The 70,492-nt window shown below is 28.4% G+C and overlaps 2 protein-coding genes across 4 annotated transcripts in view; both read right to left on the bottom strand.

The window, feature by feature from the left end:
• LOC107442783 (embryonic polarity protein dorsal) overlaps positions 1–6,939 on the bottom strand; it is a 22,280-nt gene extending 15,341 nt beyond the window's left edge. Inside the window, exon 1 of one of the 2 annotated variants that reach the window (XM_043046284.3) lies at positions 6,526–6,939. The gene's annotated coding sequence lies outside the window, so the exon portion shown is untranslated. The remainder of the gene's footprint in view (positions 1–6,525) is intronic. The other variant, XM_043046283.3, reaches the window with a different exon arrangement.
• A 9,009-nt stretch (positions 6,940–15,948) lies between these two features.
• Positions 15,949–51,212, bottom strand: LOC107436546 (transcription factor p65). Of its 2 annotated transcripts, none has more exons than XM_043046287.3 (11): positions 51,131–51,212; positions 44,765–44,881; positions 41,692–41,870; positions 39,051–39,235; positions 35,758–35,849; positions 33,720–33,851; positions 33,545–33,643; positions 28,117–28,341; positions 24,559–24,660; positions 18,260–18,334; positions 15,949–16,954 (listed from the first exon to the last, which is right to left on the bottom strand). In XM_043046287.3, the coding sequence occupies exons 2-11, from the start codon at positions 44,799–44,801 to the stop codon at positions 16,197–16,199; spliced, it is 1,884 nt and encodes a 627-aa protein (XP_042902221.2). In that variant the 5' UTR covers positions 44,802–44,881; positions 51,131–51,212; the 3' UTR covers positions 15,949–16,196. The 2 variants fall into 2 exon arrangements, with proteins under 2 accessions (XP_042902221.2, XP_071040613.2); XM_071184512.2 differs by lacking the exon at positions 51,131–51,212 and adding an exon at positions 48,383–48,402.
• Positions 51,213–70,492: the final 19,280 nt, after the last annotated feature.

Raw genomic sequence — 70,492 nt, 5'->3', positions numbered from 1 at the left:
TTAAATGCAGGTAGATTGTGGGTATAGTTTTTGAATAAACAAACAATAAACCTTATCCTGCTTTCGGGTTTTAGCAAAATTTCCTAGCACAAATAATGCGTATTCTAATTTTGGAAAGACATTCAAGATTAAAATTGTTAGAACGTCGCGTCTTCGTACTTTTTTAATAGCTCAGATAGATTTTTTTTCTTAATCAGAAGAAAGGTTCTAATTTTGATTCGAAATATTTATTCTTATATCCGTTGCAGGAAAAGCATATTCATAAGGGCAACGTTGAGCAGAAAAATAAATCTTATTGAAGGTTAGTTTAGATAAGATTTGGTAAGAATTATAAATTCAAAAAAAAAAAAAATAAGGCACCTTCTTTTTTAATTAAAAAAAAATCCAAAACAAAATTACAAAACAATAGCTTTAAAACAAATATAATAACATATTTTATTTATTTAAATCTTTGAAATGAAATTTTTGTATTATTGCTTTAATGATAGGCTTTTGTACCACAACAGCTGGAAATATAGTCATATTGCACCAAACTCAAGGTCACCAACAATAAGTGACCCTATAAACTATGTCTGAAAACAAAAGGAAGAAAAACAAGACAATAAAAAGATTAAGTAGCAAAGTTGCCATATACATGATGGGATTTAAACCTAATTTAAGAAGATTCTCTTTGTAGAATAATCATTGACATGAATTGCCAGGGCAAAAGAATTCTATATTGAAATATTTTACTTTTTGCAAAAATATTGAGATTTACTAAATATTGGGATTATTACTAATATTTTAAAATATTAACTTTGGCCATTAACTTTATTCTGCTTAACTTTGGCTTTTGTTTAGTATATATATTTTATAAAAGGCCATGCAGCATCTTGATAGTAAAAAAAATCGAGAACAATACAGCATTCAGAAAATTGGCGAATCAAGCTTGAGCTTTGTGAATGATTATTCAAGAAAATCCTACTTTAACCCTTTATAATATTGATTTCAAATGTAAGAAGTTAATAACTAACTGGAGTAAATTTAATTTAGTACTGATTACTTTGAATAATTATAGCTATTAAATAGTTAGATTTTACATTTGATGCAGATACATATGACTTCACTTTGAAATTAATAAATTAGTAATTAAAGATAATAATTTTCAAAAATAATTATTAATGTTAAAAACATAATAAACTCACTAATTAAGTAATTTATATTATAAGCTGATGCGTAAATATTTTTAGACATCAGTTTATTAAAATATCATGTTAAAGAAATAGTAAACAGTTTAGTTTTGCAAAATTCCTCGTCATCGATGTAACACAATGTGTCATGTTCAAAACAGACTTTTACTTTATTGCATTATTTTTTTTATTTTGTAAAAATTAAAACCAATTTGAATAAGGGCAAAACGACACCAAAAATATTTAAACCTGCCACCTCTATGTAAAAAATTTATAACTTTCTAATACAACATAACATTTTGTTTAAATTTAAATTATTTTTTAATTACTTATCTAAATAAATTTAGAGGTCATATTTTTCTACCCATTTTTTCAGTGTTCAGAAAAAAAAAGAAGCTTTTTTTTCTCCCCAAAAAATAATCTTGGTTTCTGAAGTAGATTTTTGTGCAATTAAAAAAAATTAAACTAATAATTAATAGAAATATCACAGAGTTCTCCTTAGGAATAAAATAGGTAGGGTGCTTCCGCTCAGAAAAGGACACTTAAGAGTTTTAGGAGGGGTCTTGCTTAGTACCATAAAAATTTATCAAAATGTGTTATGTTATGAAATAACTGAATTCCTCAACAATTTTCAAATTACCCTCTCAAAAATTTCTTTCTTCTCATTATCAAAGTAAGAGAAAAATTTGTAGTTTACAAAAGTAATTAAAGGCACACTGAAGTAATTAAAGGCACAATTTTAACTGAAAATTATATGAAAATAAACATTTAAAAAGTGATTAAAAAAAAAAGGCATTTGTTTGAAAAATAATTTTAAAATTTTAAGACGCTAAAAAAATCTAGTAATATCCCCCCCCCCCAAAAAAAAGAGATACTTATAAAAATTCATCTAGTTAAGAATAATCTGAACAAAGTAAATATTTGTAATAGTAATCAGAAATAAACCTGTAAACACAGATAATTCTACCAGTGTGTAATTATCATTTAAACAATGATTTTTTTTTCCAAAATTAAATATGAATAAATGTTTTTAAGGGATAACAGCTAATTTTCACAAAAAAGGAGCATAGAGGGTGCATTTATAGGGATCAAAGGGCAGACAGGGCGGGCCACCCTTTTAAGAATGCTTAGGAAGAACACTGATATCACAATGCCTTCAGTGGACATGATGAGTAAATTCTTCACCTATCATCGCTGAGACCAATATTTAATTTTTCACAATAATGGTTCAGTAGTCTGATTAGTATGCACTTTCCTGGATTATGTTTCATTGGTTTGGAACCAACTTTAATATAACGTCTCCTGCAGTTTCAGAATGGGGGAAAAAAATCTGTGCATGGTTGAGGAACAAGGTGAGAAAACCATGTTAACCAGAAAAAGGGAGCTAAGGACTAAACCATGGTTGGGTGGTGTGCTGAGAAGACCAAATGATTGCTGCAACCATTTTTTTTCTTCTTATCTAAATGGTAGAAGTGTAGTGTAGACATGTGCTAGTATTGTTTTCGGATAATCACGAAAACTTAATGACAGATAGCCACCAATAGCCTATTAGTATTACATAAACAGTCAAACTAACTCTTCCTTCAATTTTTCTTTTGCTTGGAATTTATAGAAGCAGTTAATATTTAAATTGTACTTTTCTGATAAATTTAAACTTATCCTCAAGGAACCTGGAGTGGAAAATTTTCTGATGTGCTCTAGCCCCGGATAGGCTCTGGTGATTTTATTATATATTGTAAGCGCACTTTAGAGTTTCAGACTTTAATTTTAAATTTTTATTATGAAAAGGGATATTAAAAAAAAAAAATAATAATATCACAATCATCAATTCACAGAAAATACAAAAATTTAATTAAATTTACAATTCAGTTATGGTCAATTCCATGGAAAAGAGACATATGTCAAATTTGTTACCAATTTTAAAATTTTAGTAAAATAAATTTTTTGTACTAAAACTGAAGAGAAAAGTTTCGATTTCATGAAAAAATAAATAAAGAAAGAACATTATAGTACTAAAAGAATTAGATTTTTTATGAATATTTATGTCAAGTTAAGTTTCTACAATACCTATCATGTCTGCCATAATTGCATGTCATGTCTGTCACACTAATAAATATTTTTTTAAAAGGGCACTTCCTTGAAATTTTATGTCTTTGAATTTAGTCTTTATTGTAAAGCAATATCCAAACCTTTTCAGAATAATTAGACATATAGCTAAAAGACATTCTGTATTCATGTCTGTTCTCTGTTATGCCTGTCACAGCATATTTTTATTTTATTAATTAAATTGCTTTCCACATAAAGCAAATGTTTTTCATTATTTTTAATAAAAAGGAGTATGAGTTGCTACAAAAATTTTTTTGTGAAGATATCTTAATATTTAGTAGCTAAAAATAGGAAAAAAAAAGTTGCCTGAAATGTTTTGTTAAATTAAAATAACCATATATGTTCAATCTTCCTTACATGCTTAAATCCTTATAAATGTACTTAAATGCTGAGAATAATCTTTAGACAGCAACTTGGCTATAGGGCAATAGTATTACAGTGCGGAAAGCCTCTTGAATGTCGGCAAGATACAATAAAATTGCTGGAGCATTTGAAACTTTAGAGTTACAGCTCCTTCTCATATATTATACCCACAATTGTCTTATTACCAATGGCTAGAAAATACTCTACAGTAGACCTACGATCATTTGACACCCTCTGATTCATAGGTATGCAGGTAATTCGGGAATTTTTTCAATTTGATTTTTTATGTGTATAAACAAACTGTCAAAAAATAACTCAAAATAAGTGACTATAATGAAGCTAAAAGAAAAATTTGTGTAATTTTGTCATTAATAATGCTCATGTAAATATATCACCGATAATTCTTTTTCTATTTGCCATTTTCTAGCAGCCAGAATTTATATCCCTCATTAAAATAATGAATAGAAATCATCAGCAGTTATAATGATGAAACATGAGTAAGAAACTTTCGAATATCTGATAATTGAGATTATGTACTATTTGCTTAATTTTATCTTTGTGTTTCTTCTCATCAAAATTGATCAATTTAAAATTCTTCATATTGTTTTTTTTTTAATTTTTGAACAATTAAATGTTATTTAATAAACTTTTAATAGTAATATACCAGAAATTTAATGAAACTTGAGGCCTGTGATATATACTACATACCTGTGCTACACATATTTGGTAAGAATAAAAAGAAATTAATGAAAAAAGTGGTAAAAATAAACAAGTTAACAACTGTCAATTGTCCTAATTTTCTTAAAAATGTATTTTTAAAAAAAGATATCTAAGGATTCCATTAATATTATTCACCAGTATCAACATTATATGTAGGTATATCTAAAAAGAATTGTTATTATAAATACAATAATCTAATATTTTTTTTATAACACGTTTGGATTAAAATGCCTGACATTATTTTACCCAAATATGTAAAATATTTTGCATTTTCAAATTAACTTGTGAATTATAACTGCAGCTATGATAAAAATTGAAAAATAGCAGTCTTCTTGAAATTATAACTAAAATTTATTTTAATAGCATTATTTTAGGCCATAAACGTAACTGTAGTTTTTGTTAATGAGGATTGTATTACATTATATCAGATAATAACAAACAAACAGCTACCCATTTGATAAAACCTAAATAGGCTTTCACAAATTTGTTATAATCTAGCATTAATAACCAAAACTTAAATTTATAATATAAAATGATAATGAATGAATAAAAAGGTTACATTTTCTTATGCTCTTTTTTTTTGTAACTTTTAATTTTCTTATTTAGATCCTGAGCTTCCTAGTATATTTTTAATTTATATAATTAAAAATAATATTTAAACTATCCATTCTACTTTGTTATGTTGATTTACAATAGTTTAACAAATTAATGCTTATATTTACACTGTTTAACTACCATGACAATTAATATATAACTATTATTGGCTCATCATTTTAAATAAATATTGCTATGTAATTATCGTAATGTATGTGCTGTTTTTAGAAATGTCACAACAAAACCTCAAAAAATGCTAAAATTTTTAAAATTTAAAAAAATAAATAAATAAAAACCTTAACTCAATATTAAGTACAATAGGGTAGAATTTTAAAATATACATCATCAAATCTTTAAAAATGTTAGTATTATTTAACGATTACGTTAAACAAATTGAAATGTAGACAATAAGTCAAGTTTATGCAGCACACAAAACAGTTTTAAGTTTATTAACATTGAAGTAAAAGTTATATGAGTAAGAAATTTATTAACATAAAGAATTTACATAACAACATAATAGGAAACACAATAAAACTTACACACATTAATGTTCAACTTAAAAGTTGTCTAAAATTTTTTTAAGTTTTCTTTTTTTCCTGAGAATTTGATTTGAAAAACACTTTTTGATAAAACAGTTGTCTAATCAAATGGAAAGAAATTTTAAATATCTAGTAACAAATTCATAATCTATTTCATCCAAAAAGACCTGAATACAATACGAAGATAACTCTGAATATTTTATACAATATTACTAAATTAGAGCCAAGTACATACCTGCCAACTTTTACGCATTTGGCGTAAAATTTCATTTTCATATTTAAAGTGGTAGTACATATATGCTATTTTTTCTTTTATAAACTTAATTTTTAAATGATTTTGATCACCATTATTCTTAAAAAAACTAAGCACATATATTAATGTGTGTTTCAAGCATGGCTGACAGCATAAGTTTATTCAAATACAACGTATTTTTTTACTTAAAATTGAAATTTTAATTCCATTTTAATACCACTGGGAAAAATGATAATGGAAAGGATTAAAAGTTGGCAGGTATGCAAGTATATATTATGTTATTATAAATAAATAACATTACACATCAACAACTTTATCACCACTAAAATTCCGTTAAATGTAAACATTTAGAGCACTTGACAAGAACATAAAGAAAAACAAAGATCGTAAGAAAGAAAAGAAAAGTTCTCTGTGGATAACATCCTATTACAGGTACAAAGAATAAAGTATTCTTCGTTTTTTTATGCGTCTGAAAGATTTTTTTTAACCCTTATTATTGGAACAGAAGTTTTGAGATTTATGATCAGAAATTATGAAGTCATAAACAAAACTGATAGAAGAGAATCGTATTACCAAAGACAGTACACAACAAACACAGTGATTCATTATAACTTTAGAATTTTAATTTAACATAAAAAGAATGTTAATTATGTGAGGCTTTAACAAGTCCACAATTATTTAAAGAATCTAAATTGTTATAAAAAAAGAAGCGAGACAAAATTATAAACATCATAGTGAAACAAAGTTTTAACAATTGAAACAAACAAAATTTACTACTCACAGATAAATAATCGTCGATCGGCTTTGAATTTGAAGCACTACATTTCTAGGGCACGAAAGTTTTCAATGAATTTAGTTGTTACTATCAAAAACGGAGAATCTAGATGACTCATAATTACAAATTTAGCATTGCTTCCATGAATTTTCGTGCAACTTTCTTTTCTAACTGTCAGCGATGTTTACCATTGGTCATTCAAAAGTGTTACGTCATGAAATGTGTTTTCCCCCAAACAAGAGCGTTTAAGATTTAAATTTTTATTTAATTATTGATTTGAATTGGATCTGGTTGAATATTAAGTTTTACAGATTTTGTAATTTAATAAGAGTATAAAACTTGAGTGATAATGTGGTCAAAAAGTGATTACGTAAAACTCAATCAATACGAGCGGGAAAATTGAAGAAAATGCCTGTGGGTAGGGAAATTGTAATTTAGGTCGAAAGGGAAATCCTTATAAAAATGGTATTTCTTCTGTAAAGATACGAGTCAAGAGAATAAATTTTTGCTTGCGTAGGCAGAAGATGGATGTATAAATAATTATAATAATAAATTATAGCAATCTGAAGTTTCAACAATAATTAAAAGAAATTGAAATTTTGATCTCGAAATGAAAATTGGATTTTAAAATTAATTAAAATAAATAGAGAAGATAATTATTATGGTTTTTTGTTTTCAGTTTATGGTTTTTGTTTAATATAAATTTATTTTTCAGTTTCAAGGCGAGAGAAAAAAAAAGTTTGAAATGAATTCATAGACAATCTTTTACAATATTTTAAGTATTTGCAAGGTCAACGGAAATTATTATCATGATTTTTGAAGAGAACTTCGAATTTGAGTTAGTATTTTATTATAACTCTTTAAAATCTATTATTGATATATTAATGTGAAAAATTAAAAACGAGTTGGAATTTTTTTATTTTTTTTTTATTTTAGCCTGCAAACATAAATTTTTAACTTAAAAAAAAAGAAAAAATAATCAAATTAAAGGATAAATTTTGGAAAATTTTAAATTTACCGATATTTTTCATACATTTTTGACACAATAACCGTGGTAAAATAAAATTTTAAAAAAATTAAACACCTTAATAACTTTTGATTTAATGTAATTTGAATTGTTGGTAGAATAGTTTGAAGCATTGATATGCAAGATCTTATATATGCAAATTAATTTAAGCAGAAGATTTTTAAAATAGCAAAATCAGACGCAATAACGTACATTTTCTGATTTATGACCCTAAATATATCGTGGGTTAATGGGTAGCAGCAATCTGGAAAATATGGTTTCAATAGGGCTAGGCAGGAAAATGGTTTAAAATTTTGGGCCCCAAAATGTAAGTTTCTCTGTATGCGCATTTCTCCTAACCTCACGGAACTAATGAAATAAATCAAAACGTTTAAAAAAAAAAAGTTTTTATTTAGTGTATAAAATAAAAGACATGCTGTATCACCACGTGGAAAATTATTTTAGTACAGGGTAGTGTAATCACGATTATCCGAGTTAATGTGAACCACGACTAACTTAGATAACTGAAAAAACTAGGTTATAGCGAAGAGTATAAAAAAGGAAAGAAAAAGAGTAGGTATAAATGTAATATGTTTAACAAATATAAAATTTGTTCGAGTACACCGCATACAATTCATATTATAATTAAAAAACTTACTTAAAAACTCTTAAAGAGAATACTTTATGAGAATTAAAGAGTTTACTTAAATAAGTCCTTAATCGTTTTTTTGTTTTACATTACTTTTGTTTTACATTACTACAGCAATGTTTTGCCATTTTTTTTTTTTTTTTAGTTAACAGGAAGGCTCATGTAGCCTTTTCTTGTTGTTTTATATATTCAATAGCACTCTCGTTAGCTTTTAGTCCATCTGTATGAGAGATTTTTATATGCTGATTTTTCATTGTCACTGTTTTCATCATCTTCGCCAGATTAATTTTCATTATTGACGATATTAAGGATCATTTCATCGGTAATCTCGTATTGTTCGTCAGCTTGCTTCCCGGAGTGTTTGGAAGATAAAATTCAGAATTTTTTTCGGCGGTAATTTTGAAAATAAAAAATAAACTTAAAAAAAAAAAATCTTGAAATATTTAATAGCTCGGTTTAAGCGAAAACTCGGATAATCGGGACTCCACGATAATTATCTAATACTTTTTATTATTTAATTTTCTATTGGTCGAAAAATGTTGAATTGTAAGGTACTCAAATTTTTATATCAATTTAATTTCATATGAAAATATCTAAAATTTGAAAGAAATTTGTTGAATAGCTTTTGAGAAATAAAAACTTAAAAATACTACAAATTTTCCGACTGCAATCTGGAAAATATAAGAAAAATACTTTGAAAAGGAGAGCGGTCGAAAATTTTATGTTCTCAATATTAATCTTGTTTTTTGTGTAGCGTATTTCTCTGTATCTCTATTATTTAAGATACTTAAATAATTTTTAAGCATAATTATGAAACTTGTTTATCTAAAGATAATTCTATTTAAAAGATAAATTTTTTAAAGTATTGTTTTCATTATTTCGTTATTCATTTCAATAATGGTCAAAAAGTTCCTGCATCATTTTTATAAGTCAATTTTAAACAACAAAATACAAACTATGAACAGAATCGGATAAATAGTTCTAGAGGAATGAACATTTTTAAAATACTCCTTTTTTTTAATACTATTTAGTGTGAAAAAAGTGAAATCAGCTTTAAGGAGTTCAAAACTTCCAACTTATTTTTTGCCTACACTATTGGGATGACATTTTCCACAACCTTGTATTTTGCAGGATGAGGCTAACCCTATATTTTGAAGGTCAGGAATATAAAAATCAGGAATGAAAAAAGATACGTTTGTTTAGTTAGAGAAAACACGTTTTTGTGTCTAATTTCGTAATAGTTGTCAGAACACATTGATTATCACATTTAAATTTATCCTGTACGGAACCATTAATATTGCATCGAAGCATGCGAAAATCTGATTACTAGATCAAAAGTTACTAGATTAGAAACTACGTTCGCTTCAAAAATATACAAATTGGAAATAACAATCAACATGTTTCAGGCGCTCAAGAAAAGGAGCCTATTTTCAAGATTTGTCAGACGTTATGGGAAGAAATAAAAGTGATTTGAGATATAAAACGTAAAGTTGTCAATGAGAAACCGGAAAGTCAAGGTTAGAAACAGAACTAGAAAAACCGCAGTAGCCGAGAGAGAAAAAAAAAAAATTTAAAACAGATCAAGAAAGAAGTGGGGCAAATCAGAGTAAAATGCATTTCTATGCCTTATGGGGAGCTGATAAGGAACTAAGGTCGTTAACAAGGGAATCACAATTTATATGAATGAAATAAGATTCCAGGGCTTCAAGATGAGCTGATGTGACTGGGGTGGAAATAGTTTTGGGATTGCTGAAATTAAATGTGTGCCCACGATTGCAACAATGTGCAGCAATTAATGATTTCTTGTCTTCATGACAATGGACATTTTCTTGCGAGTCTTAAAAATGGTCGCCCATCTTTGAGCGCTTGAAACACGTCTATTGTTATTTCCAACTTGTATATTTTTGAAGTGAATGAGGTTTTTAATCAAGTAATATCTTACATCTTCAGTCTCTTGGAATTATTTATTTAATGGATCAAAAGTTATTCATGCGTTACGTAATTTATAAATTTATTTTGTTTTGTTTTCTGCGCATTGTACATGAGACCAGTATCGAAGTGGAAAAGAGAATATTTCAGTGGAGGAGCATTAAAATTCCCGCATTTTATTTACATCCTGTTCCTTTAAAAGAACATGCAGGAAAAAATTGTTTTTCGAGCTAAACTTGATGATACATAACCACCTTTAAGAAAAAGTTTTTTATTATTTTTGTTATTTTTATTTTTTATTTATTTTAAATATATAATATTATTTAACGCAAAATAAATAAATAAATAAAAAAAAAATAAAACGGTTGAAAAATAACAGCAGCAAGAAATGTTTCTTTACTACCTTCACAGGAAACATTTTTTCAGTTCATAAACAGAGTTCGCACGCACCCCGGAAATTTAAAAAAAAAAAGAAAAAAAATTCTTGTGAAGGAGCCAGTAATTTCTTAGCATTAACTTTCTCTTTAGATTAAAAAATTCAACTCTACAGTTGAAGAATCAAGATATTCTAACTAACAGTTATTTAAATGTTCTGGTAGTTACAATTCGAATAAAATACAATTTTTCATCGCAATACTCACACAGTATGCTAAAAAAAACTTAAAAAAAAAAAAATCAAACAGGAAGTTACGGAGTCCTATTATGACGTCACAGAAGCTCAGATTAGTGTAAATTAAGGCTCCTATACTATATAATTCAGGGATTCTAATGTAAATCAATGCATTTGCATCAACGAGGGTGTGCTGTATTGGTCCTCGTTAAACTGTTCGACCGTAAAGTGCTCGACTTCGAGTGCAGGTCGTCGGGCTACCGAAGCGGGGGTGCGATCCCCTCTGCAGAGGATCAAAATTGTGATGGTATGTCTTCGGATTATCCTCAGGGATGTTTCCCAGACCGTCGCCAATAGCCCATTGTGCAGCTCTAGAGCGACGTAAATGAACAACAACAGTATCATCCAGAGGAAGTCATAAGTGCCTCGTATTGTATTGCTCATCTGCTGATAATAGAAAGAACCACTGTCAGGAATAAGGGGAATTAGTATCACTTTTTTTAATTCTTCAGGCTCATACGAACCCTGATGTGGTTCGTAATATTATTTTGTGACTCCTCATATGTATGAAATTATGTATCAATCAATATAAACAATATACATAATAATTAACTGTTCAGAATTTTACTTACCTTGGTTCAATTGTTACTGCCGACAATAACATAGATAATGAGATTCGGAGTCGTCTAATTTGTTCAAATAAAGCTTTTTATGGTTTAAAACGTTTTTTCAAATCATCTCTTTTATCAAAAAATACAAAACTTTTACTCTATAAAACATTAATTAGGCCAATACTTACCTATGGCTCTGAGACCTGGAACCTAACTCTAGCTGGTGAAAATAAAATTGCCATTTTTGAGAGAAAAGTTTTGAGGGCCATCCTTGGTGGGATAAAAATAAATAATTCCTGGAGAAGACGATATAATACTGAACTGTATAAAATCTACAGAGAGCCAGATATTGTGAAATTCATTAAAATACATCGAATGAACTGGGCAGCTCACATTTTCAGAAGGAATGATGACTCAAATTTAAGGAAAATCCTATTACACAAACCCCTAACGAACAGGAAAAGAGGTAGACCCAGGCTGAGATGGCTAGATTTAGTTGAGACTGATTTCCTTACTCTAAAGGAGAAAAACTGGCGAACAAGTGTCAAAAGTAGAGAGAAGTGGATTCGAATTCAAAGGAAGGCACTGGCCCACCCTGGGCTGTCTAGCCAAATATGATGATGACATAATAATTAATGTGTATAAATGAAGTATATTCATTAGGCATGACCGATGAAGAGGAGTGAAGTGCAAAGTTCTCTTGGCTTAATTGATTTTACTTTCAAATGGGCATAAAAAATTTAAAAAAATATTTTTGAACATTTTGTAATGGAACATGCTCTAACTTTCTGCACTGAAAATAACCGCAATCATATAGTCATGGTTTTTTACTCCAATAGGATTTATTAAGAGAGAATTGTCTCTGGATTACACCAAGGAACAAATTTTTTGCTGTATTTATACAAATATTTAATCTTGCCTAATTCGGGAGTGGGGATGTCAAGCCTGAAATTAGTTTTGCTCCTAGAGCTACAGATTTTTTTAAAATGACATTTTAAATCCATTTTTTGTTGAAATGTTTCAAATCGTTATATTTTTAAGGGGTCTCGAAAATATTATGATAAGCTTAAGTTAAAATTTAATTTCGAGTTAGGGTTCATCATCAGGAATAAAATTGCAAAGAAATCCATACTTAGACATATCGTTGCATGCGGCTAGAGGCGATTTTGTGTTACGACCTGTTTAGAAGCACTCGAAGAAACAGTTTGAAATAGGGAAAACTCCCCTAGCGTCATGTGACGAGACTTCCGGGCATGGTTTACTATGTAATTTTAATCCGGATGATGTGCTTTGAAGTTTGTTTGTGGCAGCGTTTATGCAACCCCCTTTTACATGTAACGTTTTGACTTTTATATATTTTGACAAAAATAGAGTTAAAATTTCATTAAAAAAAATTATGATAATAACTGGAGCGAGAATCAGTGATACGAAATCGTGAAATCAGCTATACGAAAGTATCTAAGATTCGTTAAAAAGTCTTATGAAACGAAAAACAAACGAAACAAAAGAAGAAAAATTGACTCTTTGTGTTATTACTACACTGGTGTTTTCGGGGGTCTTACTACAAGTTTTTTTGAATCCCTATCGAAAAGGAAGTAAAGAAAATAGACACATGTAATGGTCGTAAGGACGAGGAAAAAGAAATTATCAAAACCTGACGAATTAGTATTGAGGTAGCTTGCATTGAAAATATCAAAGCCAATTAGGCTGTCAAATAAAAATTGAAGGCTTTTCATATGATGGAATTACAATTCTTATCTTTTTTTATTTTCAAACCTCGCTTTTCTAATTAATGGCTTATCAAGTTTCGATTATGCGTTTTCTCTTTTAAACATTCTAATGAGTATCTTACCTAATTTTTGATAAGGAATTTCCTGTAGTTTGATCCTCGGATTGGTAACGGAAAAAATCCTTCACACAGGCTGGAGAAGGAAAGATAACCTTGTCTTAAGAATTTTTATTTACATATTATGTCGAAATCAAAAGTTGCCGTTTCTTTGTTTAATAAGATAACAATAACTCCAACACCAACGGCTTCTGTAATTTAATGTCAGTAGGACTCTTTAACCAAAAAACATTTTGGAACATAATTAAATTTATTAAAATTCTGTCACATTAAATATCATCTTTCAATTCATTTTGCTTGATGATATATGGTGATTGAAACTAAGTTTACGCTTAAGTTTTTTTTAACTGAAATACTTCTTATTTATTTATTTTTTGAAATTTTATGTAGAGAGGTGCACATTGTTACTGGACACACTTGCAAAGTTAAAATTCTGTCACATTAAATATCATCTTTCAATTCATTTTGCTTGATGATATATGGTGATTGAAACTAAGTTTACGCTTAAGTTTTTTTTAACTGAAATACTTCTTATTTATTTATTTTTTGAAATTTTATGTAGAGAGGTGCACATTGTTACTGGACACACTTGCAAAGTTCAGAAAAAATTTCAAAATTATGTGACATAATTTTTTGTTTTTAAACAACACATATTCGAAATTCACTTTCAGCGGGCTCTGCAATAGTTCTCCGTTTTTAGGACGCAAAATCCTTCTTATGCATGAGTACAAGACACTGGAAAAAAGTTTAGTGTATTAGTTGCTTTCCTTTTTGGTGTTGAGGTAAACTGAAATTTTTTATAGTACAAGTAGTCAAATTTTTTATTTAATTTTTTACTGCTATAGCATTATTTATTTATTTATTCATTTTTCCTCTGTGGTTTATTGACAGCACATATTTTCATGCACATTAGAATCAGTGTAGAACTTCAATGGAGAAATATTTTTTTAAAAAAAGAAACCAATTTTTTAGCAATACATTGGCAATAATTTTTTTTAAAATAATTGTTATTTTGCCAATTACATATATATTTTTGCCCGATAACTACAGTTTTGTACTTAAAAATGTATTTATTTTATTCCATAAACAAAACTGGTGGCAGTTGTAGTCTATTACTGTGTGGTTATAAAAAAATATAGGAAATTAAATGATGTTACATATTATAATAATATTACATATTATAATAATATTGTATATTATATATTATTGTATATTATAATAATATTATATATTATAATAATATTATATATTATATATTATTGTATATTATAATAATATTATATAATATTATATATTATTATATATTATAATAATAATAAGCTGAGAGAAACAGTGTTTGAAAAATATAATATCTTTAAAGGATTCCACCCTCCCTCCTGATTATTTAAATCAATAAAATTATGCAGTTAGATATTTCGGATAAATATATTAATGTACAGTGCTCTAAAAAAAAGTATTTAAAAAAAAAATTAAAAAAAGCGGACTACCTTGAATGATTTTTGATCTAATGATCGTATTTTCACGTTTTAGGGACTCCATCTTAATCGTTCAAGGGGGTGACCTCAAATATGCTACTTAATTAGTGCAGACGATATTTTAAGTTACGAAACTAAGCAAAATTCGATTTCTCAGGAATTATTCAACCGATTATGCTCAAATTTTGTATCTTGCCATGCGAACTTAGATCCTTTAAAATAATGTAAAAAATTGTATGCATTATAATTCAAAATTTTTCGAATATTAATAAATAAAATAATGACAAATAATAAATATTTACTGAAATTTATTTTCTGTATTTAATTATCGTAGGTTAAAATAATTTTATAATTGTGAGCAAAAAATTTTCAATTCGCCTAAAAAGCTCTCGAGAGCTGGCGAATTATGCAAAAAGTAAAATTAACATTAAGGAGTCCAAAATTTCGATTGCTAGTACGTTTTTGAGTCTGATTTCTTAACTTAAAATATCGTCTGCACTAATTAATTAACATATTTGATGTCACCCCTTCAAACCTTTAAGATTGAGCCCAAGAATGTGATCTGTGGAAAAAATTTGTGGAAAAAAAGGTACTTATATTCAGAGAAAGTACGTTTTTGTGTCTGATTTTGTAATCTAAAATATCGTGATTAGGTCAAAAGTTATTCATGATTATCAAGTTTTTTCTGCCGCACCGTACATTTGTCTGTTTATAGATTTCTCAAGATTTACTTCTTTAATTGTTTAAGCCGGGTAAACCGATTTCGATTTTATATATATATATATATATATATATATATATATATATATATATATATATATATATATATATATATATATATATATATATATATATATATATATATATATATATATATATATATATATATATATATATATATATATATACAAATAAAGAAACAAATAAATGTATAACACTTATTTAACCTTCTTGAAATTCTTATTGCAAAATTGTACTGGTGCCATCTTATCAGGGGGCAGAAAAAACGTGGAAGTTTTAAATAAAGCCAGCTTTATGATACTATTTTGATCGGGCAATAACCTTTTATTTTTCATGTTTCAAATAATCTGTCAAATAGGGTAGATATCCATCATCAGTTTATTTGTGAAATTAAATGAAGATGCGATCACAAGCATATTCTGTATCCCCTCTGTAACTGATGTTACAGTTCAGCTGGAGTGTTTTAGGTAATGAAATAATATTAGAAAATTCACAAGAAAAGCAATGTTTGATATTTTTATGCCTAGAAAAAAGAATTGCCATATAAAAATATGAATTCAGAAAGAAAGAAATAATTTTATTAAAAATATATTCATAAAAACAAACTTAAAAGACATAACTTTTTTTTCCAGAGCATTTTTATAGCAATAAAATAATTTTCGCACTTCGTTTTTTCTGCCATAAATAATTTGTCAGTATTTGTATAATAGTACAAATTCATGGTGCTCTAGTTTTACTGATTAAACATAAATTCTAATGATTAATAAATTGTAAATTTATTTTTTATTGTTTCAGTTTGTATTGGTCTTGTTAATTATGTTCTGGAAAATTTAAATTGTTAAGAAACATGCTTGCAGAAAAATTCTGAGGTAGGTCTGCGTCTAAAGTGTCCAGATCCATACTGTCAAATTTCAATATCATGTCATTATCGACTTCAGACTGAACATTTTCTTCGTTAGATGATTCTGAAGTTGGCCTCATTTGATACTCGTCCGGCGATGATTCTAAAATCGTCATCATTTGATCCTTGACTGGTGCCGTTATTGGTTTCGAGGCAGGCATCATTTGATGATTGATGGTTGGTATCATTGACTCCGGCGAAGGAATAACTGATGAATAGTTATGATCAGTAGGAGAAATTGTAACGTAGGTCGAATATGCTTGTGGTGAATGGGTCGACGTTGAGATATTAGTACGTTCAAGTTCTGGAGATAATACTGATGCTCCATAAGATTCTGATGCAAAAAATGCCGGCGCTTGTGCTATATGAGTGGAAGTTGAGACACTTACGGGAATTGATTGAAATACTGCTCCTCTACAAGATTCTGATGCAGAAAAAACAGGCGCTTGTGCTACATAAGTGGAAGTTGAGACACTTGCGGGAATTGATTGAAATACTGCTCCTCTGGAAGATTCTGAGGCAAAAAATGTTGGTACTTGCGATAGATTTGAGCAAGTTGGTGGGACAGATACAGGTACTGGAGGGAATGCCGATGCTCCAGAGCATTCAGATGCAAAAAATATTGGAGTTCCAGCAAATGCATCAGCAGAACCAGGAGCACCACTAACTGCAAAAAGAAAACAAAGCACTGAAAAACGTTTAAATAACACCAGAAATTTACTAAAAGCAATATTACGTAAAAAACCTCCAAAAATTTAACCTTAAGATTTGGAACATACCATGAAAACCAATTTCAATCTAATTTATGACTTTTAAAATTTCTGCATTTTAACCCTCAACACATCATGCTCCAGATGGACCACATTTGTATAACGTTAGCTTAAAGATTACATATATAAAATATTAAAAAGGCTAGCTTTTTTGTGAGGCTGCCTCTTGGATCAAAGCTGACGTTTTATTTTAAAAATGCTAAAATTTTCTTTATTAAATCGAGAATTTCCCGTAAGATTTAAAGTATATCAATGAAGGTATCGAAACCCAGTTTCTTAATTAATTATAAACCTTTCATAACTCTTATTTTTGAATTGGCACCGCTTGAAATGAATATAAAACTTTTGCGTTTGAACCTTTAACTGAATCCTCAAATAGATATAGCATTCATTTTGTATTAGCCTACAGATTATGCAGACAAAAAATTTCAAGAAATATTTAATATAAGTATTAAAATAACCACATTTTTCGTGACGCTGTCTCTCGGACTGTAATATAAAAATAATTTTTATTTTAGTAAATTTATAGATTCAGACAATGAGGCTGAACTACATCTGTTTTTCGCTAACAGTCCATCTATTGTTTGCTTTTTTTTCCCTCGTTGCTAATGACCAAATTAACTTACAAGTGAAAGGCGAGTATGGTAAGATATGTTTAAGTGGTGCCACCTTGAACTGAAATTAAGTATTTAAAAAATCCATCTCTTATCTATGGTAATACAGAGCTATAAGCTTGTCAGATGCATCGTAAAACTCTTACTAATTTTCTATAAACCTTTATTACAATATTTACAAGTTATAAAGTGATCCACTTCTACTCTTAACATTCTTCATCAAACATTAACTGATAAATTGTTGCCATTCGAACTCAGATAAGTATTAAACTAATGAATAAATATTACTGATTATGATGGATGACGTCATTACAAATTCCTGACCTATCAAGCAATATTGAAGTGAACAAGTTCGCAAGTTAACGTTAGGTTAGTATTGTGCTTATGTTAGCTCTTTGCTCCAAAAATAGATGATAAGTCGGCCTGTCTAATTCAGGGGCTCTATTTACGCGACAAAGCTAATCCAAAGAGCTCGTAGCACTCTCTACAAAATACAGGTACAATCTATCTCTTTTATAACTTCTACAGTATCTGTAACTTGCATTTTGCTTTGAATTTGTATTTTTTTTTTTTTGGTTGACGTCTTACCTGATGAAGTTCCAGCTCTAAGACTATTTGTTGATTGTCTGGATAATCGAGGAATTCCAATTGCCATTTGACGTTCTGAAACGACGGTTATAATATATTTGTTTAAGATTTTAAGTCATTAGCGTATGTATATTTGACCGAAGCGCCACCTTTAATTTTCATCAGATTTATTTGTTTTAATATTTCACTTTAGGTTGCGTGGCAACCTGAGATAGTTTTTGTTGTTGTTCTTTTTTGTTGTAATTTAGAATTATAATTTTTAGAATCCGTTTTTGATGCTAAATTATTTGTTATTAAAAGATTAAAGTTTTATAATTGTTGTCATTCATCTGTAGAACTTGTAGTTCATTTGATTGATTTTATTTAAAAGGCGTCCGCATTATTTATTTTCATATATTAGCGACATTTTGTGGCGTCCGCGACAGGACGGTTGATACGCTATTTCTGATTTGAAAAATGTTTTTAGCATCAAAAGGATTTAAAAAGGAAGATCTTATTATTGTTGCCCAAGAAATTGGCGAAGTATTACCTCAAAAAGCTACTGTAGCGGATCTGAAAACGATCATTTTGAAAAGTAAAGAATATTTAGCTGATCCAGATTTTGTAACAAGTGTATTGGTAGCTACTGTCAATGATCGACGACAAAAGGAGGAATATGAAGAAAAAGAGAGACAAAGAGAATATGAAGAAAAAGAGAGACAAAGAGAATATGAAGAAACAGAGAAACAAAGAGAATATGAAGAGAAACAAAGAGAATATGAAGAGAGAGAAAGTATAAGAAAACATGAACTGGAGTTGGCGAGAATTCAAGCTACATCGCAAAGAACCGGTGAGTCTCCGCCAAATATTATTAGTGCCAGTGCCAGAAAGCAGTTTAATTTGCCAAAATTAGAACTTAGGCAATTTAGTGGGGATTTAAAAGATTGGCTACCATTTTGGGGACAATTTGAACAAATTAATAACGATACAGATATTGCCCCTGAAAACAAATTTCAATACCTGATTCAGGCTACAACTGTTGGATCTAGAGCAAGAGAAGTTGTAGAAAGCTTTCCTCCAACAGCTGCAAACTATACCAAAGCAGTAGATAGCCTTAAAGCCCGATTTGGCAAGGATGACCTTTTGGTCGAAGTTTATGTTAGGGAATTGTTGAAGCTCATAGTTTCCGTTCAAAAGCATGAAAAGATATCTATGACGTCCCTTTATGACAAACTAGAGTCATATCTTAGAGCTTTAGAAACGTTAGGTGTTACGACCGAGAAATGCGCTTCAATACTATTCCCTATGGTAGAATCTTGTTTCCAAGAAGAGTTTCTAAAAGCCTGGAACCGAAGTTCTTCCCGCGTTGCTTCAGTTGACGCCAAAGAGCGATTAACGAACATCATGGCTTTTCTGAAGGCAGAAACGGAAGGTGAAGAAAGAATTAATTTGGCCATGTCAGGTTTTGGCTTGGGATCTGATGAAAAACGCCAACCCTTTAAAAAGAAAGCAAGAGATTTGCCAACAAAAAGATTTCCAACAGCGGCAAATCTATTGACTACAGATGTAAAAGATTTGAAGAAAGTGTGTGTGTTTTGTTCAGGGAAACATAAAAGTTCAGATTGCTTTTCCGCTCGAAATATGACTTTAGCTGAAAGAGAGAACATAGTAAGAGAAAGTCAATGTTGTTTTGCCTGTTTAATGCAAGGACATCCAGTTCGTAAGTGCAAAGCTTTTATAAAATGTGTCATATGCGGTAAAAGACATGTGGTACTAATGTGTGAATCTTTAGCTGCAAAAAATCGTGAACCCGATAAATCCGGGCAGAAAAGTGAAAGTTCTGAAATAAACATGTCCAACATCACGTACGGTCCGAAAGTGTTCCTTCAAACTATGAAACTAAAGCTGATATCTGATAGAAAAGAAATTGTGGTGAGAGCAGTTTTAGATTCTGGATCACAAAGAACATATATTTTAAAAAATTTGGCTGAAACGATGAAATATGTTCCCTTGAGAAAAGAAACTCTCATACACTCTTTGTTTGGTGGTCATAAATCAGATAAATTTGAACACACGTGTTATAGAATTAGATTAAGGAATCCAGAGAATAACTTGACTTGTAACATGGAAGCGTTGGATCAAGCATCTATTTGTGATACTATAACACCTGTTAGCTTTGGACCCTGGTTAAAAGAGCTTGAAGAAATTAATATAAAGTTGTCAGACGTCGGAAATGAGTCACAACCAGTTCAAATTCTGCTTGGAGCTGACGTAATAGGAAAACTTATGACAGGAAAACGAAGAGTTTTGGCAAGTGGATTAGTAGCAATAGAGACACTATTGGGATGGACTTTAACAGGGAAAGCACCTGAAAATGATTTACCGTCAAGCAACGCAATGTTGGTTACTTCACTTTTAGTAAAAGAAATGGATATTTCTGAGATGTGGAGATTAGATTCTTTAGGAATAAAAGATCCTTCAGAACAAAAATCTAGAGAGGAACTGCAAGAAGCCTCAATGGAACATTTCTTAAATACAGTGAAAGTTGAAGGAGATGGCCGTTTTATAGTTAGTCTGCCATGGCTTGATGGGCATTTGCCTTTGCCAGATAATTATGATTTGGCGTTAAAGAGATTGCAAATGACAACACGCAAGATGAAAACCGACAAATTGTATGATGCCTATGGAGAAGTGTTCAAGGACTGGGAGAAAGAGGAAATAATTGAAGAGGTTCCAAAAGAAGACATGGAGATACCTTGTCATTACTTACCTCATCGACCTGTGATAAAGGAGAGCAGCACAACTAAAATCAGGCCCGTGTTCAATGCTTCTTCTAAGAGAAAAGGAGTTCCTAGTTTAAATGATTGTGTAGAAAAAGGGTTAAATTTGATAGAAGTAATTCCCTCAATGATAAATAAATTTCGAAGATATCAATTTGGCGTAACAGCTGATATACGTAAGGCTTTTTTGCAAATAAGTCTTTATGAAAATGATAGAAATTTCTTGCGATTCTTATGGTATGGAGAAGATGGACAGCTGAAACATTTTCGTCATCGAAGAGTTGTGTTTGGCGTTTCTTGTAGTCCGTTTTTGCTAGGAGCTACTATTCAATACCATTTGAATAATAAACTAGAAGAAGCAATGGGAGGGAATGAAAAATATCCTAAGGAGATTATACAGGAACTAATATGCAGTTTTTATGTAGATAATTGCCTCACAAGCGTGAAAACTGAATCAGAGCTGAAACAATTTATAGAAGTTGCTACTAATATTATGGCTGAAAGACAATTTGATTTACGAGGGTGGGAGTCTACTAACCCATCAGAACTTAATTCTAGTGAGACCAATATTCTAGGAATGAAGTGGAATAGACAAAGTGATACTCTGTTAATTAATATTCCTGATATGAAAGACACAAAACATGAAAAAATCACCAAAAGAAGCATTCTAGCTGCATCACACAGAGTTTTTGATCCTATGGGGATAACTAGCCCGGTATCGCTACGACCAAAATTATGGTTACAAAATTTGTGGAAAGCTGGAATTGGTTGGGACGATGAAGTTGACACAAAAACACGAGAAGATTTTACAAAGTGGCTAAGTCAGCTTGAATATCTGAAGCACATAGAAATCCCAAGGTGGTTACATTGTGACAAAGGTTACGAAAGCATTTCATTACATTTCTTTTGTGATGCCAGTAAATTTGCGTATTCCACAGTAGTTTTCCTGAGAATAGAAGATGAAAGCAATGTTCAAGTTCACCTGATACAGAGTAAAGCAAGAATTGCACCTAGCGGGAAAAAGGAAACAACGATTGCTCGACTTGAACTTCTTGGTGCCACAATTGCAGCTCGTCTGTCTATTGAAATAGTAAAACAGTTTCCGACGGACAAAGTTCATTTCTGGACAGACTCAACAACTGTATTAGCTTGGCTTAAAAGAGAAGACACATGGGGTGTATTTGTGGAAAATCGAGTTCAAGAAATCAGGAAATTGACTCCAGTAAAAGCATGGAGGCATTTGCCCGGATCTATGAATCCCGCAGACTTACCAAGTAGAGGTTGCTCTGCTCAACAACTTGGCAATTCGAAGTGGTGGGAGGGTCCCAGCTGGCTATATCTTTCCCACACACAATGGCCTGCAGCAGCTGACGAAATTTCCGTTAATGAAGAGGAGGTAAATTTGGAAAAAAGAAAACAAGTAGTTATTTCCATGGTAAATATTGAAGTAACGGAAATATGGTGTAATTACTTTTCAACATATAGCAGAAATGTAAGAGTAGTCGCTTGGATCCTACGTTTTGTCCACAACGTTTCACATCAGGATAAGTTGAAGGGAAATTTAATCTGTGAGGAGTTAACAAAGGCAGAAAGTGTGATTTTTAAGTCAATGCAAACAACGCATTTCCAAGATGATAAATTTCTCGCCAAAATACAAGCTTTTCGAGATAAAAGTGATATTCTGAGAGTAAAGACCAAACTTGTACATAGTGATGAGAATGAGAATTTCAGATGTCCAATCCTTTTACCTGCTAACAGTGTTGTGTTAGAATTAATCCGTGAAGAGCATATAAAAGCGATGCATGCAGGTCGTTCCATCTTACTCTCAAGACTCAGAGAGCGATACTGGATTCTTAAAGCTAAAAAGTTAGTAAATAAAGTTATTTCCAAGTGTGTGACTTGTAAGCGTCATCAAGCTAAACCAGTAGAAGTTCCTTTTGCGCCCCTTCCAAGAGAAAGAGTTACTCAGACAAAAGTTTTCCAAGTGTCTGGTGTGGACTATGCCGGTCCTCTGTATCTAAAATCGAATGAAAAAGCTTGGATCGTTTTGTTTACCTGTGCTGTGTACCGAGCAGTTCACTTTGAATTAGTACAGTCTCTCACTACAGATGCTTTTATTCAAGCATTCAGACGATTTATCGCAAGAAGAGGTAGAATATCGGTCATTTACTCGGATAATGGAAAGAATTTTGTAGGAGCAAACAATTATTTAAAGAATTTAGATTGGGACAAAATTGCTGTATACTCAACCGCTCAGAAAATAATTTGGAAATTTATTCCACCCACAGCAGCATGGTGGGGTGGATGGTGGGAGCGGATAGTTGGAATGCTTAAGACTCTTCTGCGTCGTGTGTTAGGTAAATCTGTTGTAGATTATGAAGAACTAACTACAATTTTATGTGACTGTGAATCGGTTATAAATAGCAGACCATTGACCTACATTCACGATAATCCATCTGAATTAGTACCTTTAACTCCGGCAACATTTATATACGGGGAAGGTAGCAACAGCAACGAAACTCCCGATCTAGACCTTGTGAATCGAACCTCTATGTTGAAACGTGTAAAATTTTTGCAAAAATTACGTGAAGATCTCAAACAAAGATTTAGAAATGAATATCTTGCTCAGCTAGTGCACAAGGGAATAAGAAGGAATGATGTAATAAACATCGGTGATATTGTTTTAATAGGACAAGATAATGCTCGACGCATAGATTGGCCTCTTGGAATTGTCTTGGAGCTTTATCCTGGAAAGGACAGTATTCCTAGAGTAGCCAGATTAAGAACCTCTCAAGGAGAAAGGATCCGACCTTTCCAGAGACTTTATCCTTTAGAGCTATCAGCAAAGAACGATATGGATGTTCTGGAAAAGTCTTCAAAGAAACTTAACTTGGAAGTTGATAATATTCCCAAGTCCGTTGATGTGCCTGATAATTTGGAAGTGAATTCTCTTATCAAAGGCAGATTGGGAAGAATCATAAAAATTCCGCAACGCTTAGATTTATGAACTTTTGTTATTTATATAATGACTAAATATTTTTTAATTAGTTTCATATAAAGGTGACCAATATACATGAGTTAGTTTGTATTTTAAAGAAATGCTAACTGTTTGTTCCAAAGTGCTATTTATAATATCACTTTGCAAGGTGGGAGTATGTTTAAGATTTTAAGTCATTAGCGTATGTATATTTGACCGAAGCGCCACCTTTAATTTTCATCAGATTTATTTGTTTTAATATTTCACTTTAGGTTGCGTGGCAACCTGAGATAGTTTTTGTTGTTGTTCTTTTTTGTTGTAATTTAGAATTATAATTTTTAGAATCCGTTTTTGATGCTAAATTATTTGTTATTAAAAGATTAAAGTTTTATAATTGTTGTCATTCATCTGTAGAACTTGTAGTTCATTTGATTGATTTTATTTAAAAGGCGTCCGCATTATTTATTTTCATATATTAGCGACAATATTTATAAAGAAAATGAAATAAAAAAATCTTTGATTATAGTATTTTGTATTTCTTTGTCATATTATTGTAGGTTTACCTTGTGGAATGGAACCTCCACTCAGAATATTCCCTTGAAAAAGCCTCTCAAGATCAATGCGTTCTTTGACTTTTTTCCTTTTACATGCAATACCATCTGGATCTGAAAAATATTAACAAGACTCGCTGAGTAATTGTGCAAAATTTCTGTTAAAATTTTAATTTTTAAACCCTAGATTTTTGTAAATGAATCCATGCATCTTTTTTTTCAAACTGTCCAAACTCAATCAAAGCGAAGTTTTAAAATAATGACTTTATATATAAATATATAATAATTTATTTTTTAAAAAATTTTCTGCAAATTGTTTTTTACAAATTATTACATATAATTTATGTAACGTATATGCACAATATTAATCAACTCAATTATATTTTAAATTGATTATTTGAAAAAATCATTCACTGAAAAAATTTATATCACTCCGAAATTATAAAAACCCAAATAAATTAAAAATAAACAGGTCTGTAAGCAATTTAAAATCATTATTTTTTTATTGAAAAAATTTCAGTTATTGCTAATAATTTCAGTTATTGCTTCTTCTAAACTATTCAACAAATTTATTTGATTTTTATTCTAGGAACATAAGATTTAATAGATCAACATGATGTAAAATTTGTATTATATAAAAGGATAATTACAAAATTAAAAAATCTATCGCAACAACAAATTATGAAATTTTTTTTCTTCATGGAATCAAATTTTTGTATGCTTACAGCTTAAAGTTTTGATAGTTGCCTTGATTAAACTATTAGGAACACTTTTATCGAATAACTTCCAGGAAGATTAAGAACAAAGAATATTACATCAAACTAAAAAGGAATTGCTAAAGAATTGGTAAACATATTATTACTTCTAAATTATTTATTTATTTATTTAAATTTTTTTCCTTAAACGAATTCCAAATTTCGGCCTTTAATTTTGAGTGAAAGAATTATAAGTCAGTATTGGAGAAAGAACGCATGAAAAGGATTTTTAATAACAAGCAAAGGAAACTGTTAAATTTGGGAGTAAATCGGATAAAAATTGATGAAATTATTTTATGGTAGTATTGTGGTTTAGCAAGAAAAAAAAGTGCACTTAGTGATAAACGCAAATAAATTCTAACTTTTAGTACAATGCTCCAAAAAAAAAAAAAAAAATGATCACCCTGAATAACTTTTAATCTAATGATCGGAACTTCACATTTTAGGACTTAATGGTTTGAGAGGGCGACTTAATTAATTAATTAGTGCAGATGATATTTTAAGGTACGAAATCAGACACAAAAGGTGCCTTCTCTAAAACATACCCTTTTTTCAATGGATTCCAGTTTCTGATCCCCAAAATAAAGGGGGTGGCCGCAATCTGTGAAATATGATCCTCATAGTTTGGTCAAGTCCTCATATTTTGCCATATCTCCAGAACTTTTTGAGCGAATTGAAAATGTTTTGCACACAATTACAAAACTCTCTAAACCAAAGATAATTCTGTACAGAAATAATTTTAGTACATATTTATCATCTATTCAATAAGAGACGAAAAAATTTTGAATTGTAAGGTCAAAAATTTTTTACGCTATTTTAAAGTATGTAATTTTATTTGGCAAAATAGAAAATGCGAGCGAAATCGGTTGAATAATTCCTGCGAAATCGAATTTTAAATATTCATGTGTATATATGAAGAAGATTTCAAGATATTGGGGTTCTTTATATTCCATTTCCACTTGATGTGATTTTTTCGCATGCGAATCGAAGTCGAATCGAGAACCTGTTTGGCGGTTTTTTCATGGATATACATTTTTCTCTAATCAGATTCTCATTCACATGTGTAAGAATCGGAGGCAAAGAGAATGCTCCTATACTAGGAGAAGAGACATTGAAATATTGTATAAAATTAAACTCACGTTGATAGGTATAACAGTTTAACTTTCAGTATTCAGATTTTTTTGTGTTAAAAGTACAGTTTTGAGTTTAAATCTATTTTCGGATCTGACATAACGATTCAATTGAAAAATTATTTCCCCCATATATTTTTGCACTAAATTGAAAGAAGCCGAAACAAATTTGACAAATTTAATATTAAAAAAAAGCTTTTGAGTACAAAAAGTACAGTCTTGTAATACTTATAAATGGTTGATGGTGTAAAGCGTAGAACAGATGGTTCTAGGAGTTGAAATTTGTCCTAAGACTTTCGGGTTTCAAATTTGGATTAATTTTTATGCCTAAGCTTGTTAGCCATCCAGTATTATTATAAAGTGCTTATCGTATAACGCGTTTTTTCTAATTAAATTTCAACGAAACAAACTGTAAATGAATTTGGAAGATCCCGCAAGCATGCTATGATGCTATACAAAAAATAGTAAACGGCTATATTTTACACTAATAAAGTCAGAAAAAGATATCTGATAATGTTCTGATGTTCATGGCTCATAAGTGGACACATCAGGTGTCTCTCTTTTGAGCTTGGGCGAAAGACCTATTGAATGTGCAAGAGGTGTAACTCTGCACAGGCTTCTCCCGATCACATTATTCACTGTCTTGGTCTGGAAAAGAAAAACCTCTACTCTGGTCCCTTTCTTGTATTTGATTTCCTGAAGACTTTCGAGCTCATTGACTTGGTCTAGCCTGCGGCTGACCAAGAGGAATAAGTCAACAACAAATGTTCTGATAACGCTCAAAAAATGGCTAAAGGCCTTCATAATATGACCTTGACTCTATGTTGCGATATTAAATTTCTTAAATTTGTTTTAGACTCATGTCCTGTTAGAATTTATAAGTTACAGAAAACTCTTATGAATGGTATAATTACGTGTAAAACTTCCTAGAGTACTAGAGTACTTCCTAGAGACATGTAAACTTCTGGTTTTAGGAACTTGTTATTGTTTACATTCAGTCAACCATCCATTTACACGTTTAAAAATGTTATGTAGCCATTTGGAATACAGTTTCTCATGCAGTTTCTTATGCAACATCAAATAAAAACAAAACCTGTTATATTTTCACGTGATTTCTTTAAAATAAATTATTGAATAGGGCACTAGCAAGTCGAAAGGAAGTGAAATGCCTAACTTAAACTTAGATGCAATTGGATACCTGTAAATGACGACACGTGTGTGGGTCGAACCTGATCGATTTCTGAATCGAAAAATGTCGTGATTTACCTACAATGACATCTCTTACAGCTATCCAATTGCCTTATCACGCACTGAGAAGCCATGAGTGAGGACGACCAAGCTAGTCACCAGAGGTAACGTCCACTTATTTGAATGTTATTGGAAGAGATTTTAAGCCCAGTGAACCAGTCTTTTCAATGTACTAAATAAGTTCATTGTGTGTTGTTATATCCAATCCCAGCTGGGATAGCGGAGCTATACCAGATCCATGAGGCCGTGAGTCTTCAAAAAATCGAGGAAAAGGAGAGGTCTCTCAAGAACCTCTTCCGTTCAGGCAATCAAGTAGATGGTGCGGACTAGCCTCGCTGGAGTTGCACTTTTTACAAGATGGAAAAAGTTTACTTTGTCAACTGAAAGTGAAACCAATTCATTGTGTTTAGGTCAGCAGTAAAATTAACAAGTTTTACCTCTCTCCATTGGCAAATACTGGAATGGTCTTGGTTTCCCTTTCCTGTTCTCATCTCGAAGTTCGACGTAAACAGACACAGGCTGTTGTAGATTCTCATTATGGTAGCGAGGGATCCGGAATGAAATGGCTACTTGTTTATGAATATCGCTGGGATGAAATTCAGCAGGACTCTCCCATATTACATTGGAATCATGCACTTCATAAAACCAAATTTGTATGCTCTCTAAGCAATAAATAAATGAAAATTCATTACAAAAGTTATAGCACAATGCAGCGAACTTCAAGTTTAAATAATTTGCTGCCAATTCATCGGAGAATTTAAAAAAGGGCTGTAGTGTTTTCTAATTAATTTATAATTGTTATTGTTGTTTCTATTAACACTTGCCTACGCCAGCAAGCTTGTTTTGTGAAACCAAGCGAATTTAAGACAGAGGGTGTGCTTCTTGTTTGTTGAAAATTCATTACAAAAGTTAGAGCACAATGCAGTGAACTTCAAGTTTAAATAATTTGCTGTCAATTCATCGGAGAATTTAAAAAAAGGGCTGTAGTGTTTTCTAATTAATTTATAATTGTTATTGTTGTTTCTATTAACACTTGCCTACGCCAGCAAGCTTGTTTTGTGAAACCAAGCGAATTTAAGACAGAGGGTGTGTTTCTTGTTTGCTGAAAATTCATTACAAAAGTTAGAGCACAATGCAGTGAACTTCAAGTTTAAATAATTTGCTGTCAATTCATCGGAGAATTTAAAAAAGGGCTGTAGTGTTTTCTAATTAATTTATAATTGTTATTGTTGTTTCTATTAACACTTGCCTACGCCAGCAAGCTTGTTTTGTGAAACCAAGCGAATTTAAGACAGAGGGTGTGCTTCTTGTTTGTTGAAAATTCATTACAAAAGTTAGAGCACAATGCAGTGAACTTCAAGTTTAAATAATTTGCTGTCAATTCATCGGAGAATTTAAAAAAGGGCTGTAGTGTTTTCTAATTAATTTATAATTGTTATTGTTGTTTCTATTAACACTTGCCTACGCCAGCAAGCTTGTTTTGTGAAACCAAGCGAATTTAAGACAGAGGGTGTGCTTCTTGTTTGTTGAAAATTCATTACAAAAGTTAGAGCACAATGCAGTGAACTTCAAGTTTAAATAATTTGCTGTCAATTCATCGGAGAATTTAAAAAAGGGCTGTAGTGTTTTCTAATTAATTTATAATTGTTATTGTTGTTTCTATTAACACTTGCCTACGCCAGCAAGCTTGTTTTGTGAAACCAAGCGAATTTAAGACAGAGGGTGTGCTTCTTGTTTGTTGAAAATTCATTACAAAAGTTAGAGCACAATGCAGTGAACTTCAAGTTTAAATAATTTGCTGTCAATTCATCGGAGAATTTAAAAAAAGGCTGTAGTGTTTTCTAATTAATTTATAATTGTTATTGTTGTTTCTATTAACACTTGCCTACGCCAGCAAGCTTGTTTTGTGAAACCAAGCGAATTTAAGACAGAGGGTGTGCTTCTTGTTTGTTGAAAATTCATTACAAAAGTTAGAGCACAATGCAGTGAACTTCAAGTTTAAATAATTTGCTGTCAATTCATCGGAGAATTTAAAAAAGGGCTGTAGTGTTTTCTAATTAATTTATAATTGTTATTGTTGTTTTTATTAACACTTGCCTACGCCAGCAAGCTTGTTTTGTGAAACCAAGCGAATTTAAGACAGAGGGTGTGCTTCTTGTTTGTTGAAAATTCATTACAAAAGTTAGAGCACAATGCAGTGAACTTCAAGTTTAAATAATTTGCTGTCAATTCATCGGAGAATTTAAAAAAGGGCTGTAGTGTTTTCTAATTAATTTATAATTGTTATTGTTGTTTCTATTAACACTTGCCTACGCCAGCAAGCTTGTTTTGTGAAACCAAGCGAATTTAAGACAGAGGGTGTGCTTCTTGTTTGTTGAAAATTCATTACAAAAGTTAGAGCACAATGCAGTGAACTTCAAGTTTAAATAATTTGCTGTCAATTCATCGGAGAATTTAAAAAAGGGCTGTAGTGTTTTCTAATTAATTTATAATTGTTATTGTTGTTTCTATTAACACTTGCCTACGCCAGCAAGCTTGTTTTGTGAAACCAAGCGAATTTAAGACAGAGGGTGTGCTTCTTGTTTGTTGAAAATTCATTACAAAAGTTAGAGCACAATGCAGTGAACTTCAAGTTTAAATAATTTGCTGTCAATTCATCGGAGAATTTAAAAAAGGGCTGTAGTGTTTTCTAATTAATTTATAATTGTTATTGTTGTTTCTATTAACACTTGCCTACGCCAGCAAGCTTGTTTTGTGAAACCAAGCGAATTTAAGACAGAGGGTGTGCTTCTTGTTTGTTGAAAATTCATTACAAAAGTTAGAGCACAATGCAGTGAACTTCAAGTTTAAATAATTTGCTGTCAATTCATCGGAGAATTTAAAAAAGGGCTGTAGTGTTTTCTAATTAATTTATAATTGTTATTGTTGTTTCTATTAACACTTGCCTACGCCAGCAAGCTTGTTTTGTGAAACCAAGCGAATTTAAGACAGAGGGTGTGCTTCTTGTTTGTTGAAAATTCATTACAAAAGTTAGAGCACAATGCAGTGAACTTCAAGTTTAAATAATTTGCTGTCAATTCATCGGAGAATTTAAAAAAAGGCTGTAGTGTTTTCTAATTAATTTATAATTGTTATTGTTGTTTCTATTAACACTTGCCTACGCCAGCAAGCTTGTTTTGTGAAACCAAGCGAATTTAAGACAGAGGGTGTGCTTCTTGTTTGTTGAAAATTCATTACAAAAGTTAGAGCACAATGCAGTGAACTTCAAGTTTAAATAATTTGCTGTCAATTCATCGGAGAATTTAAAAAAGGGCTGTAGTGTTTTCTAATTAATTTATAATTGTTATTGTTGTTTTTATTAACACTTGCCTACGCCAGCAAGCTTGTTTTGTGAAACCAAGCGAATTTAAGACAGAGGGTGTGCTTCTTGTTTGTTGAAAATTCATTACAAAAGTTAGAGCACAATGCAGTGAACTTCAAGTTTAAATAATTTGCTGTCAATTCATCGGAGAATTTAAAAAAGGGCTGTAGTGTTTTCTAATTAATTTATAATTGTTATTGTTGTTTCTATTAACACTTGCCTACGCCAGCAAGCTTGTTTTGTGAAACCAAGCGAATTTAAGACAGAGGGTGTGCTTCTTGTTTGTTGAAAATTCATTACAAAAGTTAGAGCACAATGCAGTGAACTTCAAGTTTAAATAATTTGCTGTCAATTCATCGGAGAATTTAAAAAAGGGCTGTAGTGTTTTCTAATTAATTTATAATTGTTATTGTTGTTTCTATTAACACTTGCCTACGCCAGCAAGCTTGTTTTGTGAAACCAAGCGAATTTAAGACAGAGGGTGTGCTTCTTGTTTGTTGAAAATTCATTACAAAAGTTAGAGCACAATGCAGTGAACTTCAAGTTTAAATAATTTGCTGTCAATTCATCGGAGAATTTAAAAAAGGGCTGTAGTGTTTTCTAATTAATTTATAATTGTTATTGTTGTTTCTACTAACACTTGCCTACGCCAGCAAGCTTGTTTTGTGAAACCAAGCGAATTTAAGACAGAGGGTGTGCTTCTTGTTTGTTGAAAATTCATTACAAAAGTTAGAGCACAATGCAGTGAACTTCAAGTTTAAATAATTTGCTGTCAATTCATCGGAGAATTTAAAAAAGGGCTGTAGTGTTTTCTAATTAATTTATAATTGTTATTGTTGTTTCTATTAACACTTGCCTACGCCAGCAAGCTTGTTTTGTGAAACCAAGCGAATTTAAGACAGAGGGTGTGCTTCTTGTTTGTTGAAAATTCATTACAAAAGTTAGAGCACAATGCAGTGAACTTCAAGTTTAAATAATTTGCTGTCAATTCATCGGAGAATTTAAAAAAGGGCTGTAGTGTTTTCTAATTAATTTATAATTGTTATTGTTGTTTCTATTAACACTTGCCTACACCAGCAAGCCTGCTTTGTGAAACCAAGCGAATTTAAGGCAGAGGGTGCGCTTCTTGTTTTTCGGTGGTGCCATCTATGGCCAAGAATATATCTTCAGCCACACACACGTAACAGCCTGTTTACAGGACTGGCCCATTCATACATCCATTAATTCATCCACAGATCGTAAGTTTTAACTGAACCAGAGAACGATCAATCTCCAACGCGGTATCCCCTGAGGTATTGATTTGTTATGGGAACTTGGACTTTCTAACTCAACATACTTAACGCGCACCAGTCACCACTTATTACATGGCGATTCTTAGACCAGCGGTGATCGAACTCACAATCTCTTGAACATGACCCCAATAATTAATTTTAATTAATATAATAAAAATAGATTTACATTTTATTACATTATAAAACACATTTCTGAAATAGAAGAATAGTCAGCTCTGGGTATACGCTTTAATTTTTGTCAGAAATTACGCTATGAAGTTGGAAGTGTCTCTTAATATTTAAAAAAAAATGTGTACATTAAAAAGCTAGAAAAACTAGAATAAGCGTAGTCTGCAAATGAGAGAGGCATACAACCGATTTGAGTAAGGCAATGCGCTTGGTAGCACCAGGCCACAAGTGTCTGATAATACAATGTTTGTCGTCTCCTTTTTTACCACACTGCTAGAATTTTCATTCTAAAATTATGGTAAAATAACCGGCAGCAGTCAGCCCATCCGATTAACCGTAAAGTTTCCGGTAAATAATATTTTTTACCTTTATGGTTTTGAAACCGTTTACAACTTGTGTGGTTATAAAACCATGAATACAAAACGATGCGGTTTTGTAACCATTTATAACTAGCGTGGTTTCAAAATCATAAAAAAGATATTTAACAAGACATAGGAGCTAGGCTTTTCGCTAGGTAATAGGCTCTGGAAAGTCAAGGACTCAGGTAACTCTTCATGTGTTGTTGGGAGTGGAGGAAATATTGTGGTGTCTCCAGTTTTGTCGGTCATGAGACTGATAGATTAGCACTCTCAGCTGTAATATAGTTATTATATATATAGTTACTTAGCTATAATATATTATACTGCTTCAAGAAACAACGTGACTTCATTAAGTGGGATGAAATTATGGTTGCTTAACAGCATTAGGTGAAAGCAGTTAATAAATGGTCTTTCTACAGTTAGCAGTTTGATTACCACCTTATTTACGGTTACTTGACAGTTTTATTTGAATTTGGTAAAATAGCAAATAAATAAATTGTTATTTAACTATTTTTTCAGAGACATTTCTAACAGTGCAAAATTATAAACAATATTTATGTGAACTAATTTAGAGAAACAGCAATTAATTTTGCTTAGTAATCATGACAATGCATTGCAAAATTTTTTTATTCCCATATATTTTTATAAAGAAATATACTTGGAATTTCGAAAGTAGTTCAGTTACCTTTAGGAACACGGTCACAAAGAAGTATAACTTCAGTTCCACCAGTTGCAGGAGCTGAATAATGACTAAATTTCATGATAGTCAAATCCGATATGGATTCTGTGAATGATAAAATTTTAATGAGAAAAAACATAAGAATAATTAATGAATTAAAATTAAACCAGAATTTTCTTACTTCTATCATAAATTGGTTCAGAAACAACTGGAGGGACTCGTATCTTATATTTGCCTTCTGAATCTTTAAGAAGTACTTGAAAACATAAACGCAAAATATTCAAATCAATATCCTTCGTATAATCAAATCCAGCTAAATTGAATAAAATACCCTTCGTTATTTCAATTCTGAAAGTATGTATTAAGAATAAACAAATTATGCTTACTTACTACAACTATACATTAACTAGCCATTGATGTAAAACTAAATAAATATGCTTAACAACATGTTATATAATGTTTTGATAAAGTTAGCGCAAATTTTTTGTGTGGAAAATCACAATAATTTACCTCATTTTTCATGCAATCGCTACAGTTGTCTAGGCACTTATTATAACAATTTCGTTTTAATTCTAGCGATATTCTAATACCAAACATCTGAGCCATTAATTAATTTTTGTTTGAGAACTATTTTCGACACAAAATTTTAGTTGCGGAAATTAGTTGAAATCATTTGGTGATACGTTTTTCACTTTTATCACTTGGCACTAAGTGAAAATTCACCTCGTTCAAAGTGATTTCTCCTTATTTCTGAAACTAATAAATTTTCTTGGATATAAAATAGCACTGGAAAATTTTTTTTGTAGAATTTATATAAATATTTGATCTTGTCTTGCTTATTTCTAATTCTAGAAACGTCTTTCAGCAAAAAACGTCTTTAAAAACGTCTTTCGAAGGAATATAGCACTGGATAATATATTTTTTGTTGCATTTATATAAATACTTGATCTTGTCTTGCCTATTCCTTATTCCCGAAACTAAAAACGTCTTAGGATGGAAAAATAGCGCTTCAAAAGAATTTTTTGTTCCATTTATATAAATACTTGATCTTGCCTTGCCTATTCCTTATTCTCGAAACTAAAAACGTCTTAGGATGGAAAATAGCACTTCTAAAGAATTTTTTTTGTTGCATTTATATAAATTCTCGATCTTGCCTTGCCTATTCCTTATTCTCGAAACTAAAAACGTCTTAGGTTGGAAAATAGCGCTTCAAAAATTTTTTTTTGTAGCATTTATATAAATACTTGATCTTGTCTTGCCTTGCTTATTCCTTACTCTCGAAACTAAAAACGTCTTTGAATGAAAAATAACACTGGAGAAATTTTCTTTTTGCTGCATTGATATAAATATAGTTTGCTTATAGGAAGAACTCCCCTCACCACGAAGTCTAAGATAGTCAGCTGCTATGGAAACAAGAAATAGCGCATTTCAAAGAGAAAAGCTTCTTTCTCCTCTGATTCCCCAGTTCTTATCGACCTAGGCCAAAACATATCTTAAATAATGATACTTGTAATAGTTATACCTCGTAACCATAGTCACGGCCACTATTCCAGACGAATGGCTAGGGGAGTTCTTTACACAGACAAACTATACTTGATCTTGCCTGGCCTATTCCCCGTTCCTGAAACTATGGATGGAAAATAGCACTGGAGAACAAATTTTTTGTTTGTATTAATATAAATACTTGATCTTGCTAAAATCAGGTATAGGGTTTTCAAATCTGAAATTAGTTTTGAAAGCTATAGAGTAAAAACTATAGATGTTTTTTAAAATAGCATTTTTAGTTTACGCTTTGTCAAAATATATAAATTTAAAAACGTTATATATAACAGGGGGATTGCGTAAATGTTACAACAAACTTAAAGGGAGTTAGATGATATCATCAAAATTCAAATTCTATAGAAATCCATGCTTAGAATTCTCGTCGTACGTGGATAGGGGAGTTTTGCCCTTTAGAACCTGTTCAGAGAGATACGGTTCTTTGAAGGAAAGTGTTTCTAACAACGTACGACGACATTTCACGGTTACGGTTACTATGCGATTACAATTCTGATGACGTGTTCTAACTCCCCTAGAAGGCTATGCCTCAACTATTAACTCCCGGGTATGCCCTAACAACTAGTCAACCGTTATAACTGAATAGATTAATTATTTTTTTTTGACACGGAATTTCAATAAAAATAATAAAATGCTGCGTAGAAAGTTTCCTAATAATTTACTTCCAAAAGGATCCACAAGATATTTCTCTCTCAGTTTCAGGGATTTTGGAATGTCTTGTTTTTTCACAGAAAGGATGCCGAGATTTGGAAAGCTAAAGGAAATAAAAAAATAAGTATGTAACTACAATGTTCATCTAAGCAATACGGTTGATACATAAGGATAACTTATTTTAAAAAGCTAACAAAATGTTCAGTGCGTAAAATAAAAAAAAAAGTAATAATAACTTTTGATCTAATGATCGGATTTTAACGAACTATTACTCAATCTTAATGATGTGAGGGTCTAACCTAAAATACGTTAATTAATTAAAGCAGATGATATTTTAGGTTACAAAATCAGATACAAAAGCCAGAATTCACGTGTAAATTCTTGTTCCACAAAAATGCGGACAGCTGCAATCTAGTATCCCCTTGGTGTTGACTTTACTCTAGTATAATTCGATATATCTCGAAAATTCTTTAAGGGAAAAAAACATTTTTACACGCAATGAAATTTTTTGTTTATTCAAAGATAATTCCACATTTATTCAAAGATCATTCCCTCAGCTACCGAAAGGTAATCTAAATAGTTGTCTATTCTTCTTCTATTATTTTCGATCAAATAATTTCTTAGTTATCAAATTTTAAAAAGAAAAGTTGTATTTTCTGAAGAACTATTGCATGTCTTTCAATTAAAAATTTTTTTTGTCCGTTATCAAATTAAACAATAAATCATTATTAAAAATAATTTTTTTGTATGAAATTGTCCTTGGATAAGCGAATTTTAAAATTGTGAACAAAAATTTTCCAATTCGCATCAAAAAGTTCTCCAAACTTTCGAATGCTCTCTTGTCCATGTTATAAGATAAATCCAAATTGCAGCACAAGGTCTTATTTTTGAGGTCAAAAGCCTGAATTCATCGGGAAAAAAGTTTTGCTTATTCATAGAAAATACGTTAGATGTCATCATCATCGTAGTTGGCTAGACAGCCCAACGTGAGCCAATGCCTTCCTCTGAAGATTTCTCCATGACGACATCCGATTTATCTTTGATCTCCAATACTTTTCATTAATTGCAAGACAATCGGACTTCCCTGAGTCAGCCCATCTCATCTGTTGCCTTCCCTACTTTCTTGTGTCAGTGGGTCTAAAAAGCAGTATCTTTTTTATTGTATTGTCATCACTCATTCGTGGGCCATTCTATTCATTCTATTTATTTTCATGTATTTAATATTATCAGGTTCTTTATAAATCTTGTACAGTTCAAAGTTAAATCTCCTTCTCCAGTTATTGTTTTCATGACGTATTTATGGGAAATACGTTAGATATATACTTGTATATTTTTTAACTTAAAATATCACTTGCTTTAATTAATTCGCATATTCGAAACCCCCCTCCCATGAACCATTAAGATTGAGTTATAGTACTCACATGATTTGAAACTCGATTTCTCAACAACAAATAGTCCGATTTTCACGCAAATTTTATATTTTGCCATTTAAAATTGCATATTTTAAAGAAATGTAAGAAATTGTATACTAACAATTTAACATTTTTTTTGACTATTATTAAATAAAACGATAAAAATTATTTACAGAAAATATTTAGTTATATTTTTCATAGAATATCTTCGTTAAATGAATTTTATAATTATGAGCAGAAGATTTTCAATTCACTTAAAAAGTTCTTGAGATATAGCGAAGCATGTAAAAATAATATTAACATTAAGGGGTCCAAAATTTGAACCGCTTTCTTAACCGAACTATTGGGACCATATTTTCCAGGCTGCGGGTATCCCCAATCCTCTGGGATTAGAAATCTAAATCCTTCGATAAAAAGGTGTATTTATTCAGATAAAGATGCGTTTATGTGTCTGCACTAATTAATTAGTATATTTAAGGTCACACCCTCAAACCATTAAGATTGAGTCTTAGAACGTGAAGAACCGATCATTAGATCAGAAGATATTCAGGGTAGTCCGTTTTATCTTTTGCGCACTGTATATTTGCTTTACATGTAAAAGAAGTCGTTACAAAATGAAACTAAAGATGAAAGGAAACACAACAATGAAGCTTTTTTTAGAAAACTTAGAAGACACGAACTATTGATTTGTTTGGAAGTCAGATTTTCGATAGGTTGCTCATTGCCAAGGCTGAAAGAAGTTATGACGAGACAGCTGGAATCACGAGAAACGGTACAGCCTCATGCGTTTTTGAAAAGTTGTCATAACTTGTAAGAGTTCTTTTCGGCTGTTCGATATGATAGTTACTAAATCATGTGACATTACTTTCCTATTTTGATTATTACAAAAATCCTATTAATGAATAAAACTTTATTTTTTAATAACTTCAATTGAAGATATCAAGAATTTTTAAATATATATGTGACGAAAATTTCAGTAAAAAAAGTTTCATTCCGAAAAAGTGGAGAAAGGTCGTAGGAAAAAATGATAATAATTTCAATTATTCATCAAAACTGGCATGCTTTTTCGGACAACTCAATACAACTATCCCTTAAAAAATTTTTGAGGTGTTTTTGAGGTTTATTTGAGGTTGTTTTGAGGTGTCAAGGTAGATTTAAGGTTTATTGAAAGCTGATTTTAAAAACAACAATAAAAGATCAACCTCTCAAGATGTATAGTGCGGCTTTCAGGAGAACTCCTCCAGACACCAGTCTCGCGTCCTGGCGGGTACCATGGTTACGAGGAAAAGTCACTTCGAATAGGGGTGTGGAGTGAATAGTTTTGTCTTGATCTTGGCATAGGTCAGCGTGAGTAAATCCATCGAAACCTTCATTCCTCCATTGCCCCCCTATTAGAAATGTGCTCTCACTTGTAACCATAGCTTGTAACAGAACACAGCCCCAGACTTTTAGTCTGGAGGAGTTCTCCTTAAAGTCGCACTATATAATCAAAGTATATGAAGTTGTTTTACTCACACTTTATTAAACGCAAAAACGTATTTTAAAAGACGAGCCAGAGTTTGTTTTGAGATTGTTGAAAATCTACTTTAGAGCAATCAGAGTTATTTTTGAGGTGCACAGGTTACTTTTTTTACACTTCAAGCGAATAACTATTTTTGAGGTGTGAATAATTTCACCCAACTCCAACTAAAAGTATTGCTGAGTTACATACGAGGATGATTTTATGAGGTGCAAATGAGGTTGAAATTGAGATTTATTGATGAAGTTATTTTTGGTGCAAAACATAACCTCATTTTCTAACTCACGAGTATTTTTTTACATCTGTCAACCTCAAAAAAAACTTCAAAAACACCTTACTTTTTGTAAGGTATTTTAAAAAAAGTTTTTTTTACCTGCATATCATGGTAGAGTTTTTTATAATTTTGCAATATATCCCTCTTCTTTCTTCGTCTTCTAATTTATGATAAGCTTCTTTCTTAAGGTTCTCTACTATTTTATTAGGATGAGGCCGATACGGAGGTCCATCTTTAGTCACACAAGATACGACTACAGCAAAAGAGCCTTTGCAGTTCATGACCTAAATTAAAATAATAAAATTGTTATAAATATATCTAGTTTATGCTGTAAAATTTTATTGGAATAATGTGACAACTCCAGTTAAATGAAATTAGCGTCACTTACATGTTCAAGCAAGTTTTTTCAATTTTTTAAAAAATAAGTAAATTTTTATTTTATTTCTGTTGCCTAACAGAGGGCACCAAAAGTTAAATTCGAACTCAAAAAGATACACGTATAAGACTTCAGGACTTTGAATCTCAAAATGAATAAAAATGAGGTTGGCCTACTATATTTATGTATGGCCTTTACACGTTTCAAGATCCTCTATAGTTAGTATGAAGTTTTAGTTTCATGTTTATCTTTTCGCAATTTTAATTTATACTTTGCAAGTTAATTTATGTACAATGCTTAAAGTATAGGCAGGAATGTTTTGTTAAAGTAATCATAGCGGGTGGCTTTTCTTGATTCCACTTTGATAACTTCAAGATATTCTGAAGATCAAACCATAGAGCTGTAATACAAATAGAACAAGACCGCTGTTGTATTTCACTATCTCTCTTTATTTTAGGCATCAGAGTTCCCTCTCTTTCGGGATTTTTGGCGGAGAAAGAAGCGCGTCGTGTGAAGGTTGAGTTGAGTTTTTTGTAGATTCGCGTTTTGTACTTTTACAAGCAATGGAGGAAAGTTAAAAGCTTCAAGAATGATTAGATTTGCGGAACAGTTAAATATTGGATTATTTTTTGTTAAAATTTAACTAAATTAAGAACTGTTTTAAAAGTACATTTTTTTTAATATGTAAAAACTGTACAAAATTGCTTACATTTTTATGAAATAATATTCTTTTGAATTGTTTTAAAGATTGTAAAAATGTATCTTTTAATAAAACTTATAACAATCTGATATAGTATTTTTCAGAAATCTCTGAAAATATTTAGTAATAGTCTTGTATAAAAATGTATCAATATTGAAGTTTATAAATGTTCTTAAATTTTAATCTAACCTAGATTTTACAATAGTGTCTGTCAACTATTATAATCTTGAAATATCATGAATATATTTTCAGGTATTTAATTTTTTTTAAAAACCCTTTTAAGAAATGGTTTTAGAGATGTCAAAGAGTAGAAAAATAAAATAAAAACTGGAAATTAAAAAAAGTTTCATCACCTTAAAAAAACTTTAAAATAAATGAGAAAAAAATCCGCTTTATTCTTTGAAACTTTCCTATTTTACTTTGCACATGCTTCCTATTAACTTTGCACAGGCGATGATAAGCTTAACCAGCTTTAATACCACTGCTAGCACTCTAAATTTTTTCATGCATTCTAGACGGTTTCATCAAAGAACTTATGATTAAGTATTAAAAACTTTGTCTTATTTATCGAATAGTCTTGTAATAATATTCTCATTGAAGCAAATTCATTTTATGAACTAAATTATTATTCAAAATGATTTTGCACATGACTGTAAAAAAGTTTTTCTGCAAAGTTCACCTCGTGAAAGTAATGTTGTAATGACTGCATTTCGAAAGAAATTTGTAGTCACTAAGTTTAAAAATTTTATTTTTGAAATTGCTGTCAACTACGCTTGTAATGAAGTAGTTGTGATTGTGGTTAAATCCGAAAATTGCAATGATAATCTATCAAAATGATAAGGTTTAAATTTTATCATAAAACAATTAAAAAAATCGGGAACTAACTGAACCAAATCTGTGTTAATGCAATTAAATATTTTTGGATCAATCAATTGAATACTATAAAATATTTAGTAAATACACCAAAATTGTATCGAAAATACACCAAAATATGAATACACCAAATACACCTAAATATACACCAAAAAATACACCAAATAATGGAATTATTTAATTAAATATTTCTGGATCAATCAATTGAATACTATAAAATATCTAGTTAATACACCAAAATATATTAAAAATACACCAAATAATGGAATTATTTAATTAAATATTTTGAGGTTATTCAATTGAATACTATAAAATATCTAGTTAATACACCAGTATTGCCCCGAAAATACACCAAATATACCAAAATATATTAAAAACACACCAAATAATGGAATTATTTAATTAAATATTTTGAGATCATTCAATTGAATTCTATAAAATATCTAGTTAATACACCAACATTGCACCGAAAATACACCAAATATATTAAAAATACACCAAATCATGGAATTATTTAATTAAATATTCTGAGATCATTCAATTAAATATGATGATGGGAAGTGATATTGATGAGAATTTCGATGATTGAATATGAGATTTTCAGATTTTAATATAATATTCAAAAATCTCTTTAACGTCAAGGAACATAAAATGATCGAAGAAATCGTGAAGGATGGTAAGCGAAGTGAGCAGGGAGCAGAGTTCTTAGTACTTACATAAATATAAAAGATATTTATATAAAAGCACAATCTTTAAAAGAATTTAAAATTAATTTAGTACTATTGAGTTACCTGTATTTTTGGAAAAGTTCTTTTTTCGTATGTCGAATTAATACCAACTAGGTTACCAATGCAACCACATCGGTCTTCATATTCACGTTCATAGCGAAACCTAAAGTTGCTTGGAGATGGTTGTTCTACTATACGAACATATGGTGGATCCATTAATTGTGCCTTTTTCATCACTTCCTCTGGAATATAAGAGTTATATAATACCTTTGAAGAGCAGTATCATAATTTATGTCTGTAAAAAATCAGTTAATCTTCATTAAATAAATATGAGATTGAATATACCGTTAAATAGAGCCGTGATGGCTCAGGGATAGAGCTTTCGCCTTCCAATGAGGTGAACCGGGTTCGAATCCCCGCAATGGCTGGTGGATACGAATTTCGCATCCGACTTGCACCGACCACAATGCTGACGTAAAAAGTATCCTCAGTGGTAGTGGTAGATCATAGGTTAGAGTCCCCTCGACGTCAGGCTAACCGTAGTAGGTTTTCGTGGTTTTCCTCTCCATGTATTCACACTATTGTATACAATGTGAAAACTGTGGTGTAATATCTCTCCAAATATGATGTTATAGCCATGGTGGCTTAGGGGATAGAGCAATCGCCTTCCAAAGAGGTGAAGCGGGTTTGAATCCCAGCTATGGCTGGTTCACTCGAATATCGCATCCGGCTCGCACCAACCACAGTGCTGAAGTAAAATATCATAAGTAGTTGACGGATCATAGGTTAGAGTCCCCTTGCCGTCAGGCTAACCGTGGGATGTTTTCGTATTTTTCCTCTCCATGTAACGCAAATGCAGGTTAGTTCCATCAAAAAGTCCTCCACGAAAGCAAATTTCTCCCAGCACTTGATCCACGAGTTCCCTTGTCTTCTGGATTGGGTTCAAAATTACCAGGCTACAGAGTTGAATATTAGTAGTCGTTAACCCAAAAATTGGGTCAGCTGTGCATCGACGGTTAAAATATAAAATAAAATACCATTAAATACAGGGTGTTCCTTAATCACCATCTGTACTACTGCCTGTCTAACTAAAGATCTCTCTTCGCCAGTTGTCTTAATCACTATGGGAACTGTTATTGTGGTTGAATTATTTCATATAGTTTGTCTAAAGCAAGAACTCCCCTAGCCATTCGTCTGGACCAGTGGCAGTGATTGTGGTAAAGAGGTATAACTATTTTAAGGTGGGGTGTAGGATCATTGCTTAGAACAGGTTTTGGTTTGTGTCGGAGAAAGAAAGGGAATCTTTTGCTTCGGTCTATTGTGCTAGCCCTAGAGTGAAGAGAAGCTGCCCTCCCTAAAATGCGCTATTCTTGCTTCCCATAACAGCAGAATGCCTCAGACTTCGTGGAGGGGGGAGTTCCTACAGTAGACGAACTATATGGGAGTGTGGGATAAACATTTAGGACAAATTTTGACTCGGGTCGCAAAAGAAGCATCAAAAGCTCCCCTATTTGAAATGTGCTTTGTCTTGTATCTGTAGTAGCAGACAGCTCCAGACTCTGCGGCGAGAGAAGAGTGGTTCTGTTAGACAGACAATAGATAGTATATATTTTTTTAGAATAGAATCACTATCAAAATGGAAGTAAAAAATATACCAACTGAGTTGAAAATTAATATTTAAGCTAAGAAAAAATTATCATGCTTAGATAAATCACTAGTCAGGAAAGTGGGACAAAGAACATCCAAAACCCGACAAAACTTAAAGCAAGTAATTAAAGTTAAGTTATAATCTAAGTGAGTTTATTTTAAATTTAAATTCATACGTTTAAAAGTTTCTTCAATTTCATATAAATTTCCATACTCATCAAATAAATATAATAAAATTAATTACCGTAGAAAGAGGCTTTTTGAATATTTCTTTTTAAAAAACTCGTAATAATAAAATAAAAAAATTAAATAAATAATGATTTATTTTTTATTTTCTAAGTATTCATGAAGTCTCAGGAAAAGTTAAATGTAATCACATGTCAGTTAAATAATTTATTAGCTAAACTAAGGTCTTGCCTAAAGAGGATCATGCATAAATTAAAATTCACAAGTTCGCAAGTTTCTTCGAATTAATATAAATTTTTATACTCATTAAATAAATTTAATGAAAATACTCATAAAATAAATAAATACTCATAAATTTATTTAATGAAAATACTCATAAAATAAATAAATACTCATAAATTCATTTAATGAAAATTCTCATTAAATAAATTTAACGAAGAAATACGCTATTTGAATATTTTGTTTTAAGAAACTCATAATAATAATAATAAAAAACATGGTAGAAATAATGAATTATTTTTGGTTTTAGAATCTATTTAAGTATTCAGGAATATTTAGTAAAAATTAAATACATGCATAATTTATTAGTTAAACAAAGGTGACTTACAGAAAGTGAACCATGTTTAAATTTAAATTCGCAAGGGTTAAAAGTTTCAACGATTTCATACAAATATTTATACTCATTAAACAAATTTAATGAAATTAATTACTGAAAAAACAGGCTTTTTAAATAATTTTTTAAAAAAACTCATAATAATAAAAAATGGAATAAATAATGAATTAGTTTTGTTTTAAAAACCTAAATATTCTTGAAAATTCAAGAAAAATTAAATGTATGTATAATGATGTGTTATTATTATTTATTAGTTAAATTATATTAATATTATTAATTATTTATTAGTTAAAAACTAAGGTGACTTACCTAAAGCTTACCACGTTAAAATTTAAATTTACACACTTACAAGTATTTTCGATTTCATATAAATTTTTATGCTAATTTAATAAATTTATAAAAAATTATTGTAGAATGCTAAGATAAGTCCGAAGAAATAGGATTTTCGAATCCATTTTTTTAAAAACTCATAGAGATGAAAAAAATAAATAAAAATAATGACAAAGAAAAATAAATAATGAATTATTACACAAGTATTACATCATAAATGAGTTTTCATACATCATAATTTATTTTATAAGTATTCATGTTATTCTCTACTTACCTTATAAGTATTCATGAAGATTCAGGAGAAATTTAATTTTATGATATGATGCGTCAAAATTTATTTGTTAAACTATGGTGGCTTACCTAAGGCTGACCAGGTGATTGAATCAGAGTCTATCATTTCTGTTTTCAGAATTTGTTTGCTTCACTTTTCAAGCAATACAAGATGGATATGATAGATGTAAATTCTTCTCTCCACTACTAAAAAAAAAAAAAAAAACTATTAAATTTTTAAATTTAAGGCTTATACGTAACGCAGATAAAAGTGTAAACTATTTTTCTACACATTTTAAAATTGGGAAGGAGTGATGTGATAAAATATGAAGACTAAGATAGTTCATCAACTTTTTATTTATTTATAAAACAAATAAATTAACAAATTAAAGGCTTATGGTGATCCTTTAGAAATATGACAATTTGGAAAAATTTTTTTCTTCGAATTTAAGGTCTTCAAAACAATCAAATTTTTTTTTAAATATTTATTTAGTTACATTTATTAATATCTTACACACAGCAGTGTAGTTTATTGACATTTGTTCAAGAAAAAAAAATCAAATAGAAATTCTCCAAATTTTGAATACCAGGAAAATGACATATTAGCTTAGAAGTTAAGAAAACAGTCATTCTAAGCTAATAGTAAGTAATTCAACTTAAAAAAATCAAAAAGACAAAGTTGACAAGTAAATTTTAACTTTTTATGTAAATAAATTCCAAAAGTATTTATTGTGAACAATTTCAACATACCGTTTCTTCTCGGCTTCTCGTTTTTTTCTCAGTTTATTTTTCCTTGATTGTTTTTAGGTCCCATGTTGTAAAATAACCTAATAAAATTAATTTTATAATAATTTGCACCGGGAATTTTTTTATTACATTATTTAAATTTATAATATTTCAAATCATATTATTTTACAATTTTATTACTTTTTCAATTTATACACCCAAGTAGAATTTAGAGACTATGACAGAATAAAATTGTAGAGTGATGTTCTTAGCTTATCCTTTATATTTTAACTATCCGTGTTTTGAAAAAAAAAAAAGAAAAAAAAAAAAAAAAACCTCAAGCCTTTGCTTTAGATGGACGAGGAATTGTTTCAATTAATTCTTTTACCCACTGTAGAAAGAATCAAAAATGTTTTTGTTGTGCTGTTGATGTGCACAGAATAAAATTGTGTAAAATAATCAATCATTCAACAAATAAATAACTTTGATTACATACAAGCATTACATAAACTGGATATTAGGTAAACATTTGCTTTCCCTTGCACATTAGACTGTTTAAAAAATTTTCTGGTGACTGGCATTCATAAGCCAGGAAAATGACAGCCAGGATAATGACAAATTTGCTATTTTACAGCATTTAATTCTATTTTTATTTAACATTTCGGCCTAAAACGTTTACATTCCGCAGAAAACAACAGGATTTCTTGAAATAACTCAGGTAAATCTATGTAGTTTAGGTTATTAATGATTTCAAGAAGACAAGAAAATGACAACACAAGAACCTATTCACCTTGTAAAATTTTTTAAAATATATTTTGAACCAGAAAGTTGGTTCTTTATTCCTGAAATATGACATGTTCTGTCAGAATGGTATTCTAATCAATTTCTCAACCCAAGATATTGATTGCTGGTGCTATCTATTTCGGCTATAAATTACTAAAAAAAAGTCGCCTAGAAAATGATTGATTTTCATGTGACAAGCAAATTAATAACAGGAAAAATTATTTTCATCAAAGTATTTGGAAATAATACCCTCTGCATATATTCTAGAAATGCTTACAGCGGTTGAGATAAAAAGAATTTAGAAAAATTTATGGGAAGTTTTGAAGCTAGTTGTTATTGGAAATATGTCTGTGACATACCAGGAAAATTACATTTTGAAATTCACTTAAATTACACAAAACAGTCAATGCTAATGCAAAGTCATTTTAAAGTGCTAACAGCATTTATTAATTTTTTTCAGAAAAAAGTTATTTTAGTAGTATAGTATTAGGTCTTGGAGCAAAAGACTGTCAATTGTCAAATTTCGTGAGAATCACCCTTATATATATGCAAATCACATATTTTCTTACAAAAATTAAACAAACTGAAACGAGAAACCTAACTTTGTTTTTAGAAATGAATTTCTAATTTAATTTTTAGCGTAATTTCAAAATATATTAACAATTAAGACTGTGTAATGTAATGCTTTTCCTTCTAAACACATAAACACTAAACACAAACACTTTCTAACCACTAAAAACACTTATTTATATATATTTTTTTAAAGTTATTCATTTTAAATGCCTTATTTCCTTTGTATCTGTTCAAAAAAAGAAAACTTGTGGGAAAAAATGCATAAATAATGTTTTTCAGCAGATTTTTTACCACGAAACAAACAATTTGATCTCACTATTTTAAGGCTTATGTTCAATGCAACTGAATCTTTTTTGAACAAAAAAATTTTCAAAGCCAGGTTTAAGTTTATTTTTATAAGAATGTGATACAACTTCCAAATACAGTAATTAGGCTAAACTATTATTCTCTTAGAATTATTTTAAAATTTAAGTGCCAATTTAAAAAAAAATAATTCTTGAGAAGATTCCTATATACATTTCTTGAAAAAACATCGAATGAATCATTTTTATAGGGTATCATTAAAAATCGCAATTTCAGTTTCTTTATAAGCCACAAAATGGCCGAAAATAATCAACAATAGGTGAACCACTTCAACTAAAATGCTATTTAGAAATATAAAAGTCTTGTTTAATTGCTAATTAAATTAAAAAAATAATAAGAAATTTTTCTATATGCGTTATTTAAGGTAATCACATCTATCAGTTTTTGAATGTAGTTTAAAGCACAAAAGGAAACATTATTATGTGAAAGTTGACAATTTTATAATTCAAAACAAGCAAAACACAAAAGAAAACTTACTTTAACTCTGCTAGGCTAAAATTCAACAATATAATACGAAATTAATTTATTAAAATTAATAGAAAGGAACAATTTCAAAGCAAATACATCTTGATTTCATTATTATCTCCTTATTTAGGAATTTATTTTGAAAAATAAAAAAAAGGAAAAGGAAATGAACGATTCCTTAAAACACCTTGCAGTAAACATAAAAATTCAAATAAATCTATAGAGTGTTTATTTAAATTGATCCTAACAAAATATTAGAATAAAATAAATGGAACCGATATATTAACGTTCATATTTACATAACTATTTTCCAAAATGAAACGTTAGGCTTATCTTTCATAAAAGTGATAAATTGATTTATTGTATACTGATATCTGATTAAAAATTAAAGTAAATAAATTAATAGATAAGAGAAAAATACTTAAATAAATATATTCTAAGCATTTTCTTATAATTTAAGGGATGCACATGAGGCGTAATATTTACACATTATATCAAATTAGAAAAAAAGAAAGAAAGAAAATGAGAATGAGAGAGATTGAATGCAGAGACTGACAATATAACAGAATAATGAGAATGAAATAGAACAATGAGAATAAAATAGAATAATGAGAATAAAATAGAATAATGAGAATAAAATAGAATAATGAGAATAAAATAGAATAATGAGAATAAAATAGAATAATGAGAATAAGATAATATTTTTATAAATTTATACTTAGTAAAAATAGCTCATTGTGTTTTCATTCTGCCGATGGATATACAATATTTATAAAAATCCAAACTATAGTAACTTACGTGTTGTTACAAAGTGAATTAACTCCGAAAACATAAACGTAAATGTTTTGGAACAAGTGCAAATTTGATTTAAATAGAATAATGAGAATAAAATTGAATAATGAGAATTAGATAATATTTTTATAAATTTATACTTAGTAAAAATCATATATGGCAACGTTACTTTTAAAAAGTAACGAGTAAAAGTACAAGTATTTTTAAAAAAAGTAACGAGTAAAAAGTAAAAAGTTCTTATTTTAAAAAGTAACGAGTAAAAAGTACAAGTACTAAAAAAAAAAATAACGATTTAAAAGTACATTTCTAGGAAATCGAAAATTCAAAGTAACCTAAAATTTTATTGAATAATATTCTTATGTTCTTTAATGTTTTTGCAAAAATGTTGTTATTTATTTAATTATTTTTAATTTCGAAAGTTATGGACATTAATTCATTTTCAAATTCGGAAGAATATTATAATATAATTTTATAATATAATCGTATAATATAATTTTAATATGAAACTTTTTATGGATTTGTGCGAAAAAGAAATTTTATCTATTGATTTTTTAATTTTTAGTTTATTATTTTTATTTATTTAAATTATCATTGATTTAAAATTGTTTTACTCTATAGAAACGCAGTTCAAAAGCACAAACATAAACAAAGCAAACTCGGGGTTTCAGATAGCTTTGTGATCTTTGAGCTAGTAAAAAATAATTGAATGTGCAGTATAAGTTGAAACAGAACAGTCTACAGTTTTATTCGTAACAATGACCAATGCTGAAGTCATGTGCGAAAATAATTTTCCGAACATTTCTGCCTAACGGAATAATTAAAATTTGTAAACGAATTTAAGTATCAGCGGCTAAATTAATACCTTCGAGTTTTCAAGAGTTAAAATAGTAATTATAATAGTTTTCAATAGCACAAATAGTTCTGAAGTTCTTAGAGATTTGACTGGGCGTTGTTTGACAAGGCTGGCATAAACATAATTTTAGTAAAAAATGTACTAGGTAAAAACGTATTTAATAAAAAATTTATTAAAACAAAAATGTATTATTAGTGAGTTCAAAAAGAAAATTGAAAAATGTAATAACAAAATCCAACATTTTTTTATTTAAAATGTGTTAAATAAATGCATAAAACTCGAAAATGAATGGAAAAATCTTGCTAATTAATATTTTTATTCATTTTGCAAAATAATTGCATTTTGAAAGTGGTGTCACTGAGTCTGCTGCAAGAATTTCTCAGAATGTGCTTAGCCACTCTGAATAAGCGCTCCACGGGAGCACTAGAAGGTACTTATATTTCACATATAATTTTTTTACGATTGGATATCGATTCAAAATTGATATGCTTTCCGTTTCGACATTTGAGCTCATGTATGCCATAAATTCTTCTGCCGCTGGTGATTGGCATGATGTTTTCAGCTTTAGAAAATTTAAAATCCCTGTTTTTTTTTCTGTTACGTTATAGTTATAGCAGGGTGTTCAGCTTGAACAATTCTTTCCAATTTTTTTGTAGTCTCCTCCCTAGCTTTTTCTTATTCCAATTAAAGCTATTCCATATAAATTCCAAGCTATTTCTTATTCCAATTTTCTTATTCCTAGCTTCCAATTAAATTTGATGCAAGGTGCAATTAAAATGCAAGGTACAAGATGCAATTAAAAAAACATAAGCATTTTTTTTATTATTTTTTTTTCTTTTAGAAAGCTTACCGAGTTTTAGAAAAAAGTAACGATTTCATTCGACATTTCCGTTACAAGTACTTGTACTTTTTCACTAAAAAAGTAACGAAAGTACAAGTAAAAGTACTAAATTTAAAAAGTAACGAAGTACAAGTAAAAGTACGTACTTTTTACTTGTACCGACGGTACAAGTAACGAAAGTAAAAGTACTGCCATATATGGTAAAAATAGCTCATTGTATTTTCCTTCTGCCGATGGATATACAATATTTAAAAAAATCGAAACTATGGTAACTTACTTGTTGTTACAAAGTGAATTAACTTCTAAAACATGAGCGTAAATGTTTTGGAATAAGTGTAAATTTGAATAAAATAGAATAATGAGAATAAGATAATATTTTTATAAATTTAAACTTAGTAAAAATAGCTCGTTGTATTTTCCTTCTGCCGATGGATATACAATATTTAAAAAAGTCAAGACTATAGTAACTTACGGGTTGTTACAAAGTGAATTAACTTCGAAAACATGAGCGTAAATGTTTTGGAATAAGTGTAAATTTGAATAAAATAGAATAATGAGAATAAATGGAAAGAGAGTAATGGAGAGAGGAATAAGTGTAAGTTTGAATAAATAGAATAATGAGAATAAAATAGAATAATGAGAATAAGATAATATTTTTATAAATTTATACTTAGTAAAAATAGCTCATTGTAATTTCATTCTGCAGATGGATATACAATATTTAAAAAAAATCAAAACTATAGTAACTTACGTGTTGTTACAAAGTGAATTAACTCCGAAAACATGAGCGTAAATGTTTTGGAATAAGTGTAAATTTGAATAAAATAGAATAATGAGAATAAAATAGAATAATGAGAATAAAATAGAATAATGAGAATAAAATAGAATAATGAGAATAAAATAGAATAATGAGAATAAAGTAGAATAATGAGAATAAAATAGAATAATTAGAATAAGATAATATTTTTGTAAATTTATACTTAGTAAAAATAGCTCATTGTATTTTCATTCTGCCGATGGATATACAATATTTAAAAAAATCAAAACTATAGTAACTTACGTGTTGTTACAAAGTGAATTAAATCCGAAAACATGAGCGTAAATGTTTTGGAATGAGTGTTGATGTCTTATGAATTAGCAATAGTGAAAACGGACGTTTATATAGCTTGTCGAAAAATCCCTCTTCCGGTCGGATCACTTCCTTTTTATTTATCAATAACAACATACTTTTTGTCATATATTTTAAAAGCCATGCTTGAGAAGGAATAGAAATGATCAGATGAATTTTTCTAAAATTTTTTCATACTTGGACTCTTATAAATTTATTTAAAAATTTAAAAAGTAATTTTAATGTTGCAATTTAATGATTAATCTCTCTCTAAAAAATGAACTTTTAGTATAAATGTAATAATACTCCATCATTCTTACGAGAATACCTTGCGTATTACTTTTGTGAATGCTTAATCAATATTTGCTGCCTGCAAAGTATAAAATATTAATCTAAAATTGAAAAGTTTTGCAAGAAATTTGAAAAGAAAAGTAATGTTGTAGTTAAGTGATATCATGCAATAATTTCTTTATAAGCAATGTTACTATTCGTATAACAATGATATTCATCAGTTGCAGAGAGCACTCTAAATTCGTTTAAATTAACAGTCTACTAAATTATTACGTATTTTGAAGCACAAAATGTTACAGCACATATTACAACTTATTACTGTAATTTGAATAATATTTGTAGACGTTTATCATGCTTCGGTTTAAACGATTGGTTTCTAAATAATGAGCTTTATTTTGCATTTTATTTTCATACGTGTGAGGACAAAGCCCAAATAAATAAATCAATAAATAAATAAGTAAACAAATGAAATTTGTTTATTTATTTATAAAATAAATGAATAAATAAATAAATAAGTAAACAAATGAATTTTGTTTATTTATTTATAAAATAAATGAATAAATAAATAAATAATTAAATAAAATAAATAAATAAATAAATAAATGAATAAATAAATAAATAAATAAATAAAATAAATAAATAAAAAAATTAAAATAAAAAGTTAAATAAATAAATAAAATAAGATAAATAAAATAAAAAGTTCAGTTTTGCAAAAAATTTCAAAAGAAAAGAAATGTTACAGTTAAAGTGATATTTCTTTACAAAAAATAAGCAATGTTCATATAATAGTCATATTCATCAGTTTCAGAGAGCATTGTACATTCGTTTAAATTCACAGTCTACTCAATTATTATGTATTTTGAAGCACAAAATGTCATATCATATGCAACTTATTACTCTAATTTGAATATTATTTGTCGACGATTATTATGCTTCGATTTAAACGATTAGTATTTTTCCAAATAATGAACTTAATTTAGCATTTTATTTTCATATGTGTGACGAGAGAGCCCAAATAAATAAAATAAATAAAATAAATAAAATATATAAAATATAATAAATAAAGTAAAATAAATAAATGAAATAAAATAAATAAAATTAAATAAATAAATGAAATAAAATAAATAAAATTAAATAAATAAAATTAAATAGATAAAATTAAATAAATAAAATAAATAATTAAAATAAATAAATAAAATAAAATAAATGAAGAAAAAATAAATAAAATAAATAAATGAAATAAAAAGTTCAGTTTTGCGAAGAGAAAATTAATGCTACAGTTAAAATCATATTTCGTTTTAAAAAATAAGCAATGTTACTGTTCAGATAATAATCATATTCATCAGTTGCAGAGAGTATTCTACAATTGTTCTAATTTAAAGTTACTGAATTATTATGTATTTTGAAGCACAAAATGTTATAGCTTACACAACTTATTACTATAATTTGAATAATATTCGTAGACGATTATCATGCTTCGATTCAAACAATTAGTCTTTTTCCAACTAATGAGTTTTATTTAGAACTTTATTTTCATGTGTGTGACGACTGAGCCCACATAAATAAATAAATAAATAAATAAAATAAATTAATAAATAAAGTAAATAAAATGAAATAAGTAAATATAAAATCAAAATAAATAAATAAAATAAATGAAATAAAATAAATAAAATAAATGAAAAGAAGTTCAGTTTTGCAAAAAATCTGAAAAGAAAAGAATTGTTATAGTTAAAGTGATATATCCTTATAAAAATTAAGCAATGTTACCGTTCATATCTTGGCCAATGAATATGTTTTTAATCTTCGTAAACCAAGGTTCGTATAATAATCATATTCATGAGTTGCAGAGAGCATTCTACATTCGTTTAAATTAACAGTCTACTCAATTTTTACGTATTTTGAAGCACAAAATGCTATAGCACCTTTCACAACTTATTACTATAATTTAAATGATAACCGTAGACTCTTATCATGCTTCGATTTAAACGGTTGGTCTTTTTCTAAATAATGAGTTTTATTTTGCATTTTATTTTTATATGTGTGACGACAGAGCGTAAATAAATAAATAAATAAATAAAATAAATTAATAAATGAAATAAATAAAATGAAATAAGTAAGTAAAAAAATCAAAATAAATAAGTAAAATAAATGAAATAAAATAAATAAAAGAAGTGGAAAGAAGTTCAGTTTTGCAAAAAATCTGAAAAGAAAAGAATTATTATAGTTAAAGTGATATTTCCTTATAAAAATTAAGCAATGTTACCTTTCATATCTTGGCCAAAAGAATATGTTTTTAATCTTTGTATACCAAGCTTCGTATAATAATCATATTCATCAGTTTCAGAGAGCATTCTACATTCGTTTAAATTTACAGTCTACTCAATTATTATGTATTTTGAAGCACAAAATGTTATAGCATATACAAATTATTACTATAATTTAAATAATACTTGTAGACGATTATCATGCTTTGATTTAAACGATTAATCTTTTGCTAAATAATGAGCTTTATGTAGCATTTTACTTCGATATGTGTGACGACAGAGCGCAAATAAATAAATAAATAAATAAATAAATAAATAAATAAATAAATGAATAAAACAAAATAAATAAATAAATAAATAAAATGAATAAAACAAAATAAATATATAAAATAAAATAAGTAAAACAAAATAATTAAATAAAATAAAATAAAATAAAGTAAAATAAAATAAATAAAATAAATAAAATAAATAAAATAAATAAAATAAATAAAATAAAATAAAATAAAATAAAATAAATAAAATAAAATAAATAAAGTAAAATAAAATAAATAAAGTAAAATAAAATGAATAAAGTAAAATAAATAAAATGAATAATTTAAAAAAATAAATCAATTTAATATATAAATAAAATAAAAATTTGTAAAAAATTTGAAAAGAAAAGAAATTTTATACTTACAATGATATTTCTTAATAAAAAATAAGCAATGTTACTGCTCTCATAATAATCATATTCATCAGTTGCAGAGAGCATTCTACATTCGATTAAATTTGCAGTCAAAACGTATTTTGAAGCACAAAATGTTATAGCCCATACAACTTATTACTATAATTTGAATAATATTTGTAGACGATTATCATGCTTCGATTTAAACGATTAGTTTTTTTATAAATAATAAGATTTATTTCGAATTTTATTTTCCTATGTGTGACGACGGAGCACAAATAAATAAATAAATAAATAGGTGAATAATTAAATAAATAAATAAATGAAATAAATGAAATAAAAAAAGATAAAATAAAATAAAAAAATAAAAATAAAATAAAATAAAAAAAATATATCAATAGATAAATATATATGTAAATAAAATAAATAAATAAAATAAATAAAATAAAATAAGCAAAATTAATAAAATAAACAAAATTATAAAAATAAAACAAAATAAAATAAATAAAATAAAATAAATGAAATAAATAAAATAAATAAAATAAATAAAATAAATAAAATAAAATGATACATTCTGTTCTGCAAAAAATTTGAAAAGAAAAGTAATGTCATAGTTCAAGTGATATTTCTCTGTAAAAATTAATCAATGTTACTGCTCCTATCTTGGCCAAAAGATTAAGTATCTAATCTTCGTATGCAAAGGCTCGTATAATAACCATATTCATTAATTGCACAGAGCATTATACATTCGTTCAAATTTACAGTCTACTAAATTTTTATGTATTTTGAAGCCCAAAATGTTCTAGCTTATACTATTTGTAAGCATAATTTTAATAATATTTGTGGACGATTATTTTGCTTCGATTTAAATGATTAGTTTTTTTTTTAAATAATTAGCTTTATTTAGAACTTTCTTTTCATATGTGTGACGACAGTGCTCACATAAATAAATAAATAAATAAAATAGAAAATAATATAAAATAAAATAAATAAAATAAAACAAACTAAAATAAATAAAATAAATAAGATAAAACAAACTAAAATAAATAAAATAAAACAAAATAAATAAAATTAATAAAACAAAGCAAACTAAAATAAATAAAATAAAATAAAATAAAATAAAATAAATAAAATTAATAAAACAAAGCAAACTAAAATAAATAAAATAAAATAAAATAAAATAAATAAAATTAATAAAACAAAGCAAACTAAAATAAATAAAATAAAATAAAATAAAATAAATAAAATGAAATGAAACGTTCTGTTTTGCAAAAAAATTGAAGAGAAAAGTAAGGTCATAATTCAAGTGATATTTCTTTATAAAAATTAAGCAATGTTACTGTTCCTATCTTGGCCAAAAGAATAAGTATCTAATCTTCGTATGCCAAGGTTCGTACAATAACTATATTCATTAATTGCATAGAGCATTGTACATTCGTTCAAATTTACAGTCTACTCGATTTTTATTTATTTTGAGGCACAAAATGTTCCAGCTTATACTATTTATTACCATAATTTGAATAATATTTGTAGACGATTATCATGCTTCGATTTAAATTATTAGTCTTTTTCTAAATAATGAGCTTTATTTAGAACACTCTTTTCATATGTGTGACGACATAGCCTAAATAAAAAAATAAAATAAATAAAGTAAAATGAAATAAAATGAGATGAAATGAAATAAAATAAAATAAAATAAATAAATAAAAAATAAATAAGTACATAAGCAAGTAAATAAGTAAATAAATAAAAAAATAAGTGAAAAAAAAGTAAAAAAAAATAAATAAATTAAAATTAAATAAAACAAGTAAAACAAAATAAATAAAATAAACATATAAAATAAAATAAATAAATAAAAAAAATAAAATAAAATAAAAAAAGTAAAATAAATAAATAAAATAAATAAATAAAATAAATAAAATAAAATAAAAAAAGTAAAATAAATAAATAAAATAAAACATTTAGTTTTGAAAAAAGTTTGGACAGAAAAATAATATAATACATTTGTTATAAAATACTGTTTCATTCATTTGTTTTAAAAATAATCAATGTCAATGTTCATATAATAATAACATTCATTAGTTGCAGAGTTTATTCTGCATTCGTCCAAATTTACAGTCTACTCAATTATTAAGTATTTTGAAGCACAAAATGTGAGCCGATATTACATATTACTATAATTTGAATAATATTTGTAGACGATTATCAAGTTTCAATTTAAATGATTAGTCTTTTTCTAAGTAATGACCTTTATTTAGAACTTTATTTTCATATCTGCGATGACAAAGCCCAATTAAATAAATAAATAAATGAATAAAAATAAAATGAATTAATTTAAAAAAATAAAATAAAGCAAAGTAAATAAATAAAATTAAATAAAGCAAATAAAATAAAAAAATATGTAAATAAAATAAGTAAATACAATAAAAAGTTCAATTTTGCAAAAAATTTGAAAAGAAAAGAAATGTTTCAGTTAAAGTGATATTTCTTTATAAAAAATAAGCAATGTTACTGCTCATATAATAATCATATTCAACAGTTGCAGAGAGCATTCTACATTCGTTTAAATCAACAGTTTACTCAATCATTACGTATTTTGAAGCACAAAATGTTATAGCACATTTCACAAATTATTACTATAATTTAAATGATAACCGTAGACGTTTATCATGCTTCGGTTGGTCTTTTTCTAAATAATGAGTTTTATTTTGCATTTTATTTTCATATGTGTGACGACAGAGCCCAAATAAATAAATAAATAAAATAAATTAGTAAATAAAATAAATAAAATTAAATAAATAAATAAAAAAATTAAAAAATAAAAATTTGCATTCTCCGCAATTAGTAAGTATTTTGAAGCTGGAAATGTTATAGCATATACAACTTATTACTATAATTTGAATAATATTTGTTGAAGATTATCATGCTTCGATTTAAATTAATACTCCTTTTCTGAATAATGAGCTTTATTTTGAACTTTCTTTTCATATGTGTGACGACAAAGCACAAATAAATAAAAAAATAAATAAAAAAATAACATAAAATAAATGAAATAAATATAAATAATTAGATAAAATATATAAAATAAATAAAGTAAAAAAATAATAAAATAAGATGAATAAAATAAAAAAATGAAATAAAAAATAAATAAAAATAAAATAAATAAATATATAAGTAAATAAAATAAAAGATAAATAAAAATAAAATAAATAAATATATAAATAAAAATAAAATAAATAAATATATAAGTAAATAAAATAAAAGATAAATAAAAATAAAATAAATAAATATATAAATAAAAAGTAAACAAAATAAAATAAATAAAATAAAAAATAAATAAAAATAAAATAAATAAATATATAAATGAATAAAATAAATAAATAAACAAAATAAAATAAATAAAATAAAATGAAACGTTCTGTTTTGCAAAAAATTTGAAAGGAAAAGTAATGTCATAGTTCAAGTGATATTTCTTTATAAAAATTAAGCAAAGTTACTGTTCATATCTTGACCAAAAAAATAAGTATCCAATCTTCGTATGCTAAGGTTCGTATAATAATCATATTCATTAATTGCACAGAGCATTATACATTCGTTCAAATTTACAGTCTACTCAATTTTTATGTATTTTGCAGCACAGAATGTTCTAGCTTATACTATTTATTACCATAATTTGAATAATATTTGTAGACGATTATTTTGCTTCGTTTTAAATGACTAGCTTTCTTTAAATAATTAGCTTTATTTAGAACTTTATTTTCAGATGCGTGACGACAGAGCCCAAATAAATAAATAAGTAAGTAAGTGAGTAAATAAATAAATAAAATAAATAACTGAAATAAATAAAATAAAAATAAAAATAAAACAAAATAAAATAAAATAAAATAAAATAAAATAAAATAAATAAAATAAGTAAATAAAATAAATAAATAAAATGAAACAAAATAAAATAAATAAAATAAAATGAAAAAAAAAAATGAAACAAAATAAAATAAATAAAATAAAATGAAACAAAATAAAATAAATAAAATAAAATGAAATAAATAAAATGAAACAAAATAAAATAAATAAAATAAAATGATATAAATAAAATGAAATGGAACGTTCTGTATAGCAAGAAATTTGAAAAGTAAAGTAATGTTATAGTTCAAGTGATATTTCTTTATTAAAATTAAGCAATATTACAGTTCATATCTTGGCCAAAGCAATAAGTATCTAATCTTCGTATGCCAAGGTTCATGTAATAAACATATTCATCAGTTGCAGAGAGCATTCTACATTTCGTTCAAATTTACAGTCTACTCAATTTTTATGTTTTTTGAAGCACAGAATATTATGGCTTATACTACTTTTTACTGAAATTTGAGTAATATTTGTAATCGATTATCATGATTCGATTTAAATGATTAGTCTTTTTCTAAATAATGAGCTTTATTTAGAACTTTATTTTCATACGTGTGACGACAGAGCCCAAGTAAATAAATAAATAAAATAAAAAATAAAATAAAATAAAATAAAATAAAATAAAATAAAATAAAATAAAATAAAATAAAATAAAATAAAATAAAATAAATAAATAAATAAATAAATAAAATGAAATAAAATAAATAAAATGAGAAATAAAGTAAATAAATAAAATAAATGATCAAAATAAGTAAATAACATAAAAAAACTAAATATAAAATAAATAAATGAAGTAAATAAATAAAATAAAAAGTTCAGTTTTGCAAAAAAATTGAAGAGAAAAGTAATGTTAAAGTGATGTTTCCTTATTAAAAATAAGCAATGCTAGTGTTCATATAATTATCATATTCATCAGTTTTTGCAATCCGAGAACCACATTACAGGAAGTCGCGTGGGCCGCGAATGTATCAGATAAAAGTAAAGAAATTCAACAGCAGGAAAAGAATAGTAGTTCATCTTAGTACTATAAGGAATGGAATATTTTCGGTTTTTGAATTTTGTTCTCGGAATGAATTAAAACAGCTATTTCAACTCTAACATGGTCACAGTTTAGAAAATGCTGTGTTCTCAAATTTGGAAACTTGATGGATGATACAAAAAGCTATTGTTACTAGTTAATTTGTATCTATTTTGGATGAAACTGGCTTGCATTTATTTAGAAATAAGAGCACCAAAACGAGAGACTGACTATGCCAAGGAGGGGATTAGATTTCTTTAACACGAAATTGTGAAATGACTAGTTTAAAACTATACTTAAGAATACTGTAACGTATCAAGCTATATAAATAACAGTCCTGTTTCTTATAAAAAACTTTTATTCACAAACAACACAGAAAGTAACAAATTTGAAGTATCCGTAACGAGATAGTTAAAATATTATAAAGCAAACTAGAAAAACCAGTAACGGGTTATATGAAAACTCAAATTCCAAAACAAAACTAATATCTAAAAAAAACCAACAACTTTCTGTTGTTCTACAAAATGTCTTCTAATTTTATCGTCTGCTTTTTTTTTTTTGCTTATCTCCTTATGTGTTTATTTTATTTTATTCATGCTTTTGCTAGCCCGTTATTTTTTAATATTTTAACTTTTATTCATGCTTTTGCTAGCCAATTATTTTTTAAAAATATTTTTAGACTTTATAATACTTTTTCCATAGCTATTTAACAAATGCAATGCGTGTATTTTAATGAATTAACAACAAAAAGGTATTATGAAAAAAATTCTTTATTTTCTTAAAAGGAAAATAAATAAATTTTGAAACATTTACCAAATAATAGTTTTAGACAATGAAGAATAACAGTATAGCAATAAATATAATGTAAGAAAGAAAATAGCATTAACTTTTTGCTATAACTCATATTGTCCGTTTCGCAAAACAATAGTCCTGTGAAACATTAGTCAGTCATAAAAAACAATAGTCCGTTCTGTAAAACATTAGTCAGTCATACAAAACAATAGTCCGTCATGCATGAGTTAAAGGAAAGCTTTTTAGTCATCATCATTCTATTACTTTTCCAATGGAAATTTTCCCTTTTAAATCACGTTTTGCAAACTAAAATTGTCCATCATGCAAAACATTAGTCCGTCCTGTGAAACAATAGTCCATCATGCAGAACAATAGTCCGTCATGCATAAGTAAATGGGAATTTTTTCAGTCAGCCATAATCATTTCATTACTTTTCCAGTTAAAATTTTCACTTTTAAATCACGTTTTGCAAACTAAAATTGTCCATCATGCAAAACATTAGTCCGTCCTGTGAAACAATAGTCCATCATGCAGAACAATAGTCCGTCATGCATAAGTAAATGGGAATTTTTTCAGTCAGCCATAATCATTTCATTACTTTTCCAGTTAAAATTTTCACTTTTAAATCACGTTTTGCAAACTAAAATTGTCCATCATGCAAAACATTAGTCCGTCCTGTGAAACAATAGTCCATCATGCAGAACAATAGTCCGTCATGCATAAGTAAATGGGAATTTTTTCAGTCAGCCATAATCATTTCATTACTTTTCCAGTTAAAATTTTCACTTTTAAATCACGTTTTGCAAACTAAAATTGTCCATCATGCAAAACATTAGTCCGTCCTGTGAAACAATAGTCCATCATGCAGAACAATAGTCCGTCATGCATAAGTAAATGGGAATTTTTTCAGTCAGCCACAATCATTTCATTACTTTTCCAGTTAAAATTTTCCCTTTTAAATCACGTTTTGCAAACTAAAATTGTCCATCATGCAAAACATTAGTCCGTCCTGTGAAATAATAGTCCATCATGCAGAACAATAGTCCGTCATGCATAAGTAAATGGGAATTTTTTCAGTCAGCCATAATCATTTCATTACTTTTCCAATTAAAATTTTCACTTTTAAATCACGTTTTGCAAACTAAAATTGTCCATCATGCAAAACATTAGTCCGTCCTGTGAAACAATAGTCCATCATGCAGAACAATAGTCCGTCATGCATAAGTAAATGGGAATTTTTTCAGTCAGCCATAATCATTTCATTACTTTTCCAGTTAAAATTTTCACTTTTAAATCACGTTTTGCAAACTAAAATTGTCCATCATGCAAAACATTAGTCCGTCCTGTGAAACAATAGTCCATCATGCAGAACAATAGTCCGTCATGCATAAGTAAATGGGAATTTTTTCAGTCAGCCATAATCATTTCATTACTTTTCCAATTAAAATTTTCACTTTTAAATCACGTTTTGCAAACTAAAATTGTCCATCATGCAAAACATTAGTCCGTCCTGTGAAACAATAGTCCATCATGCAGAACAATAGTCCGTCATGCATAAGTAAATGGGAATTTTTTCAGTCAGCCATAATCATTTCATTACTTTTCCAGTTAAAATTTTCCCTTTTAAATCACGTTTTGCAAACTAAAATTGTCCATCATGCAAAACATTAGTCCGTCCTGTGAAACAATAGTCCATCATGCAGAACAATAGTCCGTCATGCATAAGTAAATGGGAATTTTTTCAGTCAGCCATAATCATTTCATTACTTTTCCAGTTAAAATTTTCACTTTTAAATCACGTTTTGCAAACTAAAATTGTCCATCATGCAAAACATTAGTCCGTCCTGTGAAACAATAGTCCATCATGCAGAACAATAGTCCGTCATGCATAAGTAAATGGGAATTTTTTCAGTCATTCATAATCATTTCATTACTTTTCCAATTAAAAATTTCACTTTTAAATCACGTTTTGCAAACTAAAATTGTCCGTCATGCAAAACAATAGTTCATCATACATGAGTAAAAGGAAAATTTTTCAGCCATTATCATTTAAGAATTTCTAAACGTAAATTCCAGATTTAAGTCTCTTTTTTTGCATTTACTCCAATTGTTCGTAAATCAAATTCGTTATCTTTGCCAATAATTATTTTATTCCGAAATCGGGAATCGGATAATCTAGAAGAAAAGTATTTTGTGTTATAGTGTTAATTACAAAAAAGGAGTATACAAAAAATTTTAATGCAAGAAGAAAGCGAGATTTTATATTGAATTGTAATCTTTCTAACAAAAATTTATTTTTTAGTTTCTACAACTACACTGGGGGAATATAGTTTTTGTTGGATTTGTGGGTTTGTTAAGTTAAATTTGATCTCATCTAATACAGGTGTGGGGATTTCAATTCTCAGAAAATTTTTATTCCAAACAGATTCTTAAAAAAAATAATGTTTCCAAGTTTAGTTTATTTTTTTTCTCCTGAATGTACAAGTTTGTCAGTAACATGTATGTTTATACAATATATGTACAGTCGGCAAAAAAAAAGATATCACCCTGAATAATTTTCGTTCTAATGATCGGATTTTCACGAACTAAGTGTTAATCTTAATGGTTCCTGGGGGTGACCTCAAATATGCTAATTAATTAGTGCTAACTATTAATTAAGTTACGAAATCAGACACAAAAATGTACTTTCTCTGAATAAACATATATTTTTTCTTACATATTTGGATTCTTAACCTTCAAAATATAGGGGGTAGCCGCAATCTGGGAAATATGGTCCCCATAGTTTGGTCAGGAGAGCGATTCAAAGTTCGTACCCCTTAATGTTAATTTCACTTTTTACGTTTTTAGTCATATTTTAAAAACTAATAAAGCAATTCGAAGAAAATTTCACCCAGTCATAAAACTCATTTACCCAAAGATAATTTCACGAAAAAAATAATTTTTAATAATTGTTAATTATTTTTTATTATTTAATTAAATTAAGGATGAAAAATTTTTGAATTATAAGGTATGAATTTTTTTATACCATATTAATCTACATATTTTTCAATTGAAAAATCTAAAGTTTCAACTGTTTTTATTTATTAGAAGCTGAGAAAAATTAAAATTAATTATTTTTAAAAAAATAATTTGGCGACAATGAAGAAATGATTAAATGGAGCGATAATATTAAAATGTGATAAACTTGCGAGGAACTTGACTTCGCGCGCTTAGCATAAAATTTCATTCATATTTTTTTCGCTAATAATCGTTTGCTTATCTTTTCATTTTTATTTTTTTAAGCTATAAAATACGATGTTTCTTCTTTAGTCGTCTAAAATTCTATTTGCAATTTAGTAAAGAAATTTGAATAAAACATTTTATTGAATAAAATACATTTTATTCAGAGAATGTGGAGTTTTATAAAAGCATGCTTCTGATAGAATATGATTATACAACAGATTGTGCTTCTTTAATGTGATTTTTTTATTTTTTTATTTTCTCAATAACTGATAAAATTTCAATAATATACATACGAATGAATAAATTTGGAATAAAATATTCATAAATTTCTTGAATATATATTTTATAAATATTAATAAAAATACGCAGTCAACATTTTTAAGCATCTCTCACAACATCGCAAATTTCTCAAAATCTTATAGGGTAAACTAACCAGTAATGGAATACTTAAGCTTATCTTGTCTTTAAAAAAAAATCATAAAAATTTCAAAATTTGTAATTTTAGCTGAATGACGTATTTGTTATTAAATGCATGTCGACATATTTGTTATTAAATGCAAATTATGTAAAAAAATTTTAGATAACTTACATAATATTGTTTTAAGCTTTTGGTGGTTTAAATAATAAGTAGTAAGATAACCAAGTGAAGGAACAGTTCTTAACTTGAATAAACACTAAATTTTCCAGTGAATGAACACTTAATTTTGAGAATGTTTGATGCTCGTTAGGAATCCTTAGGCCACACAGATATCTGTCGCCTGTAGATGCCTGAATTGACTGATGTTAACACAGGCGGGCATTAGGAAAAAAAAAATCTTTTAAGTTTTCGTGCCCCCATTTCAGTATCTTAAGGGCCTTACGAGCTCTGTTTAAAAAGAGAGTATCATATCAGATATATATATATATATATATATATATATATATATATATATATATATATATATATATATATATATATATATATATATATATATATATATATATATATATATATATATATATATATATATATATATATTTATTTATATATATATACATATATATATATATATATATACATATATATATATATATATATATATATATATTTATATATATATTTATATATATATATATATATATATATATATATATATATATATATATATATATATATATATATATATATATATATATATATATATATATATATATATATATATATATATATATATATATATATATATATATATATATATATATATATATATATATATATATAACATAAAAAGCTTCAATTAATCTTTTTATGTTAGTTTCTTTGCTATAAAACTTCATCCTAATTAATTATTCTAAACGAAATACTTTCTCACACTTTTAAAAACCACATCCTGTTCTTAAATCTATTTTTGACTCAAGTATGCATTTAATTAAGAGCAGGACATTTTTCCCTTTGCTCTTGTGTGGGAAACGTTCGATCTATTTCATAAACCAATAGCAACTACTATGAGTTCCCTCTTTCCCTAAATTAAGACATATTACGGATTTTACTTTGCAAGATTTTCCCTAACATATAACCAAGGAGCGCAACTTTTCATGTGCACTTTCACTCATTCTCATGACTGCTCTTGTCTAATAATTAATAAATAAATTTTGTACCCTCCTTCCCGACCTATGACCTGTTTTAATCCTTCCACTCGGCAACGACGTTATATATATATATATATATATATATATATATATAAGAAAACAAAAATAATCATAGTAGCAGTATTTGGTGGTAAATGTAGCTTATCGTAATTGAAGAATATGCTGTGCGACATTTTATGGTGAATTTGCGAACGTAAGTTTCAGAATGTATCGAAACATGTGGATGCTATTTGCTAATCATCTTTATCCAAAGAAAACCATGTAACGTAAATATCTAGCAAAATGAAGCAATTTTTTAAACAATGAATCATACAATATGCAACATATTATTTCTATATCTTATTCTTAAACATAACATATTTCAATGTTTTTAAAATGCCACTAAACATTCAGCAATTCATTGAGTTATAGAAAAAAGAAATCGTAAATTACAGAAAACCTTGTGAATGTGCATTAGAATTACTATACAATCTACATTTTATTTTTCATGCACTTTTTTTTTCCTTCAAACTTTCATGCCTAGAAGACTCGATTAAAGCTGTAAAAATCATTATCCCTAAAATTTTGTATATAGCTATTATAAGTTATGTTAATTTGATTTTAGTATGAAATCCTCGAATAAACATAGCAAAAATAGCATAATCTAAATAATATCAGATAAAAAGTTCATGTATTTAAATTCTGAAAACTTATAAATCGATTCAAATTTTCTTTTCAAAAGAGATTAAAATAATTTTTTATTTTATTTATTTATTTATTTTTTTTGCTTTTTGGACATAAATGAACTTAAAAATTGTCTATTGCCTAGAAACTTCGAGGCGTTTTCTATTAACTATTAATTAAACCTCTCAGAGCAATCACAAAACATTATTTCAATTTTTTTACAGTCAGAAATTGGTTGCCTAGCAACCTAGTAAAATTAAGCGTTTCTCTTTTGAATCAGTCAAGGGTTATCTTAAAATATTTATTTGCGCAGGCGACTTTTTTTGGCGGTTTTCTGGACTATCGCCAAATATATAAACCTTTACTGCTACCCAATTTACGACCCAATTGTTTTAAAATTTTGTCTACCCCCCCTAATTCAAGTGTCTAGATTCCAAATATGTAAAAAAAAATATATGTTTATTCAGAGAAAGTACGTTTTTGTGTCTGATTTCGTAACTTAATTAATAGTTAGCACTAATTAATTAGCATATTTGAGGTCACCCCCAGGAACCATTAAGATTGACACTTAGTTCGTGAAAATCGGATCATTAGAACGAAAGTTATTCAGGGTGATATCTTTTTTTTTTTGCGGACTGTACATACGAATATACTTATGTGTGTATATATTATACATATATGTAGTACATACAAATATACTTGTCCGCTCCTTTGAAAATGACACTTAAAAACACATGACTTTTACGCATCGTATCATAAACTGGAATGTGTTATAGCCTTCTTTCTACCATTCCTTACGTAGCAGAGATGCGGGTACCTGTGGTACTCACTCGAGAAAATTTTAAATAACCCTGGTTAAAAATAAATCCCGGAAAAAAATGGAAAAGAACAATTTTGCAAACTTCATGTATCTTTCTAATTTTTTAAATAGTCCTATACTTTCTGGCGCATTCTGGTATTTTTTTATATAAATTGAGCAGTTTTCAAGTTTATTTCGAAAGACTTAAAACTGAATATTTTTCAGTTATTGCTGTATTCTGTCTGAAACTAATGAGGTAGAGAAGGCAAGCTTTTAATATTTTCATTTAGCAATAAAGCAAAGCAATAAAAAAAGTTCCAGCTTTTCACCAGTTTCATTCAGTCGTTGGATCTTTTTTAAGTTAGTTTTATTGTACTGAAAGAGGTTATTATTCAGTTGTCAAATCCCATTCTAGTATGTAGTTTAAAACATTTGCTTTTTTACATACAAGAATTAGACACAAAATGTTTCTGTTTACGCAAATCCTTGAGTTTTCGAGCTAATTTTAATGTTTGTAATAATGAAGAAAGAATGTTTTGCTCATTCAAATCAATGACACCGCAGCCTGGTAGTAGAATTTACCTAGTAAATCGATCTTCACGAGTCTAAATTTGTCTGCAACCTTAGAGCAGTCAGACATATATTATTAGAGTAAATATTTAGCTTAATCTTACGTACATGTAACAAAATTTGGGAATTATAATGTCCTTATACATAATTTTATATTGTTTAAATTTAAGCAAGCTTGTTTTGAATTGAAGCAAATGATCCTAAAAAATGGATTAAATTTGTATTGTATTAGTTAAATCTGTATTCAACCAGCAGAGAAAAAAATCTTTAATTTTTGTTCTTTGCAGTGTTCTCACCTTTCAGCTTCTTCACCTTGTCTAACGCATACTGTCAAAAATACTTTTAATCAGTTATTATATAAATATTTTATTTTTATTTTAAAACCGTCGTTGAACAGCAGACCCAATTTTGGGTTTACGACTATCAATGCTCAATTACGTAGATTTGTAATTTTGAGCCACAAACGAGGGAACTCTTGGATGAAGCATTAGAACAAACCGGCCTTCATTGAGGACTTTGTGACGAAACTAGCCCCGTATTTGCGTAATATAGAGAAGAAAACCACGAAAATTGCTCATGGTTAGCCTGACGGCAGGAGGGCAATAACCCAGTATCCTCTTACCATTGAGAATATTATGCATCAGCACTGTGCTCGACGTGAAACGGGGCAAAATAAGCATCAACCAGTCAACGCTGGGATTCGAACCTGGAAACCTCATTGGGGGTGAGCGCTCTATCCCCTGAACCATCCCGGCTTTATGTAGATATTTAGAATTTATTTATTTATGACAAACACAAAACGTTTTGTCATGACAGCTTTTATGTTATGTTTTATTGTCCTTTTCAAAAATAAAGCCAAACAAGTATACGCATTGACCGTTTGATTACTAAAGAAATTAAGAAGAGTTATAAGACACGATTATTAGTAACACCTTGCAGTTTCAACGGATAATTTATCTTGTTTTGATGTTTTATGCCCTTTTTTTAGATTTCTATTGTGTTTTTATTTCATCCTCGCTGAAATTATTATTTGCTATCCCTAATAAGTTGACTTTTTTTCTTTCCGTTTTGGCATAAATTTAAATATTTAAATTAATTGCAGAAAGTTCGGGACACTTTATAAACTGTTCCAGATAAACATTTAACTTGTATACATTATCACAATCTTAAATTTACACTTAATGTGGATAGAACAGATTTTATTTAAGCATAAAATGGTTTTGCATGAAATTATTAATCATATTTGCGCATTACTTATTGATTACCTGACTTTTATGTAAACATTTAAAAAAATGTAAACTTCTTATAATGGACAAAATGTATTTTAATTAATTTTTTTGTAGCGAAAATGACACTTACACACTAAATTTCCTTGGTAGTTAAGAGTAAGTGTGTTCATTATTTCTTTGTGTATACTTCGATAATTAAATTTTACGTTTTTCAAAGTTAATAAAATCAGTTGAAGAAAAAGTGCTTGTTTAATCTTGTTAAGTAATTGATGTTGTTGTTCATTTACGTCGCACAGGAGCTGCACAATGGGCTATTGGCGACGGTCTGGGAAACATCCCTGAGGATGATCCGAAGATATGCCATCACAATTTTGATCCTCTGCGGAGGGGATGGCACCCCCGCTTCGGTAGCCCGATGACCTGCACGCGAAGTCGAGCACTTTACGGTAGAACAGTTTAACGAGGACCAATACCGCACACCCTCGGTCCCTACGCAGTGAAATTTTGTGAGTATGCCGAATGACCAGATATATTTGCCGAACAGTGAAACTTTTTGGGAGGTCCCGGTGATCTCCCGTAACCTCCCATCCTGGTGCCCCGGGGATTGCTCCTCTGCTTTGGTAGCCCAACGACCCGCTCGCGAAGGCGTGCACTTTTCGGAAGATCATCGTTAGGTTTTAAAAAAAAAAAATTTTTTTTAAAAATTTTTGAACCGTTTTTAAATAAGAGTGTTTGGGTTAATCATTCTAATAACTGCTTGTTTAGATAACATTTATAATTGAACCGGGTGAAACCAGTAACTTTAGTGGTTTATTATAGTTTGTGTACGATGTACTAGGTTAAGTGTATGTGTATATATTAGGTTGTTATTATAGTTTATTAGTGCTTCTAAGATTGAGGATAATCTTGAATATTAAACAGTTAAAAAGCAGCATTAAGAGAAAATAGATTGCATTCGATTCAGTTATAAAATAGGAAGAGAAGGTTCTTTTTAATGCCATCTGGATTGAACTTTTATATTTAAAAAAAAAAAAAAAATCCTTAGGAGGAAAGATTAAAACCAGTTAGTTTCTTCACAGGTGTGAGTAACATTAATGCATCATTAAACTGTAAAAGTAACGAGATTTTTTTTGTATTCGACGTCAATTGAATATCTTTTAGATAGAAAGTTGAAGAAAAGGAACTAATTGTTTTAAAGAATATTCCATTCAGTGTTACTTTTAAATAATTAAGGAGTAAAATGCATCAAAATAATTAAAAAACATTTTTTCTAGAAAACTAATTAAGTTTAATATGACTGATTGTAGAATCGTATAATTTGATTTAAAGTAAACTTTGTAAGATATAATCAAAACGAAAGAAATTCTGATACATGAAGTTACATTTTGGGATACTAGATGGCAGCACTACGATCCTTTGGCATTTTATCTCATAGTTATACAGTTATCATCTCTCTTTCTGTTTTCTAAAGAGGGGTAAAGTATAAAGACTTTTAATGCCATCTATTAGACTTATCTATTTAAAGAAAAAAGAACAAACAATTAAAGTAAGGAAAAAAAAAACTACTATAGATAATTTCAAAATTATTGTTGTTTAAAACACGTAAGTCAATAAGCTCAAAGCACAGTGCGTTATGCTTAATGGATTACTATTTTATTATTTATCAGTTAATTAGTGAAACATCACATTGTTTTGAATATTAATGTTGTTCTTGCTTTGAATATTATTATATTGATGCAAAACAAAAATGAAACTAGTTGTCACAGAGTTCGTTTAATAAAAGGGCGAAATTTAATTAATTTTAATTTTTCGTAAATCATTATTTTTTAATTGATATCTTTGTATATAGAAAGGCAATGCGCTCATGATACATAATCAAAAATTAAAGTAGGTTAAATTCAATCGTAAAAAATTTAGAAATCGCAATTTTTTATTTTTATCATTATGAACTGGTAGCGACTAGTAATGTTTGATGGTACTAGAAGAAACAATATAACGTTGTGATTTGATCTGATGATATATTTAATTTTTCTTAAATCATTACTTTTAATTAATATCTTAGTACAGTATCGCTCAAAAGTATCAGTACACCTAGAAACTTATAAAAAAAAATGGAAAAATTCAAAGTGTCATAATTTCTTTAAAAATGATCAAAAATGCTTCTGCTTTAGCTCATTTTGAAGCTTAAAATCTTTACTTTTATGTACTCTAATTGTTTTTAATTAATATATTTTGCAACTATGTACAATTACACTCTAAACAATCATAGA

The sequence above is a fragment of the Parasteatoda tepidariorum genome, chromosome 10 (assembly GCF_982258835.1).
Source record: "Parasteatoda tepidariorum strain Cologne lab strain chromosome 10, Ptep-v5.0, whole genome shotgun sequence".
In the NCBI taxonomy this organism is placed as follows: Eukaryota; Metazoa; Arthropoda; class Arachnida; order Araneae; family Theridiidae; genus Parasteatoda; species Parasteatoda tepidariorum.
The sequence above is the reverse complement of the archived record's forward strand: the minus strand, read 5'-3'. Positions and strand labels throughout refer to the sequence as shown.

Coding starts and splice junctions, on each gene's coding strand:
- LOC107436546 (XM_043046287.3), bottom strand. CDS start 44,801: ATGATAGACTCTGATTCAATCACCTGGTCAGCCTTAG. Junction 41,871..44,764: donor AATCACCTGGTCAGCCTTAG/GTAAGCCACCAT, acceptor CTTATATTCCAG/AGGAAGTGATGAAAAAGGCA. Junction 24,661..28,116: donor GTATTTGCCAATGGAGAGAG/GTAAAACTTGTT, acceptor AATATTTTTCAG/ATCCAGATGGTATTGCATGT.